We start from the raw sequence: 72,089 nt of genomic DNA on the forward strand, positions 1-72,089 counted from the left end.
GATTATGTATGTCTAAAATATAATTGAGTATTGAATCAACTATTACAATTTTTTACTATTCTAATTTTTCTCTTCTCAATTAGATTTTATTTTGTACATTTATCTTTGTATAATCATCAAAAGTTCTTTGACTTGTATAATTATCATTTGTTTCTTTATTATTCTTGTTAAATTTCAAAGGATTTAACATTGAGGTGTCTTTGAAGGATTGCTTAAACAATGAAAATATTTTATAATACAGTTCCTGAAGTTGGTTCCATCACTTCAAAGGATTTAACATTGAAGTGTCTTTGAAGGATTGAAGTGTTTATTTGGGCTCAGTTGTGAAAACATAAAGTGTGATGTTGTTAAAGGGTTTTTGGTCGATTTTGATGGGTTTTTGGAGTTTTCGTGCGAGTAGCGTCAACTTTAGTTTGGTGTTTGGCACTAGTATATGGGGTCATCTATATTGGGTCCATCCGCGAGGGAGATTGAAGTTTTTGTCTCAACTTTAGTTTTGAGGTTGTGCATGGTTTGATGTGAATTTTTTACATCGACTTTGGTTGGTGGTGAGTTTTTTATGGGGTTTGGCAATAGATATCAGTTGAATTGTGTTTTTACTAATGCTTTGATGTATGAGGTGTAAGAATTTAATTTTGAGTGTTTCATCTATATACGACGTCCTTGTTTATTTTTATATTGATGATCTCTATTCTTCTTGAACATAAATTTGATTATTAATAAATTTTGCCGTTAAAAAAAATAAAATTAACCCATGATACCTTTTCATGACAAAAGAAAAACAAAATTACCTCTTATTGACTTTTTTGGAAATGACTCATCTACCTTTATTTCCGCTTTATCTATTGTTTTTATTCTTATCTAAATACAAATACTCCAGCTTAACACGAAAAGTTGCTAGTTTTTTAAGTAAACCAAAACTGTCTATATCCTCCGTCCGAGAGAGCTATACATTATTCAACAACTCTTTTTAATTGATTTTCCAGCGCACACCGAAGCACAGAACAGAACAAACTTTGTCCCTTTCATGAAACACCAATTCATTTCAAATTGAAATTGATTACGAGTGTTTGAATTAACAACAATTCCGAAACACTTTGTGACAGCATCTTTCTCTATCTACTAATCCCTTGAAACATGGATAACTCGATCTCCGGCGACGATTTCAACTACCAATCCGGCTTCGGCAACCACTTCTCCTCCGAAGCCATCACCGGAGCTCTTCCAGTTGAACAAAACAGCCCCCTCATATGCCCTTTCGGTCTCTACGCCGAACAAATTTCCGGCACCTCTTTCACCACCCCTCGCTCACTCAACCTCTTCAGGTTAATTAATTAATTAATTAATTCTTCTAATTTATTAATTTTTTTTTTCTTTCGCACCGGTTTCGATCGCGACTAATCCGGCTTATGCGTAGAGGCATGCGCACCGAACAAGTGTTGTTCCACTGACCAAGTGTTGTTCCTCCTAGGAATAGAACCCGGTATTTTCTGGGTACGTCCTTGGAAGGAGCTCGCCATTGGAAACTTGGATAATTCTACTAACTTTTGTTTAACAACATTAATTTACTAATTTTTGTTTAATTAATTAGTTGGCTTTATCGGATTAAACCTTCGGTGACTCACGAACCGTTCAAGGCACGGGTTCCTTCTAATAAGAAAATTTTGAGCGAGTTCAATGACTCAAACAGTTCTACAAATCCAACTCAGCTTCGATGGAAACCAACAGATATACCTGATTCACCAACGGATTTCATTGATGGGTTATTCACCGTTTGTGGTTCTGGCAGCTCCTTCATGCGCCACGGATATGCTATTCACATGTGAGTCATTCTACTAACTTCCTTCTTTAATTTGAATCGTTAACTTCTTCGCAGTTGCCTTTCGGATTGTGTGTGATTTGCAGATCAATGATCTGTCAATTATATATATATATATATATATATATATATATATATATATATATATATATATATATTTATTTATTTATTTTTCAATTGTATTTCCAACTATTACTTCATGACATTGTAATTGATCTTGGGCATCCGATCTCAAATTGACACATAAGATTTTTTACAGCCTAAAATTGAGTTTGAATCTAAAATGTCTGATCTCAGATCAACATCAAATATCAGCTACCTACTGCGTGAAAATGCTATTGGGTCCCAATTTCTTCATGTCGTACCATTAACTTTAAAATGGTATTGGGTCCCAGTTTTAGTCCTTTCTTTTTTATTTTGAGAAAAGTTCATGTTTCATTTTTTTAATGATATATTGTTGATAAGACCATGTAATATCGTCAATTCAATAATTTAACAATTTAATATGTATATTGGATTGTTGAAAATTCCGTCTTTATTGCGGTCCGCCCCTAGTCGCCTAAATTGCAGCCTTTAGTTTGCCTTCATTGCAGCCTCCAACACTTTCATTTTGTTGGCTTTGAGGGGGTGAATTTAGTCCCACATCGGATATATAACATTATCGAGAAGAGTTTATAAAGAGGAGACACTACTCACCTTACAAGCCGGTTTTGTAAGGATGAGTTAATCCCCAAATTTCAACATGGTATCAGTACATGTCCAGTCCTTTGTTTTTTAGAAAATCAAGCACATAGTTAATAGTATACTTTTCATTGAGAAATTTCCATTTTTTTTATTTCTTCTTAACCAGTGTAGCCCTTAGCGGTACCCTTCTTGCTAATTGGAGTTGGTATTTATAAAGGTCATAGAGAGCGTTCCTTAATTTTGTGGATCCGTTGATCATCCTTCACTAATGAGTTGGGTTTGTGGTATGCCAGATTTTGGCTCTGAACAAAAGCCATGTTATAAACAAGGATGAATTAAGAGTAATCAAGTAATTGGTGAAGTTGTTAAATTTGTGTACTATGATAATTAATTTGTTGAAATGATGTGTTTTCTTTACCTGTCCTGTAATTAATGCCACCATGGATTTCTGCTTTAAATGAAATATATCAAATTTTGTTAATTGTATCCAATTTTTCCCATAGCCTAAGCAAAACACTACTAATGTTTTGTATGATTATAAACTTTAAGGTAACATCGGCACATTAACAAATGAGGAAATTTTGTATCACTTTCAGGTACACTGCTAACAAATCAATGGATAATTGTGCCTTTTGCAATGCAGATGGTGACTTCTTGATAGTTCCCCAACAAGGAAGTAAGCAAACACTAAATTTCTCCTTGATTGAGAAAGTTGTGTTTTGGGGGTTTGGCCAATTGCATTGTGCTTGTGTTCTTATGTAAAAATTCTCTCTGTACCCGTATAATTTCTCTGTTGATCTATGCTCAACGAAAACATAGTGCTTCCTCTTGATACTTGTATGCGAAATAATTTTTCTATAAATTGTTGTTTTTCATAGGGTTGATGCAAATGTCTTTTAAATGGGTTCTTAAATGTTTATATTTTTCGCTATTTCTGTCATTTGAGTTTGTCTTTGGTTCTTTATGTAGAATCTTATAATTAGAAGAAGAAAAAAAATATGATGTCCCCATGTTTATGAATTCTTCCATTCATTGATATCTTCTTTGGTGTCATTGTCAATACAAGTTTCATGAATCTCAAAGCTTAAAATATGCTTAGTCCTTCCAGTGCGTGACAACTATTCCTTTCCATCGTATTTATCTTTATGAACACCTTCTATTGAATTTGTAGGACTCTTCATCACTACCGAATGTGGAAGATTGAATGTCTCCCCCGGTGATGTAGCTATTATACCTCAAGGTTTTCGTTTTAACGTCAATTTGCCTGATGGTCCCTCCCGTGGCTATGTTGCTGAAGTTTTCGGTACCCATTTTCAACTTCCTGATCTGGGACCAATTGGTATCTATTCTGCTCTGCATTTGAAAAATTAAAGAATATATTTTGTTTACTAATGCATGATGTGTATAAATAAAAATGAGTTTCATTTACATTTTAGGTGCTAATGGTCTTGCTTCCCCAAGGGACTTCCTTGCTCCCACTGCATGGTTTGAAGATAAATCATATCCTGGATACACTATAGTGCAAAAGTTTGGTGGTGAACTATTTACTGCAATACAAGATTTCTCTCCCTTCAATGTTGTTGCTTGGCATGGTAATTATGTTCCATATAAGGTTGGTGTTGTGTTCTTCTACATTGTTCAAAGATAATGACTCCTAGGGTTCATTTGATTTACTAAAAATTAAGAGGTTGGATAGCACAAAGATACTTGTTTTATGTCTTATTTCGTAAGTTGTCATACGATTGGATAAAGAAAGGAGTGAGGCACATAAAAAAAATCTTGTTGGTCAAGGAAATAGGGACTACTTTTTGTCCCGTACATCACAATTCAAGTTCGGATTATCCCCTTTTTATTTCCCTCACTCTGATAGAACCAACTGCTATATTACTTCTAAAAATTGGTAAGAATCCCATTTAATTACAATGGCAGCACTACTAGCGTCTGCCTACCTCCCAATGCCAAAATATCATATTCCTCTCAAATGACAAGATGATCACATCTCTAACCTCCTCTCCATTTATTGGAAACATGCGTTATTTGGCCTAACTACTTCTCATAACTAACAATAACAAACCTATCACCCTCTCTCTCACCCTTTGATCCATGAATGAGGAAACGATGCAAGGAGCGCTGCTGCCTCATGAGGGATGCCGTTATGTGCGGCACTACACTCTGATTACTATCACCCTCTTTTGACGAATCTCTTGTTGTCTCTGGCGAAAATTCTGCCTTTTTATTTAATACCACCACGAACTATAATCACTGGCTACCACCCTTTTGACACCATAATAACCTCAGAACTCTCTAACATTTTGTCTTCATCAGTTGCTGGAATTAGCTCAGATATCGCCACCGAAACTCCGTCACATCTTCTCTAAATGGAACAGAGGACACTGTAGTAAATTTTATGTGTACCAAGCATGTGACTAAACTACTTACCGTTTAATTGTTGTATCCTATCATTTAATAGACATACCTTAATTACAATTATTATTGTGACATTGTCAATTTTTTGGGGTTACGATTCTTGTGAAAAATTATCCATTGTGATTGTTATGGCTAATGTAATTTTCATCTGCAGTATGACCTAAGTAAATTCTGCCCTTATAATACAGTGTTGTATGATCACAGTGATCCGTCAATTAATACTGGTATGCAAATTTTGAAAGAATTTTCTCTTAACCCCTTTCTTTCCTTTTTCTTCTGGAAATTCTTGTTTTATGCTTGTTTGTTTATAATAATTGTTTTTATACAGTGTTGACAGCACCAACTGATAAACCTGGGGTGGCATTGCTTGATTTTGTCATTTTCCCGCCAAGGTGGCTTGTTGCCGAGCATACCTTCCGGCCTCCTTATTATCATCGCAATTGCATGAGTGAATTTATGGGTCTCATTCATGGTAACTATGAGGTACATTATATCAACATTTGAGTTCTCTAATAACTGTTTTTTTGAAGCACTTATCGTTAGTTCCTAAATTTAATATTTTCATTTAAGTCCATGAATAATGGAAATCTGTAAAAGATCCTCGAATGGAATTTTATCTATCAATTTAGTATTTAAAATTAAATGGGTAATTTGTCAATCAAATCAATATCCAAAAGATCGTATGCGATGACTAATTTGACAGACAAGTGCAAAATTGTGTACTCATTTGTTTTTACAGGCAAAAGTTGATGGATTTCTTCCGGGAGGTGCAAGTCTTCATAATTGTATGACACCGCATGGTCCTGATACCAAGTCATATGAGGTATGACTTTTTTGAACCATCAATTGGTGGCATTGATATCATTCTTTAACGTCTCTCTTTCCATTCCCACAACCGGAAAACATTGGTGACAGTTGTTGAATTAGTTTATGCATTAAAGAACAAAATTATGAATTATTGAATTCAATTTTCTAATGTGTTTTTATGTTGTACAGTCCACCATTGCTCGTGGGAACAATGTAGGACCTCACAAGATCATCGACACAATGGCTTTTATGTTTGAGTCGAGTTTAATTCCCCGTATTAGTCAATCAGCTCTTGAATCCCCGTTCTTGGATCATGACTATTACCAATGTTGGATTGGTTTGAGATCCCATTTCACAGTTCCTGAACTAAAGACAATAAAGACTAAAGAGTGAAATGGTTGTGTGCCATGCGAATCCAACTAGATAATGAGAGTTATATGTACATATTATAAATAGAAATATAAACAACCAGCTTGAAATGTAATATAGATGTTACTTAAAAGCCAGGAAATCCTCTATCCTCTGTACATATCTTTAAAATAAATAATACACATGGCATGTAATAATCTAATGCAAAGGAAAAGTTACATGTGACAATGTAAGGTCGAACCATACAAATTATAGTTCCATCACATCATTTAAGACACTTTTTTTTTTGACATCATTTATGACATACTAAAGTAATAAACCTTTTAAAAAAAACCAACTAATAATGAAAGAAAAATCTTCAACAACAAAATTTTGAATAATAATCTTAATAAATAATTATATAAAATGACATAATTTCAAAATAAAAAAATAGTATTTTAATTTATTAAATCTGCAAAAAGAGATTTTTTTTTAAAAATTATGATATAATATCTATTTATTTATAGGATATATTTTCCACTGATTAAAAAACATAATCTCAAATTATTACATTTCTTTTTGCATATGAATTTTTTTTGTCAAAATGAAAAACTAAAATTGAAATGGTTTTATGAGCAAATCATTAAAAAAGTACAGACAAAGAAATCTCCTATACTTATACAGGAAAATAAACAATATGAGAAGTACACGTGACACGATATAATATTGATTATTCACATATGTCACACACTACCACATCGACATTGTTGCAAAATCATGAAAATGATCATTGAAAAACAAATATATTTACGGTATCAAATGATAATAATGAGGTTTAAAATGAAAAACATAATATTGATTACAAAGCTCAAATGTTGCGTTTGGCAATTTACTCGCAACACACCCCTTCTCCGTAAGGGGGGATGCTCGAAGCAACTGAGATCTGTTTAAATAAACAGTAACGTCTCTTTTTCCACGTTCCTGCGAATATCATTCCGGCGATTACACTTCTCAAGATTTCGTAACCGCCAGACACACGTGTGCCATTACAACGGCTCTGCATTTACCAACCTCTATAAATAGGAGGCTCCTCGCAACCTCCAAGTGAGAATATCTATCACTCTCAAATCCCTCATTCTGAACCTCTACTGACTTGAGCGTCAGAGTGTCTGCAGGTACACACCACCCATTCGGTTCAACGCTCACTGAAGTATTCTCACCTCCATGAACCACCACATTAAAGAAAGAACCGGCAGCCACCTTCTGATTAGGTACGATCAGATATGTTGACTTAAAAAAAATAAAGATACATCGACTTTATTTGAAGAAAAATAGCATAAATGTTGAATTACAATTTATTCCAACACTTATACAAAATTTCAAATTCAAAACAAGTGATGATAAGTTGAATTTTTTTTAATTTTTTTTTTACAAAAAAGTTTAATTGAATCTATGAGTACTCCATTTAATAATTTATTTTAAATCAAGAATTTAACTAATACATGATACATAAAAATAATTACGAAACATGAATTTATCATTGATAAATGTATAAAAACACAGGACAAACATTTGTCACTGATATATAAAATACACATGACAAATATTATATATAGACACACGGCACATACATTTGTCCCTGATAAATTTAAAGGAAAAAAAATACAAGCCTACTATTTGTTCCTCATCATGAAAAAATATGAAACAAAAATGAATAGAAAAACACATGAAAAAAATTTGTTATTGAAAAATATTAAAAAAAAAAAACGACACAAATATTCATCATTGGTACAAAAATGGGACAAATAGTTTTCATTGACGAATAGAAAAACACGGGATAAATATTTATCATTTATACATAAAAAAATATGAGAAAAATATTTGTCTCTAATAAATATTAAAAAAAACATGGAGGGGAAGCAGTTTTCAATGATAAATAAATATGAAAAAAGAAAAAAAAAATCATGATATAAAATATTTGTCGGTGATGCATAAAAACATGAGGTAACATGATTTACGTCCAACACCGGTTCAAGATTCACTCTTAAAAATACATGATCACCAACTTGAAACTCAATATCCTTCCTCCTTTTATCATGATAACTCTTCTACCTACTCTGAGACACTCTCATTTTCTCCTGAATCATCTTAACCTATTCCGTTATTCCGTAGTCTCTTGCACAACTTTCGGTCCTAACAAAACACTCTTTCCTGATTCATACCAACACAACGATGTTCTACACCTTCTACCATACAAAGTTTCCAACGGTGCCATACTGATACTAGAATGAAAATTGTTGTTGTAAGTAAACTCAATCAACGGTAAACATTCAGCCCAACTTACACCTTGTTCCAAAACACATGCTCTCAAAAAATCTTCCAAACTCTGGATAGTCTTCTCTGTCTGCCCAACAGTCGGAGGATGATAAGCAGAACTCAATCTCAAGTTAGTTCCTAAAGCTGCTTGCAAACTCTCCAAAAACTTCGAAGTAAATCTCAGACCTCTATCTGACACAATACTAAAATGAATACCATGCAATCTGACAACCTTTTCAATGTAGGTCTCCGCCAACATCGTCACAAACATATCGGTCTTGATAGGAAGAAAATGTGCCGACTTCGTCAAACGATCAACAATCATCCAAATAGAATCATTTCCATTCACAGTCTTTGGCAACGCTCCAACAAAATCCATATAAATATTATCTCACTTCCACTCAGGAATAAACAACGGTTGCGTCAAACCCGAAGACTTCTGATGTTCAATCTTAGACTTCTGACAGATCAAACAAGCATACACAAACTCAGCTATATCCTTCTTCATTCCATGCCACCAAAACAACTTCTTCAGATCCTGATACATCTTCGTCGCTTCTGTGACCCTTTTCCAAAATCCGCTTCTTAAGTTCAGGTACACCTAGTACACAAACTCGATCACGAAACATCAAGACACCATTCTCATCCAATCTGAAATCCACACTTTTACCTTGATTAACCAACACCGCACGATCCACAAGTTCCAAATCCTCTTTCTGAGTGTTCTTAATTTCCTCCAAAATATTACTTGCCAGCTTCAACATTCTCAAATTCACACCACTCGGCGTCAACTCACTTACCAAACTCAAATCTTGAAACTGCTCCATCAACTTCAACTCTTTAACTATCAAAGTAGACATATGCAACGACTTCCTTCATTGGTATCTAGAGCCTTGGTCTGTTGTCATAACAATTAACAGTGTAACAGAAAAAGATATGAGAAAAACATGTCTGGTGATGAACCTGGTTCCAGTCAGGACAAAGACAACCACACTGTTCCATATGATTATGGTAACAACAATAAATTTGACTCTGGAGAAGTTCCAAAGTTTAATGGATTGATGTGTCAATAATTAGTAATTTTAATATAATATTCAAGTCCTTTTTAATTAGATTTAAGTTTATTTTATTTTAATATTATTTCCTTTTAGAGCTATTTTACTTCAATTGCATATTATTATATTTCAGGAACGAATATTTGATGGATTGAGTCTTGGAGCAAAAGAAAGAGGATTAGGAGCTGATTCGGGTTGAAAATACGAAAGATTGAAGACCAAAATATGTTTCCCCAAGTCAGAAGCTTGGCACGGCCAGTACCACCAGTTGGCACGGCCGTGCCACCCCCCTAGAGCCTCTTTTGTTGCTTTTGCTTCATGATCTAGCTGCCTGTTTTGACCGAAAAGCCCGTGGTTTCTTGTGGAACATTCTAGTGAATAGTTGCTTAGGTTTTAAGTTGACAATAAGATATAAATAAAGTAGCTAGCTATCATAACAATTCATCTTTTATTCTTGGAATTCAATAAGTGACAATTGTCTTTCTTAATAAAAGTTCTTTTCTTTTCCTTTACTTTCTTGTTGTTTTACTTTATGATTTTCTTCTTCTTCTCCATGTCTACAATGAACATGAGTGAGTAGACTCTTCTTGTCTTGGGATTGTTGGATAAGTCTAATGACATAATCCTAATCAAACCAAGCTTTAAACCCTAATTTTATGTAACCCTAATTTCTAATCTAAATTCACTGTTTTAACATGAATTAACCATTATCAAACTGTAGAAGCGAAAGTGGAGGGTTTGATAATTGTTAATCCATCATCTTAATATCAATTCATAAAACGAAAGTGGAGTTTTGATATTCGAACAAGTGAATTTAGACAAGGATTATAAAGGCAGCGAAATAGTCTTTGCATTCCTTGAGACATATAAGTTTCGAACTTCAAGGATTCTAATAGTAATCAAGTCAGCGAAATAGGCTTGGTTGCTAGAGGAAACAAAATCTAATAGTAATCAAGTCAGTGAAATATGCTTGATTGCTAGAGGAACATAAGAGAAACTTGTCTTTAGAAGTTAGGTCTAACATAAGGTTCTAGGTTTAATAGTTTGGTTTGTGAAGGGTTTGTCACCATGACGGACCAATGATCCCAATGCTCTCTTTTATTATTATTCTCAACCGTTGAAAACCCCAACTTTGCAAATTGAACTCTCTCTAATCATCAACTAAAGTTAATTGAATTAAACAACTCCATGTCGAAACGATACTCTCTTTTTACTACTTCGATAAAACTGTGCACTTGCGGTTTTATCCCATCAAGTTTTTGGCACCGATGCCGGAGAGTTAACTAATTTGATTAACTTTTTCTTAGTGATTAGAATTTTTCTTTTCCCCTTTCCCTTTTTCTTCTACTTGTTTCTTTCTTTCTTTTACCATTAAACTTCTTGGGTTCTCAATTTTTTATGCGAAGAACTAAAAATCTTGGAGAATTTATTCCCGAGGTCGAAAGGTATTTGCATAAAAGAAGGAGAGAGGCACAAAATAATATCGCTATGACTGAACGCACTCTCAAAGAGTATGCAACAACTTCTACGAAAGAGCCACAAGCTATTATTGTGTACCCAACGGTTGAGGGTAACAACTTTGAGATTAAGCCTGCACTACTCAATTTGGTGCAGCAAAACCAGTTTTCCGAATCACCCACTGAGGATCCAAATCTCCATATCTCTACTTTCTTAAGACTCAGTGGCACTATAAAAGAGAACCAAGAAGCCGTAAAACTTCATCTTTTTCCCTTTTCCTTAAGGGATAGAGCTAGCGCTTGGTTCCATTCTCTAGAAGTTGGTTCCATCACTTCATGGGATCAAATGAGGCGAGCGTTCCTCTCTCGATTCTTTCCCCCCCTCTAAAACTGCTAAACTAAGAGACCAAATCACACGGTTTAATCAAAAAGATGGGGAGTCTCTTTATGATGCGTGGGAGTGTTTCAAGGAAATGCTTAGACTTTGTCCCCACCATGGTTTAGAGAAGTGGCTCATAGTCCACACTTTTTATAATGACTTAACTTATACCACTAAGATGTCTATTTATGCAGCTGCAGGTGGAGCTCTAATGAACAAGAACTATACGGAGGCTTACGCTTTGATTGAAGACATGGCTCATAATCACTATCAATGGACCAACGAGAGAGTCATCACCGCTTGTACACCCTTTAAAGAAAAAGGCAGGTATGTACGAAGTCTCTGACTATGATCACCTTGCTGCTAAGGTTGATGCACTAACCCAAAAATTTGAAAAACTAAATGTTAGTGCTATCGCACCTACTCCTGCATCTCCTCTTTGTGAAATCTGTGGTATATTTGGGCATATTGGTGTTGATTGTCATTTAGGTAGCGCTACTAATAGTATTGAGCAAATGAACTACGCTAAAAACAACCAAGGAACGAGGCCAAACCAAAACTTTTATAAAAATCCTCAAGGTTCCTATGGACAAGTAGCACCACCAAGCTATGCAAACAACCAGAGGGTTGCTCAGAAATCAAGTTTGAAAATTTTGTTGGAAAACTGTATGATGAGCCAAAATAAACAACTTCAAGAGCTCAAAAACCAAACTGGATTCCTAAACGATTCTCTCTCGAAACTCAATACCAAGGTAGATTCTATCGCCACACACTAAAATGCTTGAGACTCAAATCTCCCAAGTGGCCCAACAAGTGGCCACCTCTTCTCAAACACCGGGAGTCTTTCCTGGTCAAACTGAAGCCAACCCCAAAGCTCATGTCAATGCTATTTCTTTTGGGGTAGTAAGTTAGAAGAGACCGTTGCTAAAGCTAAAAATACCAAGGGAGAGAGTGTTAAGCTTCTAGGTGAGAATGATGTGATAGAAAGTGAGAAACCGCTTGATAAGACCAAAGCTCCTTCCCCATTAAGGCTTTTTAAGCTTAACTTGGAGGCTCAATTCAATAAATTTGTTAACATACTTAAGAAGATTTGCATTAAAATTCCCTTTGCGGAAGCTTTGTCTCAAATGCCTCTATATGCCAAGTTTTTAAAAGAAATTTTTTCAAAGAAAAAGGCTATAGAGCACAATGAGACAATAGCTTTGACAAGGGAAAGTAGTGCAATCATCAAGAAGCCACCTTCAAAGCTTAGAGATCCAGGTAGTTTTGCCATCCCTTGTGGGATCGGGAGTGAGACCATAGATAAACCCTTGTGTGACTTAGGAGCTAGTGTTAGTTTCTTGCCTTTATCCCTCTTTAAGAAGATGGGAATAGGAGAGTTAAAACCTACCGAAACGACATTGAAGATAGCTGATCGTTCTACTATCCAACTTGTTGGATATGTTGAGGACATCCCCGTTAAGATAGAAGGGATATACATCCCGACTGATTTTATGGTAGTTGACATAGAAGAGGACCATGATTGCCCTATGATTCTAGGAAGACCTTTCCTCGCTACTGCGGGTGCTATAGTTGATGTTAAGAATGATAGGATTGTTTTTCAAGTGAGTGATGAGATGGTAGGATTTGAGTTGGAGAATGTTATGAAAGGTCATGCTCTTTGTTCTTGTTGCATGATTAAAGATCATGATGTGAAAGAACGCTTCTTAGCGTCATCTACACAATATGATCTCTTTGATCCTTTCTAAGGACGCTTTCTAACCGTCAAGCTAATGACTCTAAAAGAGCGCTTCGTGGGAGGCAACCCACGCATTTAATTGCTTTTGTTTTGTTTGTTTTTCGTTGTTTTAAGTTGTTTTGTAGGTAATTGTCCAAGCATGATTCAAGATAATGAAATTTTTTGAAGCCCCTTTGTCCAGAGACTTGGCACGGTCCGTGCTCCCAGCTAGCACGACCGTTCCTGACTGACCAAGCCAAACCACCTCCAAACTCCAGAAGCTTGGCACGGCCCGTGCCCCTAGCTGGCACGGTCGTGCGCGACTTCTAGGTGAGTATAACCACAAAATTTTTCTTCTTCTTCCTTTATTCTCAACCACAAACATCTCTCCTCCTTCAAACTTATCTCTAAAACCTCCATAACCAAAAACCTTCCAACCTTCATATCTCCCTCAAATATCCACCAAACAATAAAATTTCTTCACCCAATCAATCCCAAACATCATTCCAATCATAACACACCAATCAAAAACAACTTTCATACACCCAAACCCAAAATCAACCAAATTCATAGCCTTCATAACCCTAACACAAAAACCACAAATTCATCACCAATCTCCAATACCCAACTCAAAAATCTTACTTTAACCTTAACCCCATAACTAAACCAACCTTTTCCACCAAAAACCTTCCCCAAACCTAACCTTCACCAAAACGACACCAAGTCAAACCAAGGTCAAGGCAATGGCTTCAAAAAGAGGTGGAAAAGAAGGAGTAAGCTCTTCCGAAGGATCTCCCCCAAAGAAGCAAGCACCGACAAAGAATCATGGAATACAATTCAAGGACAACAAGCAAAGGGATATGTATAAAGTTCTCATCTCTAAACCTTTACATGCTTGTAGGTACCCTGATTCATATAGCTTGAATGTACTAGGCATTAGAGACAATGTGTTTGACTTACTAGAACGATTAGGGTGGGTTGATATGTTGAGACCTATGAAAGGATATGAAAATTTCACCTATGAGTTTTTAAGTTCTATTGTTTTTACAAAGGATAGGTTGAATTTTGATAACCCTAATCATAGAGTCTCTTTCCGGCTTTTGAACATTGATTATGAGATGTCTATTCAACACTTTTGTGATGAGATGGGCTTCGTAAATGCGGGGTTCTTCCATGACTCTTGGGATCAAGATCTAAAGCCGGTCGACTATCAACCCGCTGTCTTTTAGGAACATATCACAGGTCTAAGGCAATTTAATACACGTTCCAACAAAGGTAGTAACATTCACAACCATATGCTTAGGTACCTTCAAAGAGTGATGGCTTGCACCATTTGGGGTAGGACTGAATTGGGGAACACTAGGACATATGAGCTTTTCTTGTTGTGGGCTATGCTTAATAACCACCACCCCGTTAACACTTGCTTTTACTTGCTTGATTACCTTTCCTATGTAGGTAATAAGTCTGATGGTAAGGGAGAGATAGTAGTGGGTGGTATCATCACCTATATAGCTAGGCAATTGAGAGTGGGTGAGGACCAAGGGATAAACAAGATTGAGGGAAACAATAGGCTTAACATAGAGACCCTTATCTCTATGAACTTCATTAAGCATCGTCCACCCATGACCTATACACTCAAACTCAATGTGCCTATTTTAATTATACTTCCTATCTCATCTCGGACTAACACCGAGGTGGAAGAAAATTTGTTGTATGTTGGTGATGGTTCACAGGTACATGAAGAGCACAATGCTGGAGAAGAGGAAGGTGCACACTTGCACCATGACCATGATGCCGGAGGAAGCAATGAAAATGAAAGATGGGCATGAATGCAAACTGAGGTTGAGAGGATAAGCACCGAGCAACAAAGGCAAGATGTTGAATTATCCGGGCTAAGAAATGATGTCCTAGGGGCAACCGCATATCCGAAGAGCATAATCAAATGCTTCGGAACATGGTGCAACACTTCCACCTCCAAGGTCCCCCTTATGGACCTCAATGATAATGTGAGCTTTTCTATTCCTCTCTTCCCTTATCTCTTCTCTCTTTCTCCTCCTACTCCTACTCCTTCTTCTTCTTCTCTTTTATTTTTCTTGTTTTTAATCATTGAGGAAAATGCTTCTCCCAAATGTGTGTGTGTGTGTGTGTGTGGGGGGGGGGGGGGGGGGGGGGGGGGGGGGCTAATAAAGTGTCTTGAGTCTTAGTGTTCCAAACTCCCTTGAACTTTATTCTTTTGTTTTGTTTAATTGCGAAAGACATGATTAAGTAGCTTGTTTTTATTGAAAATTATGACATAAATTTTTGTTGTCTCCTCTAAATTGGTTGTTTCTTGTACATGAAAGTGAACTCTTGTGTTTTAAGTTTTCTTGATATACCCACATCTTGTATTATTGTGAATAATTCTCCAATGAGAAAAGCACAAGTTGCATCCCTTGAGAAATTGTATGAATAGGTATTTTAAGGAGCATGTTCTAACTCTTAAGGTAAATTAACCTTAAAAAAATTTCAGAGTAAAAGTAGTATAAGTTAGTGTGGGGGAGTTTATAAAAAAAAACAAAATAATTTCAAGGTTGCATCATTGAATCTAGATTGGGGATGGAGGCAGGCCCTCCGACTTCCTACGTGAAGGTGATGTTATCTTGAGAAACTTTAAAAAGTATCATTGAATCTAGATTGGGGAAGGGTACTGGCCCTCCGACTTCCTACGTGAAGATGTTGTCTCCATAAATTAATAAAAATTCTGCTGAAATTCCAAACATGTGCAAATGACAAAGATCAAATGATCACAAATACTCCCATATCACAGGTCTGTTTCACACGTTTCTGTTTTAAGTTGGTCCTTGGTGTAAACATGAAAGTTGTTGATAATTGTGTTATCTTTCCAGTAGTCTTGGTTTGACATGAAAATCTTTTGTGGATAATTTAACATGTTTTTACGAAGATGTATGAATGAATTATTGTTGTTAAATATGATGTCTATATGATGTTATTCATGTTAATGAATTGTGAGATTATGATGCGAAGTTGATGTTGCTGTTGTTGCATTTAGTTATGTCATTACATAATCATTGTCAAGCGAAGGGGGTTGTAACCTGTCAAGCTAATAAAGTGTCTTGAGTCTTAGTGTTCCAAACTCCCTTGAACTTTATTCTTTTGTTTTGTTTAATTGCGAAAGACATGATTAAGTAGCTTGTTTTTATTGAAAATTATGACATAAATTTTTGTTGTCTCCTCTAAATTGGTTGTTTCTTGTACATGAAAGTGAACTCTTGTGTTTTAAGTTTTCTTGATATACCCACATCTTGTATTATTGTGAATAATTCTCCAATGAGAAAAGCACAAGTTGCATCCCTTGAGAAATTGTATGAATAGGTATTTTAAGGAGCATGTTCTAACTCTTAAGGTAAATTAACCCTAAAAAAATTTCAGAGTAAAAGTAGTATAAGTTAGTGTGGGGGAGTTTATAAAAAAAAAAACAAAATAATTTCAAGGTTGCATCATTGAATCTAGATTGGGGATGGAGGCAGGCCCTCCGACTTCCTACGTGAAGGTGATGTTATCTTGAGAAACTTTAAAAAGTATCATTGAATCTAGATTGGGGAAGGGTACTGGCCCTTCGACTTCCTACGTGAAGATGTTGTCTCCATAAATTAATAAAAATTCTGCTGAAATTCCAAACATGTGCAAATGACAAAGATCAAATGATCACAAATACTCCCATATCACAGGTCTGTTTCACACGTTTCTGTTTTAAGTTGGTCCTTGGTGTAAACATGAAAGTTGTTGATAATTGTGTTATCTTTCCAGTAGTCTTGGTTTGACATGAAATCCTTTGTGGATAATTTAACATGTTTTTACGAAGATGTATGAATGAATTATTGTTGTTAAATATGATGTCTATATGATGTTATTCATGTTAATGAATTGTGAGATTATGATGCGAAGTTGATGTTGCTGTTGTTGCATTTAGTTATGTCATTACATAATCATTGTCAAGCGAAGGGGGTTGTAACCTGTCAAGCTAATAAAGTGTCTTGAGTCTTAGTGTTCCAAACTCCCTTGAACTTTATTCTTTTGTTTTGTTTAATTGCGAAAGGCATGATTAAGTAGCTTGTTTTTATTGAAAATTATGACATAAATTTTTGTTGTCTCCTCTAAATTGGTTGTTTCTTGTACATGAAAGTGAACTCTTGTGTTTTAAGTTTTCTTGATATACCCACATCTTGTATTATTGTGAATAATTCTCCAATGAGAAAAGTACAAGTTGCATCCCTTGAGAAATTGTATGAATAGGTATTTTAAGGAGCATGTTTTAACTCTTAAGGTAAATTAACCCTAAAAAAATTTCAGAGTAAAAGTAGTATAAGTTAGTGTGGGGGAGTTTATAAAAAAAAACAAAATAATTTCAAGGTTGCATCATTGAATCTAGATTGGGGATGGAGGCAGGCCCTCCGACTTCCTACGTGAAGGTGATGTTATCTTGAGAAACTTTAAAAAGCATCATTGAATCTAGAATGGGGAAGGGGGTAGGCCCTCCGACTTCCTACGTGAAGATGTTGTCTCCATAAATTAATAAAAATTCTGCTGAAATTCCAAACATGTGCAAATGACAAAGATCAAATGATCACAAATACTCCCATATCACAGGTTTGTTTCACACGTTTCTGTTTTAAGTTGGTCCTTGGTGTAAACATGAAAGTTGTTGATAATTGTGTTATCTTTCCAGTAGTCTTGGTTTGACATGAAAATCTTTTGTGGATAATTTAACATGTTTTTACGAAGATGTATGAATGAATTATTGTTGTTAAATATGATGTCTATATGATGTTATTCATGTTAATGAATTGTGAGATTATGATGCGAAGTTGATGTTGCTGTTGTTGCATTTAGTTATGTCATTACATAATCATTGTCAAGCGAGGGGGTTGTAACCTGTCAAGCTAATAAAGTGTCTTGAGTCTTAGTGTTCCAAACTCCCTTGAACTTTATTCTTTTGTTTTGTTTAATTGCGAAAGACATGATTAAGTAGCTTGTTTTTATTGAAAATTATGACATAAATTTTTGTTGTCTCCTCTAAATTGGTTGTTTCTTGTACATGAAAGTGAACTCTTGTGTTTTAAGTTTTCTTGATATACCAACATCTTGTATTATTGTGAATAATTCTCCAATGAGAAAAGCACAAGTTGCATCCCTTGAGAAATTGTATGAATAGGTATTTTAAGGAGCATGTTCTAACTCTTAAGGTAAATTAACCCTAAAAAAATTTCAGAGTAAAAGTAGTATAAGTTAGTGTGGGGGAGTTTATAAAAAAAAAAACAAAATAATTTCAAGGTTGCATCATTGAATCTAGATTGGGGATGGAGGCAGGCCCTCCGACTTCCTACGTGAAGGTGATGTTATCTTGAGAAACTTTAAAAAGTATCATTGAATCTAGATTGGGGAAGGGTACTGGCCCTCCGACTTCCTACGTGAAGATGTTGTCTCCATAAATTAATAAAAATTCTGCTGAAATTCCAAACATGTGCAAATGACAAAGATCAAATGATCACAAATACTCCCATATCACAGGTCTGTTTCACACGTTTCTGTTTTAAGTTGGTCCTTGGTGTAAACATGAAAGTTGTTGATAATTGTGTTATCTTTCCAGTAGTCTTGGTTTGACATGAAAATCTTTTGTGGATAATTTAACATGTTTTTACGAAGATGTATGAATGAATTATTGTTGTTAAATATGATGTCTATATGATGTTATTCATGTTAATGAATTGTGAGATTATGATGCGAAGTTGATGTTGCTGTTGTTGCATTTAGTTATGTCATTACATAATCATTGTCAAGCGAAGGGGGTTGTAACCTGTCAAGCTAATAAAGTGTCTTGAGTCTTAGTGTTCCAAACTCCCTTGAACTTTATTCTTTTGTTTTGTTTAATTGCGAAAGACATGATTAAGTAGCTTGTTTTTATTGAAAATTATGACATAAATTTTTGTTGTCTCCTCTAAATTGGTTGTTTCTTGTACATGAAAGTGAACTCTTGTGTTTTAAGTTTTCTTGATATACCCACATCTTGTATTATTGTGAATAATTCTCCAATGAGAAAAGCACAAGTTGCATCCCTTGAGAAATTGTATGAATAGGTATTTTAAGGAGCATGTTCTAACTCTTAAGGTAAATTAACCCTAAAAAAATTTCAGAGTAAAAGTAGTATAAGTTAGTGTGGGGGAGTTTATAAAAAAAAAAACAAAATAATTTCAAGGTTGCATCATTGAATCTAGATTGGGGATGGAGGCAGGCCCTCCGACTTCCTACGTGAAGGTGATGTTATCTTGAGAAACTTTAAAAAGTATCATTGAATCTAGATTGGGGAAGGGTACTGGCCCTCCGACTTCCTACGTGAAGATGTTGTCTCCATAAATTAATAAAAATTCTGCTGAAATTCCAAACATGTGCAAATGACAAAGATCAAATGATCACAAATACTCCCATATCACAGGTCTGTTTCACACGTTTCTGTTTTAAGTTGGTCCTTGGTGTAAACATGAAAGTTGTTGATAATTGTGTTATCTTTCCAGTAGTCTTGGTTTGACATGAAAATCTTTTGTGGATAATTTAACATGTTTTTACGAAGATGTATGAATGAATTATTGTTGTTAAATATGATGTCTATATGATGTTATTCATGTTAATGAATTGTGAGATTATGATGCGAAGTTGATGTTGCTGTTGTTGCATTTAGTTATGTCATTACATAATCATTGTCAAGCGAAGGGGGTTGTAACCTGTCAAGCTAATAAAGTGTCTTGAGTCTTAGTGTTCCAAACTCCCTTGAACTTTATTCTTTTGTTTTGTTTAATTGCGAAAGGCATGATTAAGTAGCTTGTTTTTATTGAAAATTATGACATAAATTTTTGTTGTCTCCTCTAAATTGGTTGTTTCTTGTACATGAAAGTGAACTCTTGTGTTTTAAGTTTTCTTGATATACCCACATCTTGTATTATTGTGAATAATTCTCCAATGAGAAAAGTACAAGTTGCATCCCTTGAGAAATTGTATGAATAGGTATTTTAAGGAGCATGTTTTAACTCTTAAGGTAAATTAACCCTAAAAAAATTTCAGAGTAAAAGTAGTATAAGTTAGTGTGGGGGAGTTTATAAAAAAAAACAAAATAATTTCAAGGTTGCATCATTGAATCTAGATTGGGGATGGAGGCAGGCCCTCCGACTTCCTACGTGAAGGTGATGTTATCTTGAGAAACTTTAAAAAGCATCATTGAATCTAGAATGGGGAAGGGGGTAGGCCCTCCGACTTCCTACGTGAAGATGTTGTCTCCATAAATTAATAAAAATTCTGCTGAAATTCCAAACATGTGCAAATGACAAAGATCAAATGATCACAAATACTCCCATATCACAGGTTTGTTTCACACGTTTCTGTTTTAAGTTGGTCCTTGGTGTAAACATGAAAGTTGTTGATAATTGTGTTATCTTTCCAGTAGTCTTGGTTTGACATGAAAATCTTTTGTGGATAATTTAACATGTTTTTACGAAGATGTATGAATGAATTATTGTTGTTAAATATGATGTCTATATGATGTTATTCATGTTAATGAATTGTGAGATTATGATGCGAAGTTGATGTTGCTGTTGTTGCATTTAGTTATGTCATTACATAATCATTGTCAAGCGAAGGGGGTTGTAACCTGTCAAGCTAATAAAGTGTCTTGAGTCTTAGTGTTCCAAACTCCCTTGAACTTTATTCTTTTGTTTTGTTTAATTGCGAAAGACATGATTAAGTAGCTTGTTTTTATTGAAAATTATGACATAAATTTTTGTTGTCTCCTCTAAATTGGTTGTTTCTTGTACATGAAAGTGAACTCTTGTGTTTTAAGTTTTCTTGATATACCCACATCTTGTATTATTGTGAATAATTCTCCAATGAGAAAAGCACAAGTTGCATCCCTTGAGAAATTGTATGAATAGGTATTTTAAGGAGCATGTTCTAACTCTTAAGGTAAATTAACCCTAAAAAAATTTCAGAGTAAAAGTAGTATAAGTTAGTGTGGGGAGTTTATAAAAAAAAAACAAAATAATTTCAAGGTTGCATCATTGAATCTAGATTGGGGATGGAGGCAGGCCCTCCGACTTCCTACGTGAAGGTGATGTTATCTTGAGAAACTTTAAAAAGTATCATTGAATCTAGATTGGGGAAGGGTACTGGCCCTCCGACTTCCTACGTGAAGATGTTGTCTCCATAAATTAATAAAAATTCTGCTGAAATTCCAAACATGTGCAAATGACAAAGATCAAATGATCACAAATACTCCCATATCACAGGTCTGTTTCACACGTTTCTGTTTTAAGTTGGTCCTTGGTGTAAACATGAAAGTTGTTGATAATTGTGTTATCTTTCCAGTAGTCTTGGTTTGACATGAAAATCTTTTGTGGATAATTTAACATGTTTTTACGAAGATGTATGAATGAATTATTGTTGTTAAATATGATGTCTATATGATGTTATTCATGTTAATGAATTGTGAGATTATGATGCGAAGTTGATGTTGCTGTTGTTGCATTTAGTTATGTCATTACATAATCATTGTCAAGCGAAGGGGGTTGTAACCTGTCAAGCTAATAAAGTGTCTTGAGTCTTAGTGTTCCAAACTCCCTTGAACTTTATTCTTTTGTTTTGTTTAATTGCGAAAGGCATGATTAAGTAGCTTGTTTTTATTGAAAATTATGACATAAATTTTTGTTGTCTCCTCTAAATTGGTTGTTTCTTGTACATGAAAGTGAACTCTTGTGTTTTAAGTTTTCTTGATATACCCACATCTTGTATTATTGTGAATAATTCTCCAATGAGAAAAGTACAAGTTGCATCCCTTGAGAAATTGTATGAATAGGTATTTTAAGGAGCATGTTTTAACTCTTAAGGTAAATTAACCCTAAAAAAATTTCAGAGTAAAAGTAGTATAAGTTAGTGTGGGGGAGTTTATAAAAAAAAACAAAATAATTTCAAGGTTGCATCATTGAATCTAGATTGGGGATGGAGGCAGGCCCTCCGACTTCCTACGTGAAGGTGATGTTATCTTGAGAAACTTTAAAAAGCATCATTGAATCTAGAATGGGGAAGGGGTAGGCCCTCCGACTTCCTACGTGAAGATGTTGTCTCCATAAATTAATAAAAATTCTGCTGAAATTCCAAACATGTGCAAATAACAAAGATCAAATGATCACAAATACTCCCATATCACAGGTTTGTTTCACACGTTTCTGTTTTAAGTTGGTCCTTGGTGTAAACATGAAAGTTGTTGATAATTGTGTTATCTTTCCAGTAGTCTTGGTTTGACATGAAAATCTTTTGTGGATAATTTAACATGTTTTTACGAAGATGTATGAATGAATTATTGTTGTTAAATATGATGTCTATATGATGTTATTCATGTTAATGAATTGTGAGATTATGATGCGAAGTTGATGTTGCTGTTGTTGCATTTAGTTATGTCATTACATAATCATTGTCAAGCGAAGGGGGTTGTAACCTGTCAAGCTAATAAAGTGTCTTGAGTCTTAGTGTTCCAAACTCCCTTGAACTTTATTCTTTTGTTTTGTTTAATTGCGAAAGACATGATTAAGTAGCTTGTTTTTATTGAAAATTATGACATAAATTTTTGTTGTCTCCTCTAAATTGGTTGTTTCTTGTACATGAAAGTGAACTCTTGTGTTTTAAGTTTTCTTGATATACCCACATCTTGTATTATTGTGAATAATTCTCCAATGAGAAAAGCACAAGTTGCATCCCTTGAGAAATTGTATGAATAGGTATTTTAAGGAGCATGTTCTAACTCTTAAGGTAAATTAACCCTAAAAAAATTTCAGAGTAAAAGTAGTATAAGTTAGTGTGGGGGAGTTTATAAAAAAAAAAACAAAATAATTTCAAGGTTGCATCATTGAATCTAGATTGGGGATGGAGGCAGGCCCTCCGACTTCCTACGTGAAGGTGATGTTATCTTGAGAAACTTTAAAAAGTATCATTGAATCTAGATTGGGGAAGGGTACTGGCCCTCCGACTTCCTACGTGAAGATGTTGTCTCCATAAATTAATAAAAATTCTGCTGAAATTCCAAACATGTGCAAATGACAAAGATCAAATGATCACAAATACTCCCATATCACAGGTTTGTTTCACACGTTTCTGTTTTAAGTTGGTCCTTGGTGTAAACATGAAAGTTGTTGATAATTGTGTTATCTTTCCAGTAGTCTTGGTTTGACATGAAAATCTTTTGTGGATAATTTAACATGTTTTTACGAAGATGTATGAATGAATTATTGTTGTTAAATATGATGTCTATATGATGTTATTCATGTTAATGAATTGTGAGATTATGATGCGAAGTTGATGTTGCTGTTGTTGCATTTAGTTATGTCATTACATAATCATTTTCAAGCGAAGGGGGTTGTAACCTGTCAAGCTAATAAAGTGTCTTGAGTCTTAGTGTTCCAAACTCCCTTGAACTTTATTCTTTTGTTTTGTTTAATTGCGAAAGACATGATTAAGTAGCTTGTTTTTATTGAAAATTATGACATAAATTTTTGTTGTCTCCTCTAAATTGGTTGTTTCTTGTACATGAAAGTGAACTCTTGTGTTTTAAGTTTTCTTGATATACCCACATCTTGTATTATTGTGAATAATTCTCCAATGAGAAAAGCACAAGTTGCATCCCTTGAGAAATTGTATGAATAGGTATTTTAAGGAGCATGTTCTAACTCTTAAGGTAAATTAACCCTAAAAAAATTTCAGAGTAAAAGTAGTATAAGTTAGTGTGGGGGAGTTTATAAAAAAAAAAACAAAATAATTTCAAGGTTGCATCATTGAATCTAGATTGGGGATGGAGGCAGGCCCTCCGACTTCCTACGTGAAGGTGATGTTATCTTGAGAAACTTTAAAAAGTATCATTGAATCTAGATTGGGGAAGGGTACTGGCCCTCCGACTTCCTACGTGAAGATGTTGTCTCCATAAATTAATAAAAATTCTGCTGAAATTCCAAACATGTGCAAATGACAAAGATCAAATGATCACAAATACTCCCATATCACAGGTCTGTTTCACACGTTTCTGTTTTAAGTTGGTCCTTGGTGTAAACATGAAAGTTGTTGATAATTGTGTTATCTTTCCAGTAGTCTTGGTTTGACATGAAAATCTTTTGTGGATAATTTAACATGTTTTTACGAAGATGTATGAATGAATTATTGTTGTTAAATATGATGTCTATATGATGTTATTCATGTTAATGAATTGTGAGATTATGATGCGAAGTTGATGTTGCTGTTGTTGCATTTAGTTATGTCATTACATAATCATTGTCAAGCGAAGGGGGTTGTAACCTGTCAAGCTAATAAAGTGTCTTGAGTCTTAGTGTTCCAAACTCCCTTGAACTTTATTCTTTTGTTTTGTTTAATTGCGAAAGGCATGATTAAGTAGCTTGTTTTTATTGAAAATTATGACATAAATTTTTGTTGTCTCCTCTAAATTGGTTGTTTCTTGTACATGAAAGTGAACTCTTGTGTTTTAAGTTTTCTTGATATACCCACATCTTGTATTATTGTGAATAATTCTCCAATGAGAAAAGTACAAGTTGCATCCCTTGAGAAATTGTATGAATAGGTATTTTAAGGAGCATGTTTTAACTCTTAAGGTAAATTAACCCTAAAAAAATTTCAGAGTAAAAGTAGTATAAGTTAGTGTGGGGGAGTTTTAAAAAAAAACAAAATAATTTCAAGGTTGCATCATTGAATCTAGATTGGGGATGGAGGCAGGCCCTCCGACTTCCTACGTGAAGGTGATGTTATCTTGAGAAACTTTAAAAAGCATCATTGAATCTAGAATGGGGAAGGGGGTAGGCCCTCCGACTTCCTACGTGAAGATGTTGTCTCCATAAATTAATAAAAATTCTGCTGAAATTCCAAACATGTGCAAATGACAAAGATCAAATGATCACAAATACTCCCATATCACATCACAGGTCTGTTTCACACGTTTCTGTTTTAAGTTGGTCCTTGGTGTAAACATGAAAGTTGTTGATAATTGTGTTATCTTTCCAGTAGTCTTGGTTTGACATGAAAATCTTTTGTGGATAATTTAACATGTTTTTACGAAGATGTATGAATGAATTATTGTTGTTAAATATGATGTCTATATGATGTTATTCATGTTAATGAATTGTGAGATTATGATGCGAAGTTGATGTTGCTGTTGTTGCATTTAGTTATGTCATTACATAATCATTGTCAAGCGAAGGGGGTTGTAACCTGTCAAGCTAATAAAGTGTCTTGAGTCTTAGTGTTCCAAACTCCCTTGAACTTTATTCTTTTGTTTTGTTTAATTGCGAAAGACATGATTAAGTAGCTTGTTTTTATTGAAAATTATGACATAAATTTTTGTTGTCTCCTCTAAATTGGTTGTTTCTTGTACATGAAAGTGAACTCTTGTGTTTTAAGTTTTCTTGATATACCCACATCTTGTATTATTGTGAATAATTCTCCAATGAGAAAAGTACAAGTTGCATCCCTTGAGAAATTGTATGAATAGGTATTTTAAGGAGCATGTTTTAACTCTTAAGGTAAATTAACCCTAAAAAAATTTCAGAGTAAAAGTAGTATAAGTTAGTGTGGGGGAGTTTTTAAAAAAAAACAAAATAATTTCAAGGTTGCATCATTGAATCTAGATTGGGGATGGAGGCAGGCCCTCCGACTTCCTACGTGAAGGTGATGTTATCTTGAGAAACTTTAAAAAGCATCATTGAATCTAGAATGGGGAAGGGGGTAGGCCCTCCGACTTCCTACGTGAAGATGTTGTCTCCATAAATTAATAAAAATTCTGCTGAAATTCCAAACATGTGCAAATGACAAAGATCAAATGATCACAAATACTCCCATATCACATCACAGGTCTGTTTCACACGTTTCTGTTTTAAGTTGGTCCTTGGTGTAAACATGAAAGTTGTTGATAATTGTGTTATCTTTCCAGTAGTCTTGGTTTGACATGAAAATCTTTTGTGGATAATTTAACATGTTTTTACGAAGATGTATGAATGAATTATTGTTGTTAAATATGATGTCTATATGATGTTATTCATGTTAATGAATTGTGAGATTATGATGCGAAGTTGATGTTGCTGTTGTTGCATTTAGTTATGTCATTACATAATCATTGTCAAGCGAAGGGGGTTGTAACCTGTCAAGCTAATAAAGTGTCTTGAGTCTTAGTGTTCCAAACTCCCTTGAACTTTATTCTTTTGTTTTGTTTAATTGCGAAAGACATGATTAAGTAGCTTGTTTTTATTGAAAATTATGACATAAATTTTTGTTGTCTCCTCTAAATTGGTTGTTTCTTGTACATGAAAGTGAACTCTTGTGTTTTAAGTTTTCTTGATATACCCACATCTTGTATTATTGTGAATAATTCTCCAATGAGAAAAGCACAAGTTGCATCCCTTGAGAAATTGTATGAATAGGTATTTTAAGGAGCATGTTCTAACTCTTAAGGTAAATTAACCCTAAAAAATTTCAGAGTAAAAGTAGTATAAGTTAGTGTGGGGGAGTTTATAAAAAAAAAACAAAATAATTTCAAGGTTGCATCATTGAATCTAGATTGGGGATGGAGGCAGGCCCTCCGACTTCCTACGTGAAGGTGATGTTATCTTGAGAAACTTTAAAAAGTATCATTGAATCTAGATTGGGGAAGGGTACTGGCCCTCCGACTTCCTACGTGAAGATGTTGTCTCCATAAATTAATAAAAATTCTGCTGAAATTCCAAACATGTGCAAATGACAAAGATCAAATGATCACAAATACTCCCATATTACAGGTCTGTTTCACACGTTTCTGTTTTAAGTTGGTCCTTGGTGTAAACATGAAAGTTGTTGATAATTGTGTTATCTTTCCAGTAGTCTTGGTTTGACATGAAAATCTTTTGTGGATAATTTAACATGTTTTTACGAAGATGTATGAATGAATTATTGTTGTTAAATATGATGTCTATATGATGTTATTCATGTTAATGAATTGTGAGATTATGATGCGAAGTTGATGTTGCTGTTGTTGCATTTAGTTATGTCATTACATAATCATTGTCAAGCGAAGGGGGTTGTAACCTGTCAAGCTAATAAAGTGTCTTGAGTCTTAGTGTTCCAAACTCCCTTGAACTTTATTCTTTTGTTTTGTTTAATTGCGAAAGGCATGATTAAGTAGCTTGTTTTTATTGAAAATTATGACATAAATTTTTGTTGTCTCTTCTAAATTGGTTGTTTCTTGTACATGAAAGTGAACTCTTGTGTTTTAAGTTTTCTTGATATACCCACATCTTGTATTATTGTGAATAATTCTCCAATGAGAAAAGTACAAGTTGCATCCCTTGAGAAATTGTATGAATAGGTATTTTAAGGAGCATGTTTTAACTCTTAAGGTAAATTAACCCTAAAAAAATTTCAGAGTAAAAGTAGTATAAGTTAGTGTGGGGGAGTTTATAAAAAAAAAACAAAATAATTTCAAGGTTGCATCATTGAATCTAGATTGGGGATGGAGGCAGGCCCTCCGACTTCCTACGTGAAGGTGATGTTATCTTGAGAAACTTTAAAAAGCATCATTGAATCTAGAATGGGGAAGGGGGTAGGCCCTCCGACTTCCTACGTGAAGATGTTGTCTCCATAAATTAATAAAAATTCTGCTGAAATTCCAAACATGTGCAAATGACAAAGATCAAATGATCACAAATACTCCCATATCACAGGTTTGTTTCACACGTTTCTGTTTTAAGTTGGTCCTTGGTGTAAACATGAAAGTTGTTGATAATTGTGTTATCTTTCCAGTAGTCTTGGTTTGACATGAAAATCTTTTGTGGATAATTTAACATGTTTTTACGAAGATGTATGAATGAATTATTGTTGTTAAATATGATGTCTATATGATGTTATTCATGTTAATGAATTGTGAGATTATGATGCGAAGTTGATGTTGCTGTTGTTGCATTTAGTTATGTCATTACATAATCATTGTCAAGCGAAGGGGGTTGTAACCTGTCAAGCTAATAAAGTGTCTTGAGTCTTAGTGTTCCAAACTCCCTTGAACTTTATTCTTTTGTTTTGTTTAATTGCGAAAGGCATGATTAAGTAGCTTGTTTTTATTGAAAATTATGACATAAATTTTTGTTGTCTCCTCTAAATTGGTTGTTTCTTGTACATGAAAGTGAACTCTTGTGTTTTAAGTTTTCTTGATATACCCACATCTTGTATTATTGTGAATAATTCTCCAATGAGAAAAGCACAAGTTGCATCCCTTGAGAAATTGTATGAATAGGTATTTTAAGGAGCATGTTCTAACTCTTAAGGTAAATTAACCCTAAAAAAATTTCAGAGTAAAAGTAGTATAAGTTAGTGTGGGGGAGTTTATAAAAAAAAAACAAAATAATTTCAAGGTTGCATCATTGAATCTAGATTGGGGATGGAGGCAGGCCCTCCGACTTCCTACGTGAAGGTGATGTTATCTTGAGAAACTTTAAAAAGTATCATTGAATCTAGATTGGGGAAGGGTACTGGCCCTCCGACTTCCTACGTGAAGATGTTGTCTCCATAAATTAATAAAAATTCTGCTGAAATTCCAAACATGTGCAAATGACAAAGATCAAATGATCACAAATACTCCCATATCACAGGTCTGTTTCACACGTTTCTGTTTTATGTTGGTCCTTGGTGTAAACATGAAAGTTGTTGATAATTGTGTTATCTTTCCAGTAGTCTTGGTTTGACATGAAAATCTTTTGTGGATAATTTAACATGTTTTTACGAAGATGTATGAATGAATTATTGTTGTTAAATATGATGTCTATATGATGTTATTCATGTTAATGAATTGTGAGATTATGATGCGAAGTTGATGTTGCTGTTGTTGCATTTAGTTATGTCATTACATAATCATTGTCAAGCGAAGGGGGTTGTAACCTGTCAAGCTAATAAAGTGTCTTGAGTCTTAGTGTTCCAAACTCCCTTGAACTTTATTCTTTTGTTTTGTTTAATTGCGAAAGGCATGATTAAGTAGCTTGTTTTTATTGAAAATTATGACATAAATTTTGTTGTCTCTTCTAAATTGGTTGTTTCTTGTACATGAAAGTGAACTCTTGTGTTTTAAGTTTTCTTGATATACCCACATCTTGTATTATTGTGAATAATTCTCCAATGAGAAAAGTACAAGTTGCATCCCTTGAGAAATTGTATGAATAGGTATTTTAAGGAGCATGTTTTAACTCTTAAGGTAAATTAACCCTAAAAAAATTTCAGAGTAAAAGTAGTATAAGTTAGTGTGGGGGAGTTTATAAAAAAAAAACAAAATAATTTCAAGGTTGCATCATTGAATCTAGATTGGGGATGGAGGCAGGCCCTCCGACTTCCTACGTGAAGGTGATGTTATCTTGAGAAACTTTAAAAAGCATCATTGAATCTAGAATGGGGAAGGGGGTAGGCCCTCCGACTTCCTACGTGAAGATGTTGTCTCCATAAATTAATAAAAATTCTGCTGAAATTCCAAACATGTGCAAATGACAAAGATCAAATGATCACAAATACTCCCATATCACAGGTTTGTTTCACACGTTTCTGTTTTAAGTTGGTCCTTGGTGTAAACATGAAAGTTGTTGATAATTGTGTTATCTTTCCAGTAGTCTTGGTTTGACATGAAAATCTTTTGTGGATAATTTAACATGTTTTTACGAAGATGTATGAATGAATTATTGTTGTTAAATATGATGTCTATATGATGTTATTCATGTTAATGAATTGTGAGATTATGATGCGAAGTTGATGTTGCTGTTGTTGCATTTAGTTATGTCATTACATAATCATTGTCAAGCGAAGGGGGTTGTAACCTGTCAAGCTAATAAAGTGTCTTGAGTCTTAGTGTTCCAAACTCCCTTGAACTTTATTCTTTTGTTTTGTTTAATTGCGAAAGACATGATAAAGTAGCTTGTTTTTATTGAAAATTATGACATAAATTTTTGTTGTCTCCTCTAAATTGGTTGTTTCTTGTACATGAAAGTGAACTCTTGTGTTTTAAGTTTTCTTGATATACCCACATCTTGTATTATTGTGAATAATTCTCCAATGAGAAAAGCACAAGTTGCATCCCTTGAGAAATTGTATGAATAGGTATTTTAAGGAGCATGTTCTAACTCTTAAGGTAAATTAACCCTAAAAAAATTGCAGAGTAAAAGTAGTATAAGTTAGTGTGGGGGAGTTTCTAAAAAAAACAAAACAATTTCAAGGTTGCATCATTGAATCTAGATTGGGGATGGAGGCAGGCCCTCCGACTTCCTACGTGAAGGTGATGTTATCTTGAGAAACTTTAAAAAGCATCATTGAATCTAGATTGGGGAAGGGGGTAGGCCCTCCGACTTCCTACGTGAAGATGTTGTCTCCATAAATTAATAAAAATTATGCTGAAATTCCAAACATGTGCAAATGACAAAGATCAAATGATCACAAATACTCCCATATCACATCACAGGTCTGTTTCACACGTTTCTGTTTTAAGTTGGTCCTTGGTGTAAACATGAAAGTTGTTGATAATTGTGTTATCTTTCCAGTAGTCTTGGTTTGACATGAAAATCTTTTGTGGATAATTTAACATGTTTTTACGCAGATGTATGAATGAATTATTGTTGTTAAATATGATGTCTATATGATGTTATTCATGTTAATGAATTGTGAGATTATGATGCGAAGTTGATGTTGCTGTTGTTGCATTTAGTTATGTCATTACATAATCATTGTCAAGCGAAGGGGGTTGTAGCCGGTCAAGATAATAAAGTGTCTTGAGTCTTAGTGTTCCAAACTCCCTTGAACTTTATTCTTTTGTTTTGTTTAATTGCGAAAGGCATGATTAAGTAGCTTGTTTTTATTGAAAATTATGACATAAATTTTTGTTGTCTCCCCTAAATTGGTTGTTTCTTGTACATGAAAGTGAACTCTTGTGTTTTAAGTTTTCTTGATATACCCACATCTTGTATTATTGTGAATAATTCTCCAATGAGAAAAGCACAAGTTGCATCCCTTGAGAAATTGTATGAATAGGTATTTTAAGGAGCATGTTCTAACTCTTAAGGTAAATTAACCCTAAAAAAATTTCAGTGTAAAAGTAGTATAAGTTAGTGTGGGGGAGTTTATAAAAAAAAAACAAAATAATTTCAAGGTTGCATCATTGAATCTAGATTGGGGATGGAGGCAGGCCCTCCGACTTCCTACGTGAAGGTGATGTTATCTTGAGAAACTTTAAAAGGTATCATTGAATCTAGATTGGGGAAGGGTACCGGCCCTCCGACTTCCTACGTGAAGATGTTGTCTCCATAAATTAATAAAAATTCTGCTGAAATTCCAAACATGTGCAAATGACAAAGATCAAATGATCACAAATACTCCCATATCACAGGTCTGTTTCACACGTTTCTGTTTTAAGTTGGTCCTTGGTGTAAACATGAAAGTTGTTGATAATTGTGTTATCTTTCCAGTAGTCTTGGTTTGACATGAAAATCTTTTGTGGATAATTTAACATGTTTTTACGAAGATGTATGAATGAATTATTGTTGTTAAATATGATGTCTATATGATGTTATTCATGTTAATGAATTGTGAGATTATGATGCGAAGTTGATGTTGCTGTTGTTGCATTTAGTTATGTCATTACATAATTATTGTCAAGCGAAGGGGGTTGTAGCCTGTCAAGCTAATAAAGTGTCTTGAGTCTTAGTGTTCCAAACTCCCTTGAACTTTATTCTTTTGTTTTGTTTAATTGCGAAAGGCATGATTAAGTAGCTTGTTTTTATTGAAAATTATGACATAAATTTTTGTTGTCTCCTCTAAATTGGTTGTTTCTTGTACATGAAAGTGAACTCTTGTGTTTTAAGTTTTCTTGATATACCCACATCTTGTATTATTGTGAATAATTCTCCAATGAGAAAAGCACAAGTTGCATCCCTTGAGAAATTGTATGAATAGGTATTTTAAGGAGCATGTTCTAACTCTTAAGGTAAATTAACCCTAAAAAAATTTCAGTGTAAAAGTAGTATAAGTTAGTGTGGGGGAGTTTATAAAAAAAAAAACAAAATAATTTCAAGGTTGCATCATTGAATCTAGATTGGGGATGGAGGCAGGCCCTCCGACTTCCTACGTGAAGGTGATGTTATCTTGAGAAACTTTAAAAGGTATCATTGAATCTAGATTGGGGAAGGGTACCGGCCCTCCGACTTCCTACGTGAAGATGTTGTCTCCATAAATTAATAAAAATTCTGCTGAAATTCCAAACATGTGCAAATGACAAAGATCAAATGATCACAAATACTCCCATATCACAGGTCTGTTTCACACGTTTCTGTTTTAAGTTGGTCCTTGGTGTAAACATGAAAGTTGTTGATAATTGTGTTATCTTTCCAGTAGTCTTGGTTTGACATGAAAATCTTTTGTGGATAATTTAACATGTTTTTACGAAGATGTATGAATGAATTATTGTTGTTAAATATGATGTCTATATGATGTTATTCATGTTAATGAATTGTGAGATTATGATGCGAAGTTGATGTTGCTGTTGTTGCATTTAGTTATGTCATTACATAATTATTGTCAAGCGAAGGGGGTTGTAGCCTGTCAAGCTAATAAAGTGTCTTGAGTCTTAGTGTTCCAAACTCCCTTGAACTTTATTCTTTTGTTTTGTTTAATTGCGAAAGGCATGATTAAGTAGCTTGTTTTTATTGAAAATTATGACATAAATTTTTGTTGTCTCCTCTAAATTGGTTGTTTCTTGTACATGAAAGTGAACTCTTGTGTTTTAAGTTTTCTTGATATACCCACATCTTGTATTATTGTGAATAATTCTCCAATGAGAAAAGCACAAGTTGCATCCCTTGAGAAATTGTATGAATAGGTATTTTAAGGAGCATGTTCTAACTCTTAAGGTAAATTAACCCTAAAAAAAATTCAGAGTAAAAGTAGTATAAGTTAGTGTGGGGGAGTTTATAAAAAAAAAACAAAATAATTTCAAGGTTGCATCATTGAATCTAGATTGGGGATGGAGGCAGGCCCTCCGACTTCCTACGTGAAGGTGATGTTATCTTGAGAAACTTTAAAAAGCATCATTGAATCTAGATTGGGGAAGGGGGTAGGCCCTCCGACTTCCTACGTGAAGATGTTGTCTCCATAAATTAATAAAAATTCTGCTGAAATTCCAAACATGTGCAAATGACAAAGATCAAATGATCACAAATACTCCCATATCACAGGTTTGTTTCACACGTTTCTGTTTTAAGTTGGTCCCTGGTGTAAACATGAAAGTTGTTGATAATTGTGTTATCTTTCCAGTAGTCTTGGTTTGACATGAAAATCTTTTGTGGATAATTTAACATGTTTTACGAAGATGTATGAATGAATTATTGTTGTTAAATATGATGTCTATATGATGTTATTCATGTTAATGAATTGTGAGATTATGATGCGAAGTTGATGTTGCTGTTGTTGCATTTATTTATGTCATTACATAATCATTGTCAAGCGAAGGGGGTTGTAGCCTGTCAAGCTAATAAAGTGTCTTGAGTCTTAGTGTTCCAAACTCCCTTGAACTTTATTCTTTTGTTTTGTTTAATTGCGAAAGGCATGATTAAGTAGCTTGTTTTTATTGAAAATTATGACATAAATTTTTGTTGTCTCCTCTAAATTGGTTGTTTCTTGTACATGAAAGTGAACTCTTGTGTTTTAAGTTTTCTTGATATACCCACATCTTGTATTATTGTGAATAATTCTCCAATGAGAAAAGCACAAGTTGCATCCCTTGAGAAATTGTATGAATAGGTATTTTAAGGAGCATGTTCTAACTCTTAAGGTAAATTAACCCTAAAAAAATTTCAGAGTAAAAGTAGTATAAGTTAGTGTGGGGGAGTTTATAAAAAAAACAAAATAATTTCAAGGTTGCATCATTGAATCTAGATTGGGGATTGAGGCAGGCCCTCCGACTTCCTACGTGAAGGTGATGTTATCTTGAGAAACTTTAAAAAGCATCATTGAATCTAGATTGGGGAAGGGGGTAGGCCCTCCGACTTCCTACGTGAAGATGTTGTCTCCATAAATTAATAAAAATTCTGCTGAAATTCCAAACATGTGCAAATGACAAAGATCAAATGATCACAAATACTCCCATATCACATCACAGGTCTGTTTCACACGTTTCTGTTTTAAGTTGGTCATTGGTGTAAACATGAAAGTTGTTGATAATTTTGTTATCTTTCCAGTAGTCTTGGTTTGACATGAAAATCTTTTGTGGATAATTTAACATGTTTTTACAAAGATGTATGAATGAATTATTGTTGTTAAATATGATGTCTATATGATGTTATTCATGTTAATGAATTGTGAGATTATGATGCGAAGTTGATGTTGCTGTTGTTGCATTTAGTTATGTCATTACATAATCATTGTCAAGCGAAGGGGGTTGTAGCCTGTCAAGCCGAATCACGGCAATAGTGAAGGGAGTTGTAGCTCTGTTGTTTATAAGCGAAGGGGGTTGTAGCCTGTCAAAGCCGAATTACGGCATTAGCGAAGGGAGTTGTAGCTCTGTTGGTGCCACATGCATAATCGCATGACATTGCATTTGTTGAGTCGTTGTTGTTGCATTGTTGTGTCGTTGTTGTTGCATTGTTGAGCGAAGTTAATTGATGATTTGTATTTGGAATTATGTGAAGCATTGTTGATGATGAATTGTTGTTGTTTTGTGTTGTTAAATCCTTTTAAATGAATTATTGCTTATTAGCATTGTTAATGATGAATTGTTGCTGTTTTGTGTTGTTAAATCCTTTTAAATGAATTATTGCTTATTAGCATTGTTAATGATGAATTGTTGCTATTTTGTATTGATAAATCCTTTTAAATGAATTATTGCTTATTAACATTGTTAATGATGAATTGCTACTGTTTTGTGTTGATTAGATTCTTTTACATGAATTGTTGCTTATTATTATTGAATGTGAAATCTCACCCTTTCTTCAATAAAAACAAAATCAACATGCATATATAAAAATTCTCAACCGTCCCAACTGATATAAATCATACACCTCAAAAGTATTCATGTCATGAGATCAAAATACATCATCATGTAAATTCTCCAAATCCCGACATATGGGTAAAATCTCAATAATAAATAGATCCAACAAAGACATAAAGACCAACATCCTAATTAGAGCCTAAATCTAAGACTCCAAGAAACGATAACGGAGATAGCTCCCGCTATCCAAGCAATCACCAAGCAACTCACCGAAAGAAAACTAATCATGCACGCCGTCTACCCATTCATACAAACAGGTAGCCGGTTCATCACAGATCCACTCGGGGGTAAGCTTTACATTAATCATAATCAACATAAACAAACATAAGCATTCAAGGATTTCATGCATAACACACACACACACACACACACACACACACACACACACACACATATATATATATATATATATATATATATATATATATACCAACCCTCCTAGAATATTAGCATCACATGATTATTATCCCCCATCCCATACATCTCAAGTTATCACATTACTAACATAGCATACAAGCATATTCAATCTCTAAACAACTCATCGACATAAGCTCATCATTTATCAACATCAACCAATGAAAGGATTACTCGCCTTATTCTTCACTTAGCATACTTAACTCAACAAGTACAATTCATCATTTCAAAGTTATAAGCAAACAATTATCATTTTTATCAAAGGAATCACCAATTCATATATATATATATATATATATATATATATATATATATATATATATATATATACACACACACACACACACACACACATACAAATCTCATCTTATCATTATTATCAAAATAATCATCATCAAATAGGTTCACTAAGTGTATAAGCACAAGCAAGTAAGACATTCAATTAGAGCATAGTTCAATTATTTACAACCATCAATAAAGCCCACAATTGTACATATACCCCAATCCACATAGATCACAACATTCAACAATTTCACCAATGCACAGATTCATCAAGTCACATATTCAATTATGACACAATTCATCAATCAATCAATTCCAAATATCACAAGTATGTATTCATCAAACACACTTATCATCAACAATCATCATTCACATGCAACAATTAAGACTCATGCCAATATGATATGCGCCTAATTCCGACACATATATGCATGTGGTACCAAATCACCTCAAAGTCATCACCCATGATGCAACAAAAACATCATATGTAAGATTTCACACCCGTCTTACATTATCACCGAAGTAAAAGAGTAACCCTCTTTTACAACATCAAGACTCAACATGACTATGAAACATGGACATACAAGCAAAGACTCGACAATGCAAAATCATCTCATAATATTCAACAACAATATAAAGGATAACCTCCATTTATATTGATCACCTCAACAACAATTGCATTATCAAGTATTTACGTCCACACAATCAATCAAGTCATAAATAAATTAAGAGTCATCACCACATCACCATCAATCATTTAACATATATGCAATCACCAACAAAATCACCATCACTTAACATATATGCATTCACCGACAATATTACAATCAATTGACATATATGTATTCACCAACAATATCACAATCAACCAACATATATGCATTAATCAACATCAACTATATCATATAGTTCAACAACTCCATACTATTTCTCACAATTCAAGTGAGGAGAAGATACAACAATTTATGATAAACATCATATTCAACACCTAGCAACCATTCACATACCTTCATTTCATCATAACAAACTATTCACAAAAGATTTGCCAAGTATTTCGTCTTAAAAATTATTTTCGACAAAGTTCGTCTCTCATTCTACAACTTTAAAATAATTGATACAAAGAACCAAAACCAAGTAGATAAACTCTAGGGCCTCGACTATGTATACACTTAGATCACATATGAGTGTAGTTGAATATAGATGTGCGTTTCACGGGCCGACCACGACAAAATCATCAAAATCACAAGTTACGACAAGTTCGTATCATTTTACCAATTTCCAAGTTATCCGACAAAACAAGGTAAACACATTTGGAAACCTCAGCTAAGAATATATACCAATCACATATGAGTGCAGTAGCGTATACATCAACGTCTCACAGGCCAACTCACTTAAATTTCAAAGTTTTGCAAACTTCGTATGGTTTTACTCATAATGCAAAACCAATTCACTTTCAAAACAAAACCAAGTTAGATCCATCACAACATAGGTCAAATACCATTAAACACCTTAATTTAAATCCTAATACTAAAGATTTTGATGTTTGGAAACAAACCATAGGTTTTGGGTTGACTTGAAAATAGTTATGCTAAGTTTCCTTAAAATTTCTCCAAGACCCACTTGCAGTGTTTTCATCATAACTCAAAATTCACAAAACATTTTCAAGTCAAACCGGAACCATTGGAAAGCTAACAAAATTATCTAAAACTTTCATGATTACACCAAAGGCCAATTCAAAACAGAAATGGGTGAAAAAGCACAAAAACACAAAAACTGAAGTCATGACAGTACGCAAACGAATGCACAACAAAGCAGTCACCCATGAGGGGCTGTCTTACTACGCCCAGGCGTGGGCAAGCAGTAGCCAGTGACCTGCGCTGTAGCTCTGTGCAGTCCTGGTTTTTTCCCGATTTTACCATTTCATCCGTAAAAACTCACCCGTTAACCCGATTCCAATTCCGTTTTCACCTACGCGTTCTATTCAATAAATCATATCTTATTTTACTGAAAAATCATAATTTCAAATCTCAAAAACAGCTTATCCTAGAATCACTTTTTTCCCAAAAACACTTAAAATCACTTTTACTCAAAATCTCAACTTCCCAAAACGATTCCTCATTACTAAACAACAACCAAAAACAAAAAATCATTATACCATAACTCATCATAATCAACTTGTTTCATTCATTAAAAATCATTGACACCACAATTCAACTTAATTCATCATTTTCACCAAAACTCAACAACACACCAAAAATGAATAAACTCATGTAATCTCTAACACCCATAGCATTCATCATTACTATCATATCACAATACCATTCAAGTCATAATTCAACAATTTCATCAACAACAACAACAATCATATCACATAATCATGAATGGGTTCACAATTCAACAACAACAACAACATATATCACCAATTTGAACAAAATTCACAAAGTAACCATTTCTATATCATTTGAGCATGCAATTTCTACATCAACAATTCAATTATCATCAATTTCACATACCGAAACATATCACTACAACTAGAGCATGAATTTCAACAATTAAGTTCACAATAATCACTTATCTCAAATAAGCACTTATGCATAGAATTAGGGAAAAAGCTACAACTAAAGATTATGATTGAAATCTAACGCCCTTACCTCAATAAGCAATAATCCTAGCCAAAGCTTCAATTTAGCTCCTAGAATCTCTAGCTCCTCTTGGTTCTTCAAGCTTTTCTCTACAACCCTCTTCTCTTCCTCTTGCCCCTTTCTCTTGCTCTTTCTCTCTCTACCTCTTCTCAAAATTTTTGTAAAATGAAAGTGAACCCTAATTCTCTTAAAGACTAAGGCTTAAATAGTGTCCACACTATTGGGCTTAACCCTTAAAGTCTAATGGGCTCAAAACTCTTATAAACTAACTCCCAAAGTTTCTACCCACTCACTGTTAAAAGTTATCGAATAATTACCGGTTCAAAACTAATTACCACTACCGAATAGTAACTTAGTAAAATAACGGTTCTCATTGGAAATACTAAAAATAACTCACCATGAAAATACTAAATTACCCTTACTCACAAAATGACCAATTACCCTTTTTGCACTAAAACTCATTAAAATACACACATAGGCAATTAATCACATACGAGCATAAATAAACACACATTAAAACAATTAAAATTAAATCTAGCAAAAATCGGGCTGTTACAACTCTCCCCCACTAAAAAGAATTTTCGCCCTCGAAAAGTACCTGAAGGAAAAAACTCCGGATACGAAACCTTCATCCTACTCTCCGATTTCGAAGTGGCACTCTCACCAGTTGGTCCAACCCAAATCACTTTCACCAAAACAATCTCCTTGCCACGCAAACGCTTCACTTCACGATCCTCAATCCTAACTGGCCAAGTTTCAACGGTCAAATTGTCTCTTACTTCCAAATCATCCACTTGAATCACATGCAACGCATCATATACGTACTTTCGCAACTGAAACACATCATGTAAATTCGACAACGATGGTGGTAACGCAATCCGATATGCTACAACCCCAACCTTCTCAATAATCTCAAATGGTCCAACAAAACGAGGAGTCAACTTCCGACACTTCAAAGCACGACCTACACCGGTTACAGGATTCACTCTCAAAAACACATGATCACCAACCTGAAACTCAATGTCCTTCCTCCTCTTATCATGATAACTCTTCTGCCTACTCTGAGACGCACTCATCTTCTCTTGAATCATCTTAACCTTTTCTGTAGTTTCTTGAACAACTTCCGGTCCTACCCAAGAACTTTCACCTGACTCATACCAACACAATGGCGTTCTACACCTTCTACCATACAAAGCCTCAAACGGTGCCATTCCGATACTAGAATGAAAACTGTTGTTATAAGTAAACTCAATCAACGGTAGACATTCAACCCAACTGACACCTTGCTCCAAAACACAAGCTCTTAACAAATCTTCCAAACTCTAAATAGTCCTCTCCGTCTGCCCATCACTCTGGGGATGATAAGCAGGACTCAACCTCAACTTAGTTCCCAAAGCAGTTTGCAAACTTTCCCAAAACCTAAAAGTAAACCTCGGATCCCGATCCGACACAATACTGGAAGGAATACCATGCAACCTAACAATCTGCTCAATGTAGATCTCAGCCAACTTTGCCACAAACATATCGGTCTTGATAGGAACAAAATATGCCGACTTCGTCAATTGGTCCACAATCACCCAAATCGAATCAAAACCCTTCACAGTCTTCGGCAACACTCCAACAAAGTCCATAGAGATATTGTCCCACTTCCACTCTGGCACAAACAACGGTTGCATCAAACTCGATGATTTCTAATGTTCAATCTTCGACTTCTGACAAACCAAACAAGCATAAACAAACTCTGTGATCTCCTTCTTCATTCCAGGCCACCAAAACAATCTCTTCAAATCCTGATACATCTTCGTTGCTCCTGGATGAATACTCAAACTACTTCTATGACCTTCGTCCAAAATCTGTCTCTTAAGCTCAAGCACATCCGGCACACAAACTCGATCATGAAACATCAAAACACCGTTCTCACCCAATCTGAAGTCTCCTCCTTTACCTTGATTAACTAACACCACTCGATCCACAAGTTCCAAATCTTCTTTTTGACCATTCTTAATCTCTTCCAAAATATTACTTGTCAGCTTCAACATTCCTAACCTCACACCATCCGGCGCCAACTCACTAACCAAACTCAAGTCTCGAAACTGCTCAATCATTTCCAACTCTTTAATCATCAAAGTTGACCTATGCAAAGTCTTTCTACTCAAAGCATCAACAACTACATTCGCTTTCCCGGGATGATAACTCAGCTGAAGATCGAAATCCTGAAGATACTCCAACCACCTCCTCTGCCTCATATTCAACTCTTTCTGATCAAACAAGTACTTCAAACTCTTGTGGTCACTAAACACTTCAAACTTAGAGCCATACAGATAATGCCTCCAAATCTTCAATGCATACACAACTGCCGCCAATTCCAAATAATGAGTTGGATAGTTCTTCTCATGCACTTTCAACTGCCTCGACGCATAAGCCACAACCTGACGATTCTGCATAAGCACACCACCAAGAACCATCTTAGAAGCATCACAATACACAACAAAAGATTCCTTCGGATTCGGCAAAATCAACACTAGAGCTGAAGTCAACCTCTTCTTCAACTCTTCTCACACTTAGCATCCCAAACATACGCTTGTCCTTTCCGAGTCAACTACGTCAATGGCAACGCCAACCTAGAGAATCCCTCAATGAACCTCCGATAATAACCTGCCAATCTAAGAAAGCTTTTAACCTCAAAAACAGACTTAGGTGATTCCCACTGTAACACTGCATCAACCTTCGACGGATCCACGACAATACCACCCTTAGAAATCACATTACCAAGGAAACCAACTTTCCGCAACCAAAACTCACACTTCGACAACTTAGCACATAACTGATCCTCCTTCAAAGAAGCAAACGAAATCCAAAATCAACAGGACACTTAACACAAACCACAACCAAATGAGCCTCCGCAACAAAAGATACCTTCCCTTGCCATACCAACACACGAGAAGCAACCTGCTACTCTCCCACCACGCTCAAACCCACCTAAAAGAACGGACCAACATAACAAGTACTGAAGGTAACTCAATATCATTCAAGAAATAGACGTTACGTCTTCAATAAAAACCAAATCAACATGCGTATATAAAAATTCTCAACAGTGGCAGCGGATATAAATCATATACCTCAAAAGTATACATGCCATGTGCAACGCCCTATTTAATTATTTAATTATTTTATTGAGTGTAGAGTCTAATTATATGACTTAATTGATTATGCGAAAAGTTGTTATGTTGATATGTTGTTATGTGATTTTATCTTATTTAATAGAATATGATTTAAAAATAGAATAATATAAGTTGAGGGGCTGTTTTGAAAATTAGAAGAGTTTAGTGGATTAAGTGAAAATAAGATAAAGTAGGTTAAGGATATATATATATATATATAAGGAAGAGTCAGAATTTAGAAAGAAGAAGAATACGTGAAAGCAGTTTTTGGGAGAAACCAAGAGAAGAGAAGAGTCAGAGGAGAGAAAGCGGTAGAACCTTGCGATCAATCAATCTAAGGTAAGGGTGGGACTAACCTTCACTAATTCTAAGTGTATGATTCTGAAAATTGAATTTAACAGGTTCTAGGTTGTAGTTTCGGGAATTTGGGATTTAGGTTTAGAAGTTGTAATTGGTTGGTTTAATAGTAGAATTTTTTTGAATTGATGTAGAAACAGAGTTCAAACCTTAGATTATTCATAGTAAAATGATTAGAATCAGTTTTAGGGTTAGAGATATGAAATTTGGGAGATTTTGCTGAAATCTGTGTTCTGCCCGTAGAACAGATCGTCATCGCTCGCCAAGCGAGTGCCTTTGTTCGCCTCGCGAGTAAACCCAGTTATCGCTCGCCATAGCGAGTTGTCTGGTGAGAAAAATATGATTTTGTAAATTAACATTTTGGGTCAAGTTTTATATGGTTTTGAGTGCCTTAACATGTTTAGGAATGATTAGGCAAGTTTTTGGATCAAAATTGGGCACATGGAAGTTAAAAATGGGATTTTTGAGTGAAAAATGTCAAACTCTCGAGAGCCATCAGTTTTAGCTCGCCACGGCGAATACATTGTTCGCCCTAGAGAGTACCCCTTTTGTTGAACTCACCATAGCTAGTAGAGTGGCTCGCCTCGCGAGTTACTCAGTGGCAGTCAGCCTTATTTAGTGTTCTTGCGATCTTTGTCGCACGTGACGTTCTGAGTTGGTTTTTGGGGTAGGAATGAAAGTTGCTTATAATTGTATTGTCTTTCAGTGAGTCTGAATTAATATGAATATTGTTGTTGGATAATTTGAGATACATATATTACGTGGATATTGTATGATATAGAAATATTGTTGTTCATATCATTCAAGTTGTTGTTGTTAATGTTGTTATGTTGCAAGTTGATATTGTTGCTGTCATTGCTGTTGTTGATTGTTAATATCGTTAAGTTGCCTAAGTTGTTGAAATTGTCTAAGTTGTTGAAGTTGTCTAAGTTGTTAAAGTTGTTGGTTGATGAGTCCATGCATACTCATTAAAGTTGAGGGCTTGATGCCCTGTTGAATGTATAATCATTCATATTAAGTTGAGGGCTTGATGCCCTGTGAGCCTATTATGCTCTATACGTTGGGGGCTTGATGCCCTGAGAGCCTATGCTCTATAAATTGGGGGCTTGATGCCCTGTGAGCCTATTATGCTCTACAAGTTGGGGGCTTGATGCCCTGATTGGTACCACATTCATGTTTAAGTTGTTGTTGTTGCATTTTCAAGTTGATGTCGTTGTTGTTAAGTTGTCAATTATCAATGAGTTGTTAACGAAGAACTATGTGAAGTATTAATGTTATTAATTGTTGTTGTTTATGTAGTTAAATTCTATTGATGAATTATATGCTTATTATTATTGAATGTGAAATCTCACCCCTTCTGTTTGAATGTTGCCTCTACGTGGGTAACGTGCAGATAACCAGGAATAGCTGTTGAAGTGAGTTGACTCTCTCACGCGTCGTCTTAGGGTCGCTCTGATACGTAACGGGATGGGGATCTTGTTTGTTTTCCATGTGTTACGTATTTATATGATTTTATGTTGTTGAACCACCTAGAATGGAATTTTAATAAGTTGTTTATGTTGAGGCCGTTGTACCATTACGTTGAATAAAGAATGTTTTCCGCTGCAATGTATTTGAATTATTGACATGAGATGTTTTGAATAAATAGTAATTCTACTCTATTTATCTTTTAAAGTAGTGTGACATCATGTTGAGTTGATTACTCTGATTATTATGTAAAAAAATTCAAGTTGGGAAAACGGGATGTTACACCATGAGATAAAAAAAACATCATCATATAAATTCTCTAAATCCCGACATATGGGTAAAATCTCAATAATAAATAGATCCGACAAAGACATAAAGACCAACGTCCTAATCAGAGCCTAAATCTTAGACTCCAAGAAACGATAACGGAGATAGCTCCCGCTATCCAAGCAATCAGCGAAAGCAAACTAATCCTGCACGCCGTCTACCCATTCATATAAACAGGTAGGCGGCCATCATAGATCCACTGGGGGTAAGTTTTACATCAATCATAATCAACATAAACAAACATAAGCATTCAAGGATTTCATGCATAACACATATATATAACCATCCCTCCTAGAATACTAGCATCACATGATTATTATCCCCCATCCCATACATCTCAAGTTATCACATTCCTTGGTTTTAAACTAAAAAGGGTCTATTAAATCTTGGAGATTAGTGTATAATTACACGAAAAATCCAGACAATACGATCATCGTGTCTCAGACTATTCATCGTTTGTTTGTTTTGCAGGTGTTGATTTTGTTTGATCTGGTGTCAAAAGTGTTGATAGAGTTGTGGTTTGTGATCTAATTCAACAACAATCACAAAAGAGATAAGTTCATTCAACTCTCTTTTGCTTATATATATATATATATATATATATATATATATATATATATATATATATAGAGAGAGAGAGAGAGAGAGTCAGGATCCGTTGATGCCAGGTGTCAACGGATTCGTTGACACCAAATCTTAATCGTCTATTTTATTTGATCAAAAGCTCAAAATAGTCTTCATATTAACCCACGTTAATATTTATGCACACTGATGCATCATAAGGCTCACCTAATTTGCAATCACCGAAAAACTGGAATCAATACACTGTTGCAATTTGCATCATGATACACTAATACTGCTTATTCTTCTACGACAAATTTGTTATTCATTGACCACATCTCTATTGTTAATTAATTCCTCCTATCAACATGTGCCAAATCTTTGAAAAAGATCGTAATTGGAGAGGAAGACAATGAATTGGGGTATTCTGGATGGGTTTGTGTGAAAATGCTATTGTTTTAAATGATTTGGATGTATTAGTTTGTAAATCACTAAAAATAATTGCACATCTTTTTTTTCTTTTTGAAGGAGAAATAATTGCCCATCTGAATAGCTGTCAATTCTCAGTGTATCGGTAAATCAAGAGATGATGGGTATGAACGGTGGTATAATTGATTTGTAATTGAAATATGAAATTAGGTTAACAATATTTATATTTTAATTTTTGATTCAATTAATCTACACCACAATAGAATAGTGGGATTTTGATTTGCATAAGCAGCACATTAGATTTGTGAAATCTTTGAGAATGTGCAAGCACATGAAGAAGATGAAAAACCATAGAATAAAAGATCATGTAGGTGATGGTTCACATGCATTATTAAGTGAATTAACAAGAGCCTTTGTACAATGTTTTTTCTAAAACTAGGTTTCCCTTTTATACCTCCTCCAATTATCTTATCTTATCTCTCTTTCTCCCCCAAAACTCTCTAAAATCTCAAAACAGCCCTTAACTAAATATTTTATTTTATTTTCAAATCTTATTTTATTAAACAACAAAATAAGTCTCATCTCCTCATAAAAATCGTCACATCACATAAATCATCTAGAATCATCATAAATCATCTAAATCATCATATATCACACATATATTATATAAATATAATATAACTCGTCTAGACTCAATTAAATAATTAAAAGTGGGCGTTACATGAACCCAATCTTTGAAATTCGTGCTCAGGTTGTAGAGATATGTTTGAATATGTTAATTTGATGTTAATTGAATTGTTGATGATGAAATTGCAAGTTCATGACGTATGAAAATGGGTAGTTTGTAAATTATGCTCAATTGGTGAATTATAACATGTTATTGTTAAATTGTGATGGAATGCATGATTATATGTTGTGATTGTGGTTGATTGTTGATGATAATCTCATTTCATGACTTGAGTATGATTTATGTTGAGTTGTGGTTGAATTGTGTTGGATTTGGAGAAATGAATGGTTGTTGTTGTTGTTGAACATTTATTGTTTTGAGAAAATCAATTCAAATCAATTTCATAACTTATACAAATGCCACGAAACGAGCGAGTTTGACGTGTTAGAGCCTCGGGTTATACCTCGGATCACTTTTGATGATTGGGGATTTTAAACATTCGATTCTTGGTCGAAATTGGCGAAAACCCGCGGCCGAACACGCGAAAATGCGCGTTTACGGAGCGCTGCGCCTGAACAAAGGCGATGGGCGCCCACAAGTCAGTAAGCCAGCACTGGGCGCCCCACTGCCAGCACCAGGCGCCCTGGACAGGGCAACATGCTTGTTGCTCCGTGTCCAGGTGCTTGGGGGTGGTCGTGTAGGGGCCCTAGGCGATCGTTTTGAAGTGTTCTTTTGCTGTTTTCACCTACTTTTCTACTGGAACACATTTAACTTTGTTGAAACTTTAATTTTCCAAATAGTTTGAAGCTTGTAATTGTGTCGTTTTCGGTTTTCTGGAAATTGTCGAAACTTGGTTTTTATGAACAAAAAGGGGTTGCAAGCTTAGTCTACAGTTCTTATGGGCTTAGGCAATGCTTGTAAGGTTAGTACAATATCTTAATCATGTCAAACTTGATTTTCGGGTGGGATTGTGGAAAATGTGAAGTTGGGTTTCTCATACGAACTTAAGTTGTTCTTGGGTTAATGTCCAATGACCCGGAGGCAACTTAAATTCATGAATACATTGTCGATTAAGATTGTTTGAAGGTTTTCAAGTTGTCTATGTCGTTTTGCTTTGGGATTTGTCAATGTTGGTCGGTGACCACTTGATATGGTTTTTGGTCGGAAATGTTTTCTTGAGCCAATTGTCTTATGAATTGTTGTGACCATTTTTATATGACTAAGTGAAGTTGTATGAATGAATGATTGTATTGGATATGATGTTTATCATGAGAGGTGTATGCTATCTTACCTAGTATGTAAGGAATGCTTGAATGGTGAAACCACATGTGATAGTTGATGTTGAATGACATTTTTTGATTATTGATAATCATGTTGATGTGAGATGATGAATACTATGAATTAATTGTGTATGGGCATGTTTTCTTAATAATGCAATGTTGTGGAGGTAATCAATATAATTGGGTGTCGTCCTATATATTGAGGTGAAAATTATGGATTATTGTCGCATTATCAAGTCCTTGTACATGTCCATGCATCATAGTCGTGTTAAAATTTTATATGATGTTTTATTCATTATTGGGCTCCGGCCTTGCATAGATCTTTTTAGATCTAGTTACGATGTTTTATTCCTTATTGTGCTCCGACCTAGTAGAGATATTTTGAGATCTAGTTTGTGAACTTCGGTCTTGCAGAGACCCTTGGTGGTCTGGATATGGGTGACGACCTTGAGGAGATTGGTACCACATGCATATATGTGTCAATAGGTGCATATCATGACATGAGTCTTATTGATAAATGTGATTGGTGATTGTTCGTGAAATATGATTGAGGATTGTTCATGATGTATGTGATTGGTGATTGTGTATGAATAATTGTGAATTGATATTTGTTCATGATACATGTGATTGATGAATATTGATGTGAGATATTGGGGTGTGATGTAAGCATTGTTATGTGAATATTATTGATCAAGTGCATGATGTTTATATTGAATTTTCATGTTAACTGTTATTTTGTTTATGATGATGTAATACTTACCCCCAGTGGTTTTAACCGCCTATCTGTCTGTATGGATGGGTAGACGTTGTGCAAGAGTAGTGCTTGGTGACTTTTGTGCTTGGTGGATATCGGGAGCTTTCTCCAATATCGGTGTTTAGTGTTTAGTCGGCTCTGATCTAGGCTTCATTGTGTCAGTCTAGATTAGCTTTTGTTGGACTTTTGTTATGTTTGGAGATTACCCGTATGTTGAGATTTTTGAGATGCATTTATGTTGATGTGATTATTGATTCATGACATGTATATTTGGATCACTCTGGTTTATATTCCGCTGCGACTGTTGAAGTTTATATACATGTTTATGTTTATTGGTTTTGAAATTTGTATGTGACGTAGCCTTTATTTCTTAAATAAATGCATTATTCGCATGTTTAATTGCTTTAATAGAAATAGGAGTGTTACAACACGTGTCCACACTTAACGTTTTTTATTAAACCTAACATAAGGGACCAAAACGAGACTATTAAAAAACTTAAAATACTCAAACAATTTTTTTTTAGTTAAGGGACCAAAGTGATACCAATTAAATACTTAAGGGACCAAAAGAGCATTTAAGCCAACAAAAAAAGAAAAAGAAAATTAGTGTATTAGTGAGATTAATTCAGTTAATAAAAATAATGCATAATATATGTAAGAATCGAGGTTGAAGCTCCAGCCACCATAAAAAAATATTAAAAGTAGTAACCATGATCACCACAAAAAAAGTAGTAAACTATTATTGTTATTACTATTATTATTATTATTATTATTATTATTATTATTATTATTATTATTATTATTATTATTATTATTATTATTATTTATTTTATTTTATTTTTAACGACGGAATGTAAAATTTGTAATGTTAATTTTTGTATTTTCAAATTATTAAAATGTTGCAGCAATTTAAGTTCATACGAATAAATAAATAATTTTTGTATAATGATGTAAAGTTAGTGAGACCTACTTAAATACTCATTGGAGTCCTTAGAGCAACCACATTGGTAGGGTCTTTACCATTTATGATCCGGTATCTAATAGGTACACTCAATGTAGAAAAATAAAATTGAGGGTCTCTTAAGTCACATAGTCTCACTTAATACCACCATCTTAAGTGGACCCAGTGGCGGAGCCAGGAATATTGTAAAGCCCGGGCAAAAAAAAAATTGCAACACATTTATAGGGCGTACATAAGAAATTGCAAGCAAATAATAAAAAATGTAAAGAAATTGCCCAATTTATAGGGGTTTATATAAGAAATTCATAGGGATTTACACAAGAAATTACAAAAAATTTGGCCCGGAGCCCGGGCGAGTGCCCGGGGTTGCCGGGCCTTAGAACCGCCCCTGAGTGGACCCCACACCAGTTTTTAATAAAATAATTATTATTTGAGTTGATTTTGTTGCTTTTCAATTGCAATTTTCATTCTTGTTTTCTCTAATATATACTCCCTCCGTCCCGGATTAACCGAGTCAAAAGCTCATTTCACAAGTATTAAGAAAAATGTATAAATGAAGGAGAGAGAAAAATAATTTTAAGTGTACTTGTTAAATATTAGTGCATTTTCCACTATCATAAATGTAAAGTGGAATATATTGAATTGAAAATGATGAAAATAGTTTTAACCAGAGTTATAAAGAGAAAAAAATAATTAATATTGTATTGAAAAGTGAAATGACTCAATTATCTTTAAGATACTTTTTTTTTCAGGAAATGGCTCACTGAAATGGCTCAGTTAACTTCCATAATGCTACCACAGTGTATCGTTGGCTTTTCATTTTTGCTCTCATTTTCTCAAAGTCCCTAAAAATTATTCATCCATTCTTATCCTATTTACTCATAATTAAAATCACTGTGTCGTTATATTATTTTGGATAATGAATCCAAACCAAATAATTAGTTATTGTTTTAATTATGTAATTTTATCATCCTTTTGAAAAAAATTGTAATTCTTAATATTTGGCAATATTATTATTAATTATTTTTCAATTTTTTAATAAACTACCGTTGATATAAATTTTGTAACTTTATATTTTAATCGATTTAATATTATAAAATAGATAACAATGTATTAAATAAATAGTTATTGGTGGGATCTATTTAGACCCTACATATATAATTTTTTATATCTGTCTCTCTCTTAAAAAATTATACATGTAGAGTCCATTTAAGAAGTCCATATTAATCGATTATCATTGTGGATGTTCTACCTCTTATATTAGAAAATTGTGTAGAAGTAGTTCCTTTTATATTAAAAATTGTATAGTTGCCTTATATATTTAACTTGTATTTTTTTTTTTAAATCACCAAATTTTATTAAATAACCAGATCGCTGCTCAAGACGAAATAAAGACCGATGAGAATACAAATAAAATGTGTCATATATAGGCTGAACATGCAAAATAAACATCCTAAAAACACCCATAATGACGACACCCACCAAAATATAGGTCACCATATAAAACAGACTCCTTAACAAAAACGACCATTGTAAAAACGATATCCGACCATCCATCGTCGCCACTCACCCCTTTAGATTCCATTTAACTTGTATTTTCAACTCGATTTTTTGTTTAGTTTTTTAAATAACATCCTTAAGACAGTGATTGACCAAACATAAAGAAACAATTTGACTTTGCAGAGAATAGGACAACCATGCAAAAACTTAGGCAGACAATGTTCCTTTCAGAAAAGGAAGAGAAGGGAAGCCTCCAAGATGACGTATACAGTAATTTCACAAACCAGATAGAAGTAAAGTAGTTTCGAGGAAGAAGTAAATTCAGCGATCTATGTTACTGCGTAGTTTCTTTTAAATGATAAAAGGGGTAAAGATAGAGAGAGAAGGCCAAAAAAGCTGTGATGGTGTCCCTTTCAAAAGGTGTGGTGGTAGCATATAAAGGATCTATCCCTCCAACAAAGACATCCACCCTTGTCTTTTTGAAATAATAATAAAGTTTTAACTTGTAACAAGCAAGTTAAACTCCCAATTACCAATAATAAAAATAGGTGAATTAATCTATTTAGTCTCTGAATGCTGAGAAATTGTAAAATAGTCCTTGAATGTAGACTCTATTGGTCAATTTTAGGGACTAAAGTGATTAACGGAATCTACATTCAGGAACTAAATAGGCTAACGAAATCTGCATTCAGAGACTAAATTGATTAACAAAATCTATATTTAAGGATTATTTTACAATTTATCTGCATTCAAGGACTAAAGTGGCGCCTCATATTCTATTCAGGAGCTAAATGACTAATCTCTCAATAAAAATAATATAACAAGGAATGGAGGGAAATTAAAAGCAAAAAAATAGGAAAAGAAAAGAGGGAAAATGGAAGGAAAGTAAATTGGTGAAAGGTAAATGAATGAAAATTGGATAGGTTGGTGGTAATATGTAAGTAGAGTACAAGAAAACTAGCAGAAGAGCAGTGATGAAATAAAACGGACGTCCATTCTGACCAAACACTGCCACCCTTTGTCACTGCCATCATCATCAAAAGCCTCTTTCTTATAGGGCCAGAATGAATTCCTCTTCCCTATACCCTTAATTTACTGTTATCTCTCTCTCTTCTTTCCTTCTCTTGTCTTCCTGTGTGTTGAGATATGGAAAATTTGCTGGATTTTTCACAACAGGACACCTCTTTCTCGTCCTCTACAAGTGGGTATTAACCAACTCATTCTGCTCTCTTCTACTTTCATTCATTAATTAATGCAACAATAACACTGGTATCACACTTCATTCAACTTGCAAAAAAGGCAAAAAGTGGTACAGACTTAGAGAGAGACAGATAGAGGAATGGGTTAGGCTCAAAACTGTTAAAGCATTCTTGGGTTTGGTGGTGATGATGGAAATGGGAAAATTGAAGTGGTGGCAGTTGCAACTAGAGTGTGAGAAAAGGAAACAAAACCATTGATTTAGTAGTAGTGTTGTTCTGTTGAAAGCTGGAAGAAGATAAGCAGAACAAGGGTCTGAGTCTGGATCCCCCCAGAACAAATTATCATAATCATCCTCTTTATCAACAAAACCAACAAGACCCTCATCACCATAACTCTGTTCTAAATTCAAGTTATGTAAGGGATAATGAAGAAGAAGAAAATGATGAACAAAATTCATCTCCCTCATCTGAAAAACCCCTGCATCATCCTCACTATCATGACCAACACCAACACCAACACCAAGACCCAACCTTTCATTTTCATCACCAGTACTTTCAACCACCCCAACAATATCTAGATTTAGAACCACAACCAGAGTCACTTGAACCACCAAAAAAACGGTCTTCTTTTCTTCCACCACTACCACACCCTAATCCACCAACATCATTATCTTTCTCTTCCATCGAATATGCAAGAAAGATGGGAGAAACAATACACGACCAGCACACAGGAACAGCAACAGCAACAGCTACAACAACAAAAACAGCAGCAACAACCTCGTCGAAGAGAATCAGCAGCAGCGGAGGAGGAGGAGAAATCGTGGAGGTACAAGGAGGTCACATTGTCCGTTCAACAGGACGGAAAGACCGTCACAGTAAAGTTTGCACCGCGAAAGGTCCCCGTGACCGCCGTGTACGACTCTCAGCCCACACTGCGATTCAATTCTACGACGTGCAAGATCGTCTCGGCTACGACCGGCCAAGTAAAGCAGTCGATTGGCTCATTAAAAAAGCTAAATCTGCTATCGACGAACTCGCTCACCTCCCCGCTTGGAACCCCACAGCTACATGTTCTTCAACACCACAACAGCAGCAGCAGCAGCAAACAAATGAAATGTTTCACCGGCAATCTCCGGTGGACAACAATCCAGTAACCGCTTCTACCAGTCACCGCTCAGCGGCATTAGAGCGAAGAATGCCACCACACGAACAACAATTTCCTTCCCAACAACAACAGTTGGAGATAGACTACAACAGTAGTAGCAGTGGGAAACATGGTTTTCTTCAAGGCTCGTTAGACACTGACATTGCGGATACTATTAAGTCTTTTTTCCCAGTTGAAACGCCCACCACATCTTTTCACAATTATCAACAACCGCCGGATTTACTCTCTCGAACGGCGGCAACCACCCAGCAGCAAGATCTCCGTCTCTCATTGCAATCTTTTCAAGATCCTATTATGCTTCAGAGCCACCATGACAACCACCACCACCACCACAATAACAATAACCAAGTGCTTTTCGCCGGAAACTCCTCCCTTGGTTACGACGGTGGTGGAAGTGGAAGCACCTTGTGGTCTGAGCAGCAACAACAGCAGCAGCATCAAGAGGAACATGATAACGGCAGATTGAATAGAATGATGGCTTGGAATGCTAATAATATTAATGCTAATGCTGCAGATGGTGGTAACAGTGGCCATGGTGCTGGATTTGTGTTCAGTACACCGGCACCGGCGTTTGGCGGTTATGGTCAGTTTTTTACTCAGAGGGGACCCCTTCAGTCCAGTTACAATCCTTCAGTTCGTGCTTGGATAGATCCTTCAATGGCGACGGCGAATATCGTTGATCACCATCATCACTATCTTTCGCCGATGATCCATCAGGCTTCTGTCTCTGGTGGTGGATTCTCAGGCTTTCGTATACCAGCACGAATTCAGGGTGAAGAGGAACACGACGGCGTATCCGATAAACCGTCCTCTGCTTCCTCCGACTCTCGCCATTGATTGGAACACTGATAAAAATAATCCAAACTTTCAGGTTCTACCTTCAATACCCAGTTCTTAAAATTTCAATTGAGTTTCTCTCTGTTTTATTCTTACTGCAATTTTTTCTTTTTATTGTGTTTTGACTGTTTTTTCAGGTTCACGGTTTGCGTTGCAGACGGTCTTTTTTGGGAGAGAGCTTTTGGTTTTGAAAGAGCTACAATTGGAATTCAAAAGCAACTTGGGTTTGGATTTTTCAGATGTTTCAACTTCAATTCAATGGCTTATATATATATATATATACCGTGTGGGAATGAAGAAAATCTGGTTTGATTTATTCATTCAGATTTATCAATTTCAGTCCCCCGGTTTTGTACTACAATTTATCTTTTGTTTTTCAAGCTTTAACTAGGACTAAGAGTACTACTATGTTTATGTTTGTGTCTAATTTGCTTCATTTGTGTCCTTGGATTTCAATTTGTAGTAGTTGTGTTGTGTTTTCTTAATTAGAACTTGTTCCATTTCTAGTTTCGACTAGTAATTTGGAAAAAAACATGCAGATTAAATAACTGAGCTAGCTTGCTCAAAAGTTGTTGTTTATTTCCATCTTGGTGTAAAACCCCAGTTGCAGAATGAAGCATTTTCTCCTTGTCACGAAAAAGGTAGTAAACCCAAATAACCCGACATATAAATTTTGCATATTCAAACTTGTGTATGATTTTGGCTTTGGTTGTTGGTATATATGGTTAATGCTGTCTTTGTTACAAATGAGGATAGGTCTTAATTTAACTGCTTTCTACTCCAACAAGTTTTTTTGCTTCCTTGTCATGGAAAAACAATTGGTAGTAAAATCTTTATGATCATATCATATCATATCAATCTCTTTCGTGCTTGAATTTTTGGTAGCATTTGACTGAGAAGTCATTGTCCATGAACAATAGAAACTGTTGATGAAAGAAACAGGTTGTGTATTGTATGAGAGTTGATTCCGACCTTGGTAAAAGGGAAGTATCCTAGATTCATTATGGTTTGTTTGCTCCTTTGTCTATCACATGTCATATTTAGTTCTTCTTCATCTAGTTTAGTAAGCTATGATAGTGACTCGAAGGTATATTATTAAGAATTAAGAATAAAGCAAAGTTAACACTCACTTACCTACATATACTAATGAGGTTAAGTTCAAGGCATAACTTTAGCTTCCAATAGAATGGTTTTCATTAGGTAGTTTAACTACACCTTTCTTCCCTTTTAGGTCTAATTATAAGATTCTTTTGTTTGTTTTCAATTATCATTAGGGAATGTTTAGATGGAGAGTATAGGATCGGAGGAAAGATTATGATTAATTATATATATTTTTTTTAAATTAAGGAAGTTATAAAATGTTTAAAAATGAAATTAGTTGTGATTTGAAGATTATGTGATTACTTATCATGTTATTATTTCATTTTTTTTCTTTCAAAGTCTCAGATAGATATACCTAAATATAGACTTAAGTTTTTTTTCTTCTAAGGTTTTGTTTGCGAGTTTGGAGAGGAAGAGAGTGAAGAGTTTTGGAAAAAGAAAGGAGCAAGTGAAGAGCACATTGGAAGGGAAGGGTTTTGAGGTTTTTTTTTCTTCATAATACAAAATTCTCCTCTTTTTAGGAACTAAAAAATTGTATTGGAGAATCATTTTGAGGGGTTTTAGAGGATTGCAATAAATTCTTCAAATTTAATCTATGTTGTGATAATATTTTTAAAATTAAAAATATATTAATTATAAGCATTAATTTATCAATCAATAAAAAATAATCTTTCAAAAAATTTGAAAAATTTATGGTCTAAAAAATACTAAAAATTTCTCAATTTCCTCTACTCAAATGATTAAGGAGCTTTTGTAAAAATATAATTGTTCTAATCAACCCCTCAGAACGAACTCCGAATTACTAATTTCTCTTTCCAATAAAAATTAGAATGTAAAAAATAACTTCTTTAATCAAACATATTCTTGAAATAAAAAGAGGGGGTATGTAATATGTTAGTAATGAGAGGGATAGATAAATATCAATAGGTAAGAACAAGTTGGATTGGAAAAGTGTAATGCATATGAAGATGGGGAGCCATGAAAAGGATGGGGATGGATGTGAACATCGATACTCAATTATGAAAAGAGTACACACTCATGGATGCCACCAAAGTTTGATGCTTGTACACCTGTTTGTGGTCCCCTACCTTGTAGTATGTATGTATCAGAGCCTCATAAAAATCTTTTGCAATGTCCTCTTGAGAGAAATGCTCTTCTTTAAGGAGATAATAATAATGAAAATAAAGATGTAGAAAAGGCCTTGCCCTTTATTGAGATCGTGGAAATTATTTTTTTGGTCGATGCTGGTTCTTCCGGGGTCGGTTGACAGATAAGATTATACCGAAAATCTTGATTGGATTATTAGGTTGCTATGTGTGAGGAGTGGCAAATATTTTCCTTAAAATAATAATACGATATGATAGCACATACACATCGTAATTTTTTCCCCCCTTAAAATAATCATACGATACGGTACCACATACACATAGTAGAATATTTTTTAACCTCAAATCATGCAATGATATTCCTAAGGTAAATGCTAAAGTAGCTAGTCCCTTTGAGATTCACTTAATTGATAGGAATATTGTATAATTTATGTTGAAGTTAGGGTTTGAATTTCGAATACTTCACTTTTTCATACTTAAAATGTGTGAATTTTAATCACTAGACTACTTGAAGGAAAAAAAATATACCTAAATTATTGTATCACTTAAAATCATCTGAAAACTTCCCAAGTTGGGATGGGAAGGTACTAAGTACCAACAATAACATTTTTTTGGAATGGGAAGGTACCAAACACCAACAATAACCTTTTTTTTTATAAAACAAATTTAAAACGAATGATTACTTTTGGGTGGGAGGTTTTTTTCTTCTTAAACTAGTTACAGACCCGTGCTTCGCACGGGTTCAATAACGTATTCAATAAATAAAAATTTGAAAGAAGAGATGTTAAAACGACGGAACATTGTGATTCATCATAAAATATGTACGGGCTGATTAAGAGAGCATATAATCAGTTTATGAGATTAGGAATTGACATAATATTTAGGATGAAAACAATTTGAACCAATAAAGGAACCAATGATGTATGAATTTACATATTATCCAAAATTATAAAAAAGAGTGTTGTTGTTATAGAGTTACCAAAAAATGATTGATACCCATATTTACATCAAATGAAATCAAGCAAAGAAGTAGCATCGGTGACTGAAGATAATCTAGTCTAGGATTAGAGTTAAGGTGATATGTTGAAAGTGCGGATCATGAACACCAAATCTTTATTTGGAAACGACTTGAACGTGCATATTTTTAGGTGGCTTCTCTAGATCAAAAATTAACTTATCACATACCTCTAACATATGTTCTCGACAAAATTTAAACCATTGTCTGCCTAAGTATTTTTTCTAACTTGTTGAAATATTAACATTCATTTTGGAGCGCAGAAAAAATCGAAACAAAATGGAATCATTCATTTTCAGACTCACTTTCTATACCTAGAATATACATCTATTCATTCTTTAGCTAGAAAGAGTATATTTCCGTACGCCTAGATAAATTATGTATGATGATCAAGACCACTAAAAATATGTATCTATTCCCAAATTTATAAAATTTGGGAATAGATTCTCATAGAAATGAATCGTCGGGAACCAGATTTGAACTGGTGACACGAGGATTTTCAGTCCCCTGCTCTACCAGCTGAGCTATCCCAACCATTCTAGACACACCACCCTAATTTTAGGAAATTACTTGAGTCTAGCTCTCTTTGCCGTTATCAAGCGACACTTATACCTTTTTTGAGCTTGTTTGTCGATGAATGTGATTGTTTTCTGTGTTCCTTTTAGAAATGTCATTGATATCTCATTTGAGAAGTGCTAGATATAAAACAAATTACAGTGTTAATTAGAAGTTATATATATATATATATATATATATATATATATATATATATATATATATATATATATATATATGTACATTTCTAAAACATTTACCAAAGCATTATAAAGATTTACTGTAGGAAAAGAGCATGTTTTATTTTGTTCAAGAGATTAGGAAAACAACATTACAATTAACATGATACTAATTGGAACCAATGAAAGAACCAACAATGTGCAGATTAACGTTACATATTAGTTAGGTTTATAAAAGAGATTGCAAGTTTCATAGACTAACCAAAAAGGGATTTTTGCCAATATTTACACCAGACAAAATGAAAAGAACAAATGACATCCCAAAGTCAAGATAGTTTACGACTACAGTCCAAAGTGATACGTCAAAATAGTAGAAGTTCAAATAGTTCAACAACAAATAACTACTTTGGAACAACTCGAATTTGCAAGTTCTTCTGTGACTTTTCGAGATCAAAGATGAGTTTACCACCTTATTCCATCACTCGTTATCTGCAGAAATTGAACCACTGCCCACCCAAGTAATTTTCATAGCTTGCTCTATCGGCGGTAATGAGGTGACAATTGTAACACCCTGTTTTCCCAACTTGAATTTTTTTGCATAAATCAGAGTAAAACAACTAAAACAGGATGCTACACTTCTTTCAAATATAAATATGGTAAAGTTACTAATTATTTGAATCATCTCATGTCATCAATTTAAATATCATTGCAGCGGAAAACATTAAATTAACATCGTAATGGCATAACGGCCTCAACATAGACAACTTATTAAAATCCAATCTAGATGGTTCTTCAACATAAAATCATATAAATTACGTAACACATGGAAAACAAGTAAGATCCCCATCCCGTTACGTATCAGAGCGACCCTAAGACGACATGTGAGAGAGTCACTCACTTCAACAACTAATCTTGATTACCTGCCATAGCTTAGTGGGCCATGTTTGTTATTGGGAACCACCAAAAACAACCGTTCCACGCGATTGTTGACATCTGTCAAATATCAAAGGCTATATATAACCTTGGGTCATACTTTTACTTTCACTTTGCCTCCTTTTATCATTTTTACTCTTCTCACCGTATCCTCCTTCTTCCTTACGATACAACACTGTTCATCGTTCCCATTCAAAAAATTGTAACTCCATGACGCGCGCTGAAGGTTCTTCTTCTCAGTCAACAAAACATCATGAACCAACTGATCTCAACCTTCACAGAAATCTTCAATTTATGGAAGAACCGGATATCAAAGAAGCTGAAGACAAAATCTGGAAATCCCAGATAATTATCTCATGCCCAAATTCATCGCATGCATACCTAGGGCCTTTGCCGGACGACTCTGACGATCAGGAAAAACTTAATACTGTTTTCCCTTGTAATTGGAACAATTGCCCCTTATTTTTTCAAAAGGTCCATATGACCTAAGCTTTTTGAAATCCAAATTTAGAACCGAACCTAAGATAGAAAATAATGAGAAATACCTTGGTTGGCTGGATAAAGTGGAAAAAATCAAAGGTTCCTTTTGGAGGGAAATGGGGATTTTTGATCTCATCCAGCTATCCCGACAGGGACCCAAATATCATAATGAGATGATCATTGCTGCCCTTCATTTTTGGAACCCTTCGACTAATAGTCTTCACCTAAAATGTGGAATGCTTACGCCCACTTTGCTAGACATTGTCGGTCTAATTGGTTTAAAACCTATCGGCCAAACCTTCGATCCTGATACACATTCATCGGAAGTATCTTTCGACTTTTCGAGACCCGCTTATGGCAATTTCATAATTGACCATCACAATTCTTCTAGTACTGGAGTGTCTGATCAAGAGCATATTGCTTTTTTGACTTATTGACTGTCTATGTATATTTTCTGCTCGAGATCGATTCAGATTCCTAAGAAGTTTACAACTTTAGCTATTCAATTGCATGAAGGGAGAGACATTTGCTTAAGTAAGCTCATCCTAGGATCTTTATATGAGAATCTGAACCAAGCAGTATCTAGCATAAAAGATTTTCAACCTGGTAGCAGCCTTATTATACCTGGCCCCATCTGGTTATTTCAATTATGGCTCTTAGCCACTTTCAGAACAAAGCTAGCAGTACATCTGCCCCCTGCTCTTTCGAAAGACTATGATAATAGACCAATCAAAGGTTTAGGTTTGGCTATGCTCCAATATGGCAACAGGAGCTCTCCAGATTTATTTGCGGTGGCTTACAATGCTTTATAAGTTACACATCCTTCACCACTAGGACTCACGGGCCTACATGGTTTACAGCAAAGTTTCCAATTGATTCTACTGAAGATGAAGTAGATGTTAATGCTATTTGGGAAACTTATCTAACTCCTACCTTTCTGTCTAGTAGAGTAACTGCTGGAATCCCATATGGAGTGTATGGCTATCAACCCAACCATGTAGCCAGACAATTTGGCTTAGTTCAAATTAAGCCAGATTCATTGTACAAATGTCTAGATGACCTGAGGCAACCTCTTATAGAACATGTATGGAGATCTACCTTGCGTCGGGCTCAGCGGCAAAAATTCATTTTCGAACCGAAGCCATATATTTCATCTTTTGCATGCACAGAAACATTCTATCGATAGTGGCAGTGCTATTTCAAGCGCCAAACCGATCGTATAGATCCCGATACTCTGCTTCCCGAATTGATTCTTGCTTTTCATGCTGTGCAGAGGAAATCGAAGAAAAACAGAGGTACGCATATTCGAGAAATTCAAGCTTTTCAAAACTTCTTTCAAATTAATTGTATATGACCCTCTTCATCTAAAGAGGACAGTTTATTATGCGGCTAAAACGCTAAGGGATAAAATCCATGACAAAATTCCCTCAATGTCTTTTCCTCCTTTTACCCCCAGTAAATATCTTTTTGCACTTCATTTTAAAATGAGGTTTCCCGTTTTGCCAACTAGTCAGTTGGCATTGGCCTTTAGGCCACCCTATCCCAAATGGTTGTTTTGTGATAGTCTAATGGGAATGAAACAAAAATTTATAAAGAGAGACAAGGAAAAAGTGACTGCAACTAAGCAAAGCTTGTATACTTTTAGAGGCCATCTACACTTAAGTCATCCTCACATTCGAATTTTGTCCAAAATAGGATTAGGTACGAAATCTTTCGATTTTCTTTTGCAGAATCCGATCAAACCTCAAATCTCTTATATTAAATAAAGGAGGAATTTTACTTATCTGTTTTATATTCTTGGCTCGTAGCTCTTCCTTTGGATTCAGGGGAAGTAGAGTATCCCGAAGAGGACAGCTCTCGAAAGACCTCCAAGTCAAAATCTGACAAGACGTCTCTGCGGAAGAAATCTTCAAAGACGGAAAAAAGGAAGCATTCTGAAAAATCTTCCAAGGAAAAGCAAGCTCGCACTGTCGAGGAAACGGTAAGTCGACCCTCGATCTGTTTACTCCATGTTTATTGTAGGAGACATTGAATTTGAATTTTCCTTGTAGGTCGAAATATCTCCAAATGCTGTTGGAAGGCCTGCCGTCTCTGAACCTCTTAAACTGAAAGAGGGCCGTAAGAAGAGAAAACATGATCCTACGGATATCGAGATAGCTGCAGTCGATGAATTTTTAGGCCAACCCAGCCCAAAAAAGACCAAAACCCGAAAAGATTCAAATCCCAACAGTGCTCATTCCTGTGTTGGTGACAACACTCCAAAGGTATTTTTCAAAAACCTTTTTAATTTTAACTTAAGTATGAGTAGCAAAATGCGTTTCTCATAACCACATTTTTTCTTGCAGGCTAGCCATATTGACATACCTCAACATGCTCAACTTGTTCAAGTAGAGGCTTCGCCTATTGCTGAAGAGGATGAGGGTGTCGAGACCAGCATCCCTACTCCTGATATGGAGATCACTTCTCCTAATCAGATTGTGGCGGAATCAAGTGATCATCCAGACGATATACCTGTAGGAGGTAGCGATGCGGAAATGGAACTAGATACAGACCAGTTTATCATAACTTCGAGAGAAACTCCTGTCGTTGAAAACCCCCCGCTCGCTCATATCCCAGAGTCGACGGGTGAACCAATTCAAACTGATTCGATCATGGATCCAGTAGCCCTGGGGATCCTTCAAATACTTCGACTGAAAATCTCTTTGCAGAGTTTCGAAGCAAAGTTTTAAGAGCTGATCTATTTGAGGTCATAGAGTAGGATGAAAATGTCGTTCTCGAAATACGAGAATTATTGAGCAAACTCATCAACCTTCCTTCAGGCCTTAAATTTCAAAACTTTTCTCAAGTGATAGAGTCCCTTTTAGATAACATAAACCAAGGGTTTCTTCAGAAAAGAGACGGTAAGGCTAAACTTGAAGAGCAAACCACTCGCTATGACCAGCTCTTAGATGAAATCGCTGAATTCAAATCCAAGCTTGAGGCCTTTCGACAAGAAACCCCCGTGATTCAATCCCAAGTGGCAGAGATCGATTTGTCGATTGCCCAATATAAGGTGAAAATCGAGCAGTTAGAAGATTAGAAGTCCCAACTTTTGGCAAAGGAAGGTCTCATGAAATCAGAGGCTCACTTGCCATCAAGAAGATTAAAGAATCGAAATCTTCTCAGCAAGAAATAGCAATTCTTACTGACAAAGGCAAAGTCCTTGTTGAAAAACTTGGTGGTTTAAAGCAACAATTGTATCAACTCACCTCTGGCTTCAAAATGTGAACCATTCTGCATCGAACTTTTTATGAACATTTTTATTTTTAATTTGTTCCTTTTATTATTTCATATGTATTTGTTTTGTAACGGTCCAAAAACCGTTTAACATTAATATAACATATGTTTTATTTGAGCAACTTTTTATTATATATATTTTTTTTAGTTACTCCTTTGATGGAACAAATTCCAAGACAACAATAATGATGAGGAACTAAAAAGTTTCTTCTTAACTTGATAGGATTAACTGATCTTGGAAACCATAAAGCTTCTAAAAAAATCTAATTATGAGATTCTTTTTAGGGAAGATAAAACAACAGTTTTTCACAACTTCTTTCTCAAGGCTCTTTGAATTGTGGCAACACCTTTATGCCACGTGTCTTCATCTGATCTTTGATGATCAAACAAGGAAGAATCGTCGTTTGAGTTTCAAAGAGAAAGAAAAACCACTTTTCAACTTCCTCATTTCACTATAAATGTCATCCCTTTGTCTTGTATTATTCATCTCTCATCTACCTTCGTTTTTTCTAAAAACATATTTCCATAAACAAAAAGTTTCATCATGGAATTCATAAGTTGTTTGAGCGATGATCTGATCATTGACATTGCTGCAAGAACTGCTAGCCATAGCATGTTTGATCTTTTCTCTTTCCAGAGACAAAACAAGAGGATTGCTGCTCTTTGCAGAGATCGTAAGGTCTCAAGAGCTTTTGGGGAGGACTGTATCAAGTTACTTACTGATCTTGATCCTACCCATCCAAAGTTGGATTTCATGTTTCGCTTATGGGATCATGGGAATCCCATGTTCTGTGTTTTGCGATGCACTCAGCAAATCCTAAATGCTGAGCCACACATTCCCACTATCAAGCGCTTGCTTGGGAATGCTATGGATGCTGGCTCTGTGAGCGCGCTCTACTTTGATGTCATGCTGAGGGCACTCGACGGCGTTACCCCAGATACCACAGAACTTTTCAACGACTTCTGGTCTCTTTTAAGGACGTAGAATGTTGCGAAATGTCACAGAGACATTATGGGAGGAGATACCCATTTTCGTTTTGTCTCGGGCTGGTATAAAAGGTTGCTGCCCCCTCAATTAATTCATCGCCGATTCTGCAACAACTGGCGCAACTGCCCTGGGGATGGGGTAAGGAACAACTATCGAGGGTTTCTTCCTGCTGAGGATGAACTGTACAATCTTCAACATTTTTGCCTTCGCTGTCGTTTCGATAGCGAGATAAGATGGTTCCTTGACGTTTTTGGCTTTAGCCAATTTATGTAGAACGTCCCATCGATTGCACCAACTCTCTCAGAGTTTTCTTTTTTGTAGCATTTCTTTTTTGTAATGGTTTATTTTGCGCTCTTAGAGCCCATTTTGAAGACACTTTTACGTAAACCGCCCGTCAGTTGGCCTTCTTATTATGAAATGCTACGCTTAAATTTCCTTTCGAATCACTCTTGCATGATTTTAATTTCTTGTAATGTCGGTTTATACTTTTTCAAGTACTTTCTGTTTATTCGCAAGATTCTTCGATCTTCATTTAATTATTCGATCTCGTATGCATTGTTCGAAAAGACTCTCAATATCTGCCATGGTCCTTCCCAGCTGGGTGACCATTTTCCCAAAATTCTATCTTTTTTATCCATTGGTAAGATGACTTTCCACACCAAATCTCCCTGGGTAAAAAATTTCAATTTCACCTTTTTATTATATGCTTTTGCTACCCTCTCCTTTTGTCTTGCAAGGACTTCCAACGCTGTTAATCTTTCTTCATCGAGATCGATCAATTCGTCCATAACCATGTCCCAATAATGATTAATTGGTATTTCACATTGTCTTTGGATTCTGGTTGATTGAAGCAAAATCTCTACTGGTAACACAGCATCATGACCAAATGTCAGCCTAAAAGGTGTGGTGTTTGTCGATTCTTTGGGAGATGTTCGACATGCCCACAAAGCTTCTCCTAAAACTTCAGGCCAGTTTTTTGGCTTTGCCTTTATTTTACGTTTGATAATGGCAATGATATTTTTGTTTGTTGCTTCAACCTGACCATTTGCTTGTGCATAATAGGGTGTCGAAGTTAATAATTTAAAGCCTATATCTTCGGCAAATTTTGCCATCTTTCGACCAGTGAACACGGATCCTTGGTCTGTGGTTATGGTTTCTGGAATACCAAACCTATAGATAATGAACTTCTGGATAAAACCTATAACTTCCTCTTGAGTAACATCCTTCAAGGGGATTGCCTCTATCCATTTTGTAAAATAGTCTATTCCTACCAAGATGTATCTATATCCTTTCGATGAGGTGGGTTTGATTTCCCCTATCACATCCAGGGCCCATCCTCTGAATGGCCAAGGCTTGATTATCGCATGAAGTTCACTTGCCGGGAAGCGTTGAATTCCAGCGTACTTTTGGCATCCTTGACATCCTTTTGCGAATTTTATGCAATCTTTGAGCATAGTTGGCAAGTATAGCCCTTGTCGAAACAAAAGCCATTTCATTTTATGGCCAGCTTGGTGTGTTCCACAAGTTCCGCTATGTGTATTAGAAACAGCTAAATATGCATCTGTTTCACCCAGGCATTTCAGCAAAACTCCTTCCGAAGTCTTTTTAAATAATTCATCGCCCATTATTACATAGCTCAAGGCTCTATATTTCACCTTTCGACAAGTGGTTCCATCTGGATTTTCTAAATATTTCACTATAGGCTTTCGCCAATCATTTTCATTTAAATCGTTAATGACAAAAATTTCGACGAAATCTGTACCTTTTATGAACTTTTGGCTTGTTTCAGTCCCCCCAAGTTTTGGCGTTAACGATTTGCTAGAGAATGAGTCCATCGAATTTCGTCTGTTTCTAATCTCTATCGGCTCTTGCATCTGATCTTTCGGTACTTTGTATCCAGAGGCCATTTGTGCTAGATCATTTGCATCTTGGTTTTCCGTTCGAGGTACGTGCCGAATTTCCACGTGAGTGAAGCCTATTAGCCATTGCATGATAGGTGACCAAACTTTCCTTGACACATTTATACTCTTTAGTCATCTGTCTAAGGACCAGTTCAGAATCTCCTCTAATTTCGATGGATTTTGCCCCCAGTTCGAGTGCTATTTCTAGACCCGTAATCAAGGCTTCATATTCAGCCTCATTATTAGAGCAAAATTGATTGATTCGAAACCTATATTTAAATACATGATGTTTGGGCGAAACTATCATTATTCCAACTCCGGTACCATTTTTATGACTGGAACCATCGAAATATAATTTCCAGGGATGGTTTGCTATTTCAGTTGTCAAAACTTCTTCTACTGAATGATCTACAATAAAATCGGCTACAATTTGGCCTTTGACAGCTTTTAACGACTGATAAGTCAGTGAATATTCTGTCAATGCTAAGGCCCATTTTCCAACTCTGCTGTGTAGAATTGGTTTCGATAACATATGCTTAATAATATCAAAATGGGAATAAACATAAACGTCAAAAGGCTTTATATAATGCTTAAGTTTTGTACATGAGAAGAATAAGCAAAGACAAAGTTTTTCACTAGGATGATATCTTGTTTCAACATCATTGAGTACCCTACTTAGATAGTAAATGGCCCTTTCTGTGCCATATTCATCCTCTTGTGCTAACATACTTCCTATAGTGCCATCTGACGCTGCTATATACAATTTCATTCTCCTATCTTTCAATAAATGGGAAAGAACTGGAGGGTTTACCAGATATGACTTGATTTCATCAAAAGCTTTTTGGTGCTCTGGTTCCCACTTGAAAACATCATCTTTCTTTAGTCGGAGTAATGGTGAGAAAGCTTGTGTCTTACCACTCAGATTTGATATAAACCTCCGGAGAAAGTTGATTTTTTCCAGTAATGACTGTAACTCTTTCTTCGTAGAAGGAGCTTTGGTCTTAATTATTGCCTTGGTTTTGTTCTGGTTGATTTCGATTCCCTTTTTATGCACTACGAAACCTAAAAAATCACCTGCACAAACCCCAAATGCACATTTTAAAGGATTCATTTTCAATCCATATCGCCTCATCCTTTCAAATGATTGGCGTAAATGTTCCAAATGTCTTTCCTCCGAAGAAGATTTTACCACAATGTCATCAATGTAAATTTGCATAAAAACCTCTATGAAGTCATGGAACATTGAATTCATCGCTCTCTGGTACGTAGCACCAGCATTTTTTAGACCAAATGGCATCACTAGCCATTCATAACATCCTAATGCCCCTGGGCATCGAAATGCGGTCTTAGCGATATCTTCTTCTGCAATAAAGATTTGATTATAACCAGAATATCCATCTAGCATACTCAAGTAATCGAAACCCGCCGCTGAATCTACTAGCATTTCTGCCACAGGCATTGGGTATTAGTCTTTAGGGGTAGCGAGATTCAAATCTCTAAAATCTATACATACCCTTATGGTTCCATTTTTCTTTTTAACAGGAACTACATTTGCTAGCCAATCTACGTACCTTGTAGGCCTAATAAAGCCGCATTTCAGCAATCTCTCGATTTCTTCTTTGATCTTTGGCAAAATCTGCGAAGGAAACCTACGAGGAATTTGTTTCACTGGCTTTTTGTCTGGTCGAATTGGTAATTTTAATTCCACCACCTCCCGGTTTAAACCAGGCATTTCATTGTAATCCCATGCAAAGAAATCTCTAATTCTTTTAATAGCTCTGCAATTCGACTTTTGAATTCTTCAGGGATTTTGGCGCTTACATAAGTAGGTCTTTTAACAGTTCCATCTCCCAAATCAATTTCTTCGAGGGGATCTTGTGCTTTCATTTTGGTAGTGGATCCCATGGGATCTTCCTCGAAACCCAACGGTTCATCATCATAGATGCAATCCAATCTTTGGTCTTCGATAACATCATCTGTGGATCCTTCCATTGGTTTCTCGACCACTTCTTGCTGCAAATCTTCGGCCTCTTTGGCCGTTTGAAGCTTGTTCTCGGCCAAGTAGGCCGTAATTTTCTCCCAAATATTGGGTTCAGTCATGATTTTACTTTTTGACATCCCACCCAGTTGGTGGGGCAGCATACTTAGAAAAATTTGGTGTAAGGCTATCAGCAACCTTTTTGTATGCGTGAGCTCTAGTTTCGAGCAAATCTTCATTTTCTACATGAATTTCCTGTTGGTTGACCATCACAAAATCATGGTCTCTAAACTCTTTTTCCCACACGAATCCTGCTTCTGGCTGCAGTTTCATGGAGTATACCTCATCATTCGAAATCGTGCTTTTGGGTCCTGGGGACATGACTGGGGCTATATGTGCTAGTTGCTTATCGAAATTTTTCTTGGTGATAGTGTTTACTTCTGCCAAGAAATAACTTTGATCAGCTTCAACGTTCTCGACTAGCCCATCATCCTTCCATATAGTGATCCTTTGATGCACCGTAGAAGGGACTGCACCCACGCCATGTATCCATTCTCTGCCTAACAATACATAAAAATTTGCTTTTGATGGGACCACCATAAACATTGTTGTTCTTCTTACGCTACCCACCACCAATTCCAATTCGATAGCACCCAAAGAGTTTCCTGATGTACCTTCATAATTAGTGAGAATAACATTGTGAGGTTTCAAATCAGAATCATAGAGTCCGATCTTTCCCAGGAATGATTGAGGGAGCAAGTTGACTGTGGCTCCTCCATCAACTAACACTTTGTTTACTCAAACGCCATTGATTTTAGCTTGAATGAACAAAGGCTTGAGATGCAACTTCATTGAAGTATCTGGTTTTTCAAAGACAGCATGTTGTTCCTCTACACAACCATTATTCATAACATAATAGCATAGTGGCTTGTGAGTTGCCATTTCGTCGACGAAGTCACTTTCAACTTCATTAACTTCTGACTGAACGTCGTATTTCACAGGTAGGATCGAAACCACATTGCATACGATATCAAGACTGGGGTCAGATCCAATGAAATTTGAAGTCATTTCTTCATCCTCTTTGGGATGATCTTTCTTTAAAATTGACAATGGGGGTGAGATTCTCTCTATTGCTGGTTTTTTAACCATTTCGAACACAACTTTCTGCTTGCCTTTCCCTTTGTCAACATTGGTGATGTCTTGTAATGCTGTTGCTTTTTTCTTGCGTTGATACCTACGCCATTGAGTTCGTGTCATAGGTTGCTTACCTTTGTAGTTATTATTGTAAGAATACCTGCTAGGCACTTCTGGCGCATCATGTCGAGGAGCAGGGATCTTTCTCTTCACCCATTTGGATGGGGGAGCAGAATATCCAGATTTCTTGCCCCCTGAAAAGACCCAAGTATCAGCGGGGGATTTTGCAGATGGGTTGAAAGTTCCTCTCCAATTTTTTCTTTGAGAATTTCCAGCAGAATGGTCTTTGTACGGGACACCCCTTTTGTCGAAAGCAAATTTAGGGCGATTATCTTTCCACTTGCCTCTCCACTTTGTCTGTGGCTGAGAACCTTCGATTGCTTTTGCGGCTTCCTTATCGAAGACTACGCTACATCTTGGGCAAAGCATGGCGTTGGTATTGGAAATTTTGCAGCGGTTAAGAAAATCAACCAAATCCTCTTCATCTTTAGGATATGCCCTTTTCATATTCTCATTGAGTTGGTCTTCAGTGACCATACTGGTATCTCGAACATGGTCTTCAGTAACCATTTCAACGTCATTAAGCAAAGCTTTTCCTAGTGGTAGTTTGCCGTCGCTTGACTCGGCAACATCCACCATGTTTATGCCAATCACTTCAGCATACATGGAATCAGCTTTCTTTGAAGATTCGATGTCAGGCTTGGTAGTTGTTTTAGCCTTTTCTCCGAATTTCAGTCTTCCTTCATCGAGAGCCTTCTGCACAGAATCCCTGAAACGAGTGCAACGGGATAAGTTATGGCCCAAAAAACCATGAAATTTACAAAAACCTCTCTTCTTCCTCTGTTCTAGAGGAGGAAGTTTCATGTTTTCTGGCACTAAAATTATGCCATCAGCAACTAGGAGATCAAATATTTCTTCACATTTAGATACATCAAAAGTATAAGTTTTTGGGGGATATTTATCATTTTTGGACTCTTCTACGTTTTTTCCATTTTATGGCCTTAATAACTTACAAGTATAAGGCGGCCCATCTTTTAATTCTGCAAGATTTATCTCGTTATCTTCAACAGAATCTGATCCCCAATCGAATTCTGGCTCACTATCTCCAGTATCGATATAAGCAACTTTTTCTTTCTTAGGGAACCTATTTGTTCTGGCTTTTTCAGCCTTAAGTCTCTCGACTTGGCGAACCCTATCTGCTAACTGCGCCATATCCCTAAGATATTGTGTATCTAATTTCTTTCGAACAGAATAATCTAAACCACCCGCGGCCATTTCGACCAATTCATGTTCTGGTACTGCGGTGAAACATCTGGCTTTAAGGAGTCAAAATCTGTTCAAATAATCATCTATTGACTCGTGCGTTTTTCGTCTAACACTAGCCAATTCTTTCAGACTAATTTTAGATTGGCCCATGTAAAACTGCTCATGAAAAGCCTTCTCTAATTGATTCCAACTAACTATGGAATGTGGAGGCAAAGTTGTGAACCATGTGAATGCATTCTTTGTTAGAGAACTTGGGAAATATTTCAATTTTAAATTCTCATTATTTGCTAGATCTCCAGCCTCCATAATGTATCGAGCAACATGCTCGACAGTGGACTCATTCGTTTCCCCAGCGAATTTGGTGAATTTGGGGACTTTGTGGTTTCTAGGCATTTCCGTTTCTAATACGAATACGGACAAAGCTGAAACAAAATTTGGACGGTGCAATCCAGTATTGAAACCATTTTGGGCCAACAATGTTTCGACTATGTTGGCTATGTTATTCTGGCCCTCATAATTGTTTCGACGGGCCTGCATGACCACTTGGTCCGCATTCTGGTTTCTATTTACCATTATAGGAATCCTGACAGGCTCTTCTGGTATTTCAGGCTGCACTTCTTGCGCTTGGTTTTCAGACACTTGGTTTATCTGTCCTTCGGCAGGTGCCTCTCTTTGCCTAGCATTTGTATTTCGTACCGCCGGCGTGACGCGCACTTGGGGTGCGTCCAGAAAATCTGCTATTCGCCCCATTTGTTGTGATAGGGCCTAATAACTACTATTGGTTTCTTGAATCAAAGGATTGATAACCGTAGTGACTTGTTGAGTAACCATATTAACCATGTCGTGGTTAGTATATGCCATAGTTTGCCTTAACGCATTTATCGAATCGGTGGTCAACGATTGTTGAGGCGAACCAAATGGAATAAACGCTTGTTGGGATCTCCCAAAAGAGATATTCTCCCCTTGGTTAGACAATGGTGGTATGGTCATATTTGAATTCTCAGGAAATACCTAAGTACTTGTGTGTGAAGTTTGAGTCGAAGAGGTTGGTATCCCATAGGATCCTCTTCCACCGTTTCCTAGATTGAGGAACCTTTGAGAAAACATATTTCCCGCAGCCTGTGTAGTTTGAGCAGCCGCTGTAACCGCCGGGCTGCCTCGTGAAGTAGTATTGGCCATGGTATTCGACGTACTGGCCTGTGATGTTTGTGAAGTCACATTTTCATCCGCTAGGGTGTATACAGGTTCTATTACTTGAGTCATGTTACTAGTCTGGCTAGGTTGCGTAGACCCTATCGGTATTGCTTGATTGGTCGTTGTTCCTAAAGCGGAGGCGGCGTTCGATGCCGCTGTGCCAAGAACGGGAAGAGGACGCGTCATTTCAGGAAGTATTTTGTTGTTCCTTAAACGCATACACAACGCAGACCAAAAAATTTTAGAATTGAAAAATTCAAAGCAAAAAGCACAAAAGGTCCCACCGGGTGTGCCAATTTGTTTACACCGATTTTTGGTAAACAATCGCTGGTTTCAAAAATGTTTACTTGCAAGATCAACTAGTAAATCTTAAGAGCATATTGTGCTTTTTATTGTATGATGTAAACGTAATACTTGTTCGTAAAGTATTTTGATAAGATAAGAGATAAGAACAAAATGCAAATAACCGAATTCAACACAATTGAATCCAATCGAAATTCTGTAAGAATAATAGTAAAGGGAAATGCTTCGAAAAGGTTAAGTAAATTGCAAAGATGTTTAAAGAAATGTATTGAATTTATAAAGACTTAATGAAAATTGGTGGACATATTCATACTTTGCAACTTGTGACTCGTTTGTCGCTTCCATACGGACAGTATTGAGTGTAAGTTTTTAGTATGATTGAATTGTGACCCGTTTTTCCTAAGAAAAACTACTATTTATACAAATAGTCCTATAACTACCTAATCATAGCCATTCGATTTGAATATCGAATATAGCCGTTGCTATCTTCTTGATCTTATCCACAAAGTTGACGGCGCTTCGATAACTTCCCTTATCCATCAAACTAAAATTAGCATCTTCGATTCCTGCTGAGGACACATCTCCGATAGATTTTCTATAAAGCTAAGTCCGTCTTTCTTAGGTCAAACCTTTGACTACATTAAATGATACCCTTTTCACAAATATTGGCTAACAACGACATCAGAGTACACAACCTCTTATAAAACAACGACATCAGAGTACACAACCTCTTATAAAACAACGACATCAGAGTACACCACCTCTTATAAAACAACGACGTAAGAGTACACCACCTCTTATAAAACAACAACGTAAGAGTACACCACCTCTTATAAACAACAATGTAAGAGTACACCACCTCTTATAAACAACAACGTAACAGTACACCACCTCTTATAAAACAACAACGTAACAGTACACCACCTCTTATAAAACAACAACATAAGAGTACACCACCTCTTATAAACAACAACGTAAGACTACACCATCTCTTATAAAACAACTGAACATAAACAGTCACCAACAACAGCTTCAACTACGACTTCAACAACAACATGGACGACAATGACAACATCGACAGTCTGCATAACATACTTATGACTTGTTCAACAACGTACAACTCAACAACGCTTACAACAACTTACAAATCAACAGCGTCAACAACTTAAGACTCCAATACTTTGGAACGACAACTTACAACTTTACAACTTAGACCAACACCTGCAACTTGATCAATATTCAACAGCAACAGAAACAACACAAGCAATTCACAACATAACAATATTAATGAAAAACATCAACAACTTAAACATCATATATTTTTCAAATAAGGCATATAATTATTTCACATAACCAACAACAACAACATAGGCAGCACGTAAACATCTCAAGATATAACAATATCAAATAATAATTAACATCAACTTAAACATCTTATATAATTCACATAATGCATATACAAATATTCATAAAATTTCGCCACAT

At 35.3% G+C, this 72,089-nt stretch overlaps 2 protein-coding genes and 2 non-coding genes across 4 annotated transcripts; 2 read left to right on the forward strand and 2 right to left on the reverse strand.

Annotated features, from left to right (window-relative positions):
* Positions 1-892: 892 nt before the first annotated feature.
* On the forward strand, positions 893-6,366 carry LOC25502511 (homogentisate 1,2-dioxygenase). The gene is made up of 9 exons (XM_013590051.3): positions 893-1,325; positions 1,592-1,822; positions 3,100-3,179; positions 3,675-3,842; positions 3,940-4,115; positions 5,085-5,154; positions 5,259-5,413; positions 5,670-5,753; positions 5,927-6,366. Exons 1-9 carry the CDS (start codon positions 1,138-1,140, stop codon positions 6,128-6,130), a joined length of 1,356 nt encoding a protein of 451 aa, XP_013445505.1. The 5' UTR covers positions 893-1,137; the 3' UTR covers positions 6,131-6,366.
* Positions 6,367-11,308: 4,942 nt separating this feature from the next.
* On the reverse strand, positions 11,309-11,415 carry LOC112417668 (small nucleolar RNA R71). The gene has a single exon (XR_003008261.1). It is a non-coding gene; the product is annotated as a small nucleolar RNA R71 (small nucleolar RNA).
* Positions 11,416-50,865: 39,450 nt separating this feature from the next.
* Positions 50,866-53,720, forward strand: LOC25502512 (transcription factor TCP4). The gene is made up of 2 exons (XM_013590053.3): positions 50,866-53,169; positions 53,273-53,720. The coding sequence occupies exon 1, from the start codon at positions 51,834-51,836 to the stop codon at positions 53,133-53,135; it is 1,302 nt and encodes a 433-aa protein (XP_013445507.1). The 5' UTR covers positions 50,866-51,833; the 3' UTR covers positions 53,136-53,169; positions 53,273-53,720.
* A 3,098-nt stretch (positions 53,721-56,818) lies between these two features.
* Positions 56,819-56,891, reverse strand: TRNAF-GAA (transfer RNA phenylalanine (anticodon GAA)). Its single transcript has one exon. It is a non-coding gene; the product is annotated as a tRNA-Phe (tRNA).
* Positions 56,892-72,089: the final 15,198 nt, after the last annotated feature.

Source organism: Medicago truncatula, chromosome 8 (genome assembly GCF_003473485.1).
Source record: "Medicago truncatula cultivar Jemalong A17 chromosome 8, MtrunA17r5.0-ANR, whole genome shotgun sequence".
NCBI classification, from domain to species: domain Eukaryota; kingdom Viridiplantae; phylum Streptophyta; class Magnoliopsida; order Fabales; family Fabaceae; genus Medicago; species Medicago truncatula.

Coding starts and splice junctions, on each gene's coding strand:
- LOC25502512 (XM_013590053.3), top strand. CDS start 51,834: ATGGGAGAAACAATACACGACCAGCACACAGGAACAGCAACAGCAACA.
- LOC25502511 (XM_013590051.3), top strand. CDS start 1,138: ATGGATAACTCGATCTCCGGCGACGATTTCAACTACCAATCCGGCTTC. Junction 3,180..3,674: donor GATAGTTCCCCAACAAGGAA/GTAAGCAAACAC, acceptor TTGAATTTGTAG/GACTCTTCATCACTACCGAA. Junction 3,843..3,939: donor TCCTGATCTGGGACCAATTG/GTATCTATTCTG, acceptor TTTACATTTTAG/GTGCTAATGGTCTTGCTTCC.